The sequence below is a fragment of the Lygodium microphyllum genome, chromosome 2 (assembly GCF_053477565.2).
Source record: "Lygodium microphyllum isolate KBCC chromosome 2, Lygodium_microphyllum_v1.1.10, whole genome shotgun sequence".
Classification (NCBI taxonomy): Eukaryota; Viridiplantae; Streptophyta; class Polypodiopsida; order Schizaeales; family Lygodiaceae; genus Lygodium; species Lygodium microphyllum.
Window position 1 is genome coordinate 127,881,617 of NC_141136.1, and position 72,089 is coordinate 127,953,705.

Below are 72,089 nucleotides of genomic sequence, written 5' to 3' on the forward strand. Positions count from 1 at the left end.
AGCTGATGCACGGTTGGAGGGGAGGGAGTGTGGAGGGATGGGCTAGTAGGGGCTGCATGAGGAAGATGGGGAAGAGAGCCATGCAAAGGACTACGTGGGGGGAGGTCCCCTCTCCCCCCTCGACTATAAAAACCCACCCCCCTGGTGGGTGGAGGGAAAAAAGGGAGGTTGTGTGAGACTGTAGGAGGACATCGTGAGAGAGGAGAAGAAGACGTCGCTGACATCGCCAGTAGTGGAGCTCGCTGCAGGCCGCCAATTATCAACGACAGCCCCGCCAATGGCCATCAAACCACCACCATCCCTAGTCAAATCCACCCTTCTTCCTTTCGCCCGATCGACGTCATCTCCCACCACATGGTATCCTGGCTACTGTCTGTAATCAGAAGCTCCTAGAAGATTCTTTTTAGGAAGCTTCTAAGGGGCTTCCTTAACACCCCTTCCCACCAATCATCCCTAGCTCAGGATTTGAAGAGAAGGAGAGGAAGCCTATAAACCCCCTTCCCACCAATCATCCCTACCCCTGGGACTTTGAAGAGAAGAAGAGGAAGATTATAAAGCCCCCTTCCCACCAATCACCCACAAGCCCATTCCTACCCGGGATTTGAAGTCTCCATTCCTGCAAGGCCCTTCACAAGAACCCTTTCGCGAACCCCCTCTTTTCCCGAAAGAAAGAAGCCCCAAACTACGAACCCTAAGGCCTTCCATACGCCGAGTTCCGCAAGTCGGTACTTTTGTCAAGGATCCGTACTTCAAAGGGAATTTCCGCGTACGAGGGAGATGGGCAAAGATCTTAAGGCTGCGAACCAAGGCGAGTAAGTTCCTAAACTGCGAAGGCAAATCAGAAGCCGATATCATGTCTACGATGGCTCCTAAAAAGCCACAAGGGCCGCGTGCAGGAGGATCATCTCCTAGTATTCATGTGGATATTTTAGGGAGCCCACAAGTCCAGGTTTTCTTCCTATTTTTGATTTATGTAGAAGTATTGCAATTATGCATGGTTATTTCATGGAACTAGGATGCACTTATGCTTGTCAAATCCACCTAGCTAAATGCGATTGAAATAAACTAGCTATTTGAAATTTACTAGAAGTAACTCACAATATGAAGATTGATCATTTGTACTTTCAATGGAATGAACGAAAAAGAACATAAGGTGTCTATTCATTTTAGTACCTTATTAGCAAGTGCCTTTTGTGCATTGCAAAGTGATGAGTCTAGAACAATTAATGACTATCATTACAAAGTTGAAATTATTGTAGTACACCTTCGATTATACATGGAAAGATTAAATCGCATGTCGCATTTTTAGACAAATCTTCTTCGTAATGATTTATTAAGGAATTCATTATCAACCGTAGGAAATTGCAAAGCATGGAAAAGATTCTAAGGGCTTCATGAAATAGGTTAACTCTAGCTTCAATTGGCATGAATCTCATTTAACTACGTAGTAGTCAGGACAAGGTTGCATGTTACACATTCGACATACACAAGAATTTCATTCATCAAGGGTACACTTAGGGAAAGGCTGCATGGTTCATTTAAGCGTAAAATCTTAAAAGCTTAGTGGCATGATTTGTGAATGCAAGCCCTAGTAGGATCAATGGAAATTATGTCATAATTTAACATGTGCTTTGGTCTTAACAAGAAAAGTTAGGGATTGTGAATCTAGTCATACATAGAGGCAATGAATCGCGTGCTTACGTGAATTGCAACGTAATGCAACTAGTTTTCCCCTTTTAGATCAAATTAACATCCTTAGGATTGGTTCGTCCTTGTCGCAAGACAAGTAAAATGGATTACCTAAAACACCTAAACCGCAAAGGATTCACATAGGATGGTTTAATCGATACAATATACTCCAAGTGCTAACTAGGGTTTAGCACGTTAAGGACTTGACCTAGTTTCACAATTCTTGCCAGGTCAAAACCCTCATACCCAAAGGTCCTACCCACATTCAAGAAATGTGGGGAAAATTGGACGCGCTTGCAAGAAACGATCTAGGGTTTCTACCCTAAGGATCACTCGATCAAATGTTGAAACTCGGATTGAGTTGTAACCCCTAGGTCGGACTAGTGCAATTGGGAATGGGTTGGATAAGAAGACACCCTAAAACGTACTTCTTATCTAATCATGATTCTGTGACCAGAAGATGCCGTTCGATGGGTATAATGATCCCATGGAATAGATGCAACACTTGTGCAACAAGTTGCAACGTCGCATGATCTTGTGGTTTGATCACAATGTCAAGATTGTGGGAGAGAAGGAAGGAGTCTCACTTGTAGCTTTCTCACTTACACAATGGGGGAATACACACAAAGGTGGAGGCTAAAAACAGTTTTCCTCTTCTTAGTTGTGTAAGCCAAAAGAACTCTCCTACAAAGAACTAGAAGAACCCTATATATGGGTCTCAAACCAAACTCAACTAACTAAGGTGGCATACTAACTGAGCCACGGACTAGAGTAGATAAGGATAGCTATCATCTAGCTATTATTCATGGGCGATGTACCAACCGCATCTGCAGCTAACAAGTCGGTGACATAAATGCACAAAGGTCACCCTAGCATATCACGAGTGGAGCTCGATATCTCAACACTCCCCCTCGAGCTCAATCCCAATTCGTGCACACCAAGCAGGTCTCTGAACTTGCGCACCTTTTCTGCGCCCAATGCTTTCGTAAATATGTCAGCTACCTGATCCTTTTGCTGACATAAACTAGATCAATAAGACCTAGTAAAACCCTCTCCCACACATAGTGATAATGCACGTCAATGTGCTTTGTTCTAGCATGATAGACTCGGTTATTTGCCAAGTGTATACTACTCATGTTGTCACAATAAATGACAACTAGCCCATCTCTAGGCTGATGCATATCATAAAGTAGCTTATGCAACCAAGCTACCTCACATGCAGCCATTGCTGCACCCCTCTATTCAGCCTCTATGCTCGACAAGGCAACTGTAGGTTGTTTCTTGCTGCTCCAAGTGACTACAGCACTCCCAAAAGAGAACACATATCCACTGGTAGATCGTCTATTAGAAATACTACCTGCCCAATCAGCATTAGTGTATCCATGCAACTGTATCTGAACCCCAGTCTCATAAAATAGTCCATACTGCAATGTGGACTTCACATACCTGAGTATGCATCTAACCGCATCTAAATGCGGTTTCCTTGGAGCCTGCATAAACTGACTTACCAATCCAATAGCATAGCTCAAATCTAGCCTGGTAATAGTCATATAGATCAAACTTCCTACTATGCGTTTATACATAGTAGGGTCTTCCAGAAGCTCACCTGCATCTGCGCTCAGCTTCTCATTCTACTCCAAAGGAACTGAAATAGGCTTACAGCTTATCATCCCATATTTGGACAGCATGTCCAATCCATACTGCCTCTGCAAGAGCCATATCCCACTTGGTGATCTAATCACCTCAATGCCCAAGAAATAATGCAGCTCTCCCAAATCCTTCATCTTAAACTTCTGCTTCAACAGCATTTTCACATGAAGGATATCTTCATCACTATCACCTGTGATAATCAAATCATCAACATAAATGATAAGCAGCATAATACCTTTCTCTATTCTTCGCACATAAAGTGAGAAATCTGCCTTGGAAATTTGAAAGCCAATAGTGATAAGATACTGTCCTATCTTGTCAGACCATGCTCTAGGTGCTTGCTTCAAGCCATACAAGACTTTCTTCAACCTGCAAACAAACTCTGGATGAACAGTATGCACATAACCTGGTGGCTGCTCCATATAGACCTCTTCTTGCAAATCACCATGCAAGAAGGCATTCTTTACATCCATCTGATGTAAAGACCATTCCTTTGATGTAGCCATAGTAATGACTGCTCTTACGGTTGCCATCCTTGCAACCGGACTAAATGTTTCTTCATAATCAATGCCATATGTTTGTGCATACCCCTTGACTACTAATCTTGCCTTGTATCTGTTCACGGAACCATCTGCATTGTGCTTCACCTTATAAACCCACTTACAATCAATTGCATTCTTATCTTTAGGCAAAGGTACCAATTCCCATGTAGCATTTGCTTCTAAAGTATCCATTTCTTCATCCATGGCTTTCTCCCATTTTTCTTTTTCCCTTGCTTTCTCAAAAGAAGTGGGTTCTGGTTCCTGTATCACTTTGACTATATAGGCATAATGAATGGCTGTAAATCCATCATATTTCAGCCTATCCACAAGATACCTAGCTCTAGTAGACCTGCGCAAAGTAGGCTCACTTCCAGGTGCTCTCAAAACATCCCTCGTCTTCCTTACTCCATGTGTAACAACAGAAGGAATACCCAACTCATCATCAATGCTCTATTCTGAGCCACAAGATTCGTCATCCACATAAGAGTGACCTACATTCACATCAAACATGGGCTGATCTACCTTCTCTTTTCCTTTTTGTGAAACCTGCATACCACTATTTGCATTGTTTTGAGGAGATTCTCCTTATCTCAATCTGCCTGTCCATGGCAAAGAATGTGAACCACTGCTAGAGGACACTCCACGTCCACTAATATTTTGTGACTGCTGCTGTGAAATTTGTGTAGCATTACCATTTTGTGCATCTACATCATCAATTACATTTACTAGTTTATACCAACTACTCATCTCATCAAAAACAACATCTTTGCTCACTGTAAACTTACGAGTAGAAGGGTTATTGCATCTATACCCTTTCTGTGCAAAGAGTAGCCAATAAAGATGCACTTCTCAGCTTTTGGATCCAACTTGGATCTCAACTCATCTGGCACATGAACATAGGCAATGCAACAAAAAATTTTCAAATGAGAAATATCTGGTTTCCTACCAGTATACCTCTCCTCTGGATTCATCCCATGTATTGCTGCAGTGGGAGTCATGTTCATTATGTAGACTGCTATAGCAATTGCTTCAGCTGGCAAGTCTTTTTCGTTGAGCATGGCACGAGATACCTCTCCAATATGCCTGTTTTTCCTTTCTCCAATTCCATTTTGTTGTGGGGTATGACTGCATGAATATTGCTACTTTATGCCATGCTCCTGCAGGAACCTTGCAAACTCATTTGAGAGGTACTCTCCCCCTCCATCTGACCTTAGGCATTTTATTTGCATGCCTATTTCTTTTTCAACCATAGATTTAAAAGTTTTAAAATGCCCAAACACTTCACTTTTTTTTTTCATAAAATATACCCAAAATTTTCTGCTATAGTCATCAATAAAAGTGACAAAATAATGACAGCCTCCAATAGATGCAGCTTTAGTAGTCCACACATCAGAGTGGATTAATTCCAATGGCTTTTTAGTCTCTTGAACATGTCTAGGAAATGGTTTTCTTGCCTGTTTTCCAAATTGACAGGCTTCACATACGTTATGCATTTCTGCAACCTTGAATTTAGGCAATCCTGCAACAATATTTTGGGCCTGCATTGATTTAAGTCGTTGTATATTAACATGACCAATGTGTTTATGCCAGATATCAATATTTGCAACTACACCAGTCCCATGTGCAAACATTACTGCACTCAATTCAAGCATGTCTGCATCCAATGTAAACATTATGCCTTTCTTCTTGCCTTTTGCTATCAAGCGACCTTTATTTTTCATATCCTCAACAAAGCATCCATGAGGATTAAGTCTGACCTGCAAGCCCTGCCCAACCATTTGTCCAACAAAAACTAGGTTCTTGGTGATATTTGGGACATGAAATACATCCGACAGGTATTTCTTTTTCCCATCCTGCATAGACAAAGGAATTTTTCCAATCTGCATAATAGGATGTGCAGTATCATCACCAGTCTCCACAAATCCTAGTTTTTCCATTTTCCTTGCATCTTGCATCCATTCTGCATGACCTGTCATGTGGTTTGATGCACTTGAGTCAACATACCATACATTGTTGCTTTCTTTTGCACTTGTCACAAAATTGGTCATGTGCTGCACCATAAACAAATGCTCATTTCTGTCATCACCCTGTCTACTAGAAGATGCATAATTCCCTTGTTGCAATTTTCTATTCATGATTTCATTATGCTTTTTATAGCAGTCTTTAGCCATATGACCCATTTTACCATAGTAGTAGCATTCAACATTGCTATTTGCATTTTGGCCTCTTTGTCATCCACCATGACCTCTTTGGCTCCCCCTGCCTCTAGAGTTACCACCTCCTCCTCCATAGGACTCGTTTTCTTGAGTTTGCTGCATATTTTGATTTCTACCATGGCCTCCAGATCGACCTCCTCTACCTCTGCCTCTACCTCTTCCAGCATTTGAGTAAAAGACAGTTTCTTTTGAAGTTCCTCCTGAAGAAGATGCACCACCATTTCTCTGCTCCTCAGAAATTAGAAGAGCAATCAACTCCTCAAAATCAGGAAATCTTTCACGAACGGAAATGGGTGTTCGGATCTATGCATAATCCTTTCCTAGACCATTCAAGGTCAGAGAAACTAAATCATCATCTTCCACTGAGGACCCAATGGAAGTAAGTGCATCTGCAATCTTCTTCACCTTCATATGGTAGTCATTGATGCTCACACTTTCTCTTTGTACATTGTGCAACTCTTTCTTGACCTGCATTTTCCTGGCTTGCGTATTTGTGCTATATATTTTTGACAAGGTATCCCATGCCTCCTTTGGCGTACTTCCATCCTGAATATGCACAATCATAGAGTCTCAAATACTGATAGACAACCAGTACATAACTTTTCTGGCTCTCTCATGCCATCCTTTAAATGCCTACATTTGCTGTTGATTGGGAATATCAGGAAGAATTGGTTCTTCTTCATTTTCTGCAAATCGAATTTCCAATATCCTTTTCCCATAAGGAAATTCGTCATTCTAAACTTCCATGCTTGGAAGTTGTTCTTGTCAATATTTTCAGTGACAATCTGTAAAAGAGAATCAGACGCCATTACAGAACACTGCAAAGAATTTTGTCACTGCAAAAAACACAACTTCAGCCTCACAAGGGAAAATCTGCAAAACTGACAAAAGTGGTATTTAACCACACAGTCACTTCCTAGTGACGACTTTGCATCAACAAGCAAAAGGATGATTCTGTACATCCCAATGTCTCTGCGCACAAGCATACAATGCAATTTCTACGATAACTTTTCACCGACCTGTAGAACAGTGGTCGCGCAGCAAAAAACAGGGCCTTTTATTGAGTGCATGCGGAAAACTTCCGCCTCCAAAACAGGCCCCAAAATGGCCTCAAATAAAAAAAACAGGGCAAGATTGTGGGAGAGAAGGAAGGAGTCTCACTTGTAGCTTTCTCACTTACACAATGGGGGAATACACACAAAGGTGGAGGCTGAAAACAGTTTTCCTCTTCTTAGTTGTGTAAGCCAAAAGAACTCTCGTACAAAGAACTAGAAGAACCCTATATATGGGTCTCAAACCAAACTCAACTAACTAAGGTGGCATATAACTGAGCCACGAACTAGAGTAGATAAGGATAGCTGTCATCTAGCTATTATTCATGGGCAGTGTACCAACCGCATCTGCACCTAACAAGTCGGTGACATAAATGCACAACAGTCACCCTGGCATATCACGAGTGGAGCTCAATATCTCAACACACAAGAGAGTTGCCAATTCCTTGGAATGAGATTGGCAGATCCTTGCGCAAGTTTAAATTGTAAGAGGATGAGTAGCCATCCTGCTACAACACCTTTCTTGGGAGGAAGAATTGCCAAGATAAGGGTATTAGGTATTTTCTTGGAATCAAAGGACCAATCAATAATTTGTAGCGACATGGTCGCCATGATTTACTATTAATAAAACCTAAGGTATTGGTTAAGGTGGGTTAATAGGGTACGACCTTAACCCAAGGACAAAAGGGAGAACAGACAAACCCTTGGGGATGTTGCCAAGTCGCAATCGATCCCGGATCAAATGCTGGATGCATTTGGGAAAAAGGATTCACTCCTTAGTAGTTGACCAAATAAACGACCACTGGAATTGATTGTGCTTGTAACAATTTAGAAAGCACTGTTTACATTGTTTGCTTGAGGAACTAAAGGATGGAAAGATATTTAATGCTTTAGGTTGAAGGCCTGAAGGGAGAGGCAGCTTCAATTACCCCCGACTACCTTCTTGACCCTAACCAAGGGGGTTGATAGCCACGGTAGGAACGTGGACCAAACCCGCCGCATGAGGTCTCTCTGTTGGGCACTACTTGGAGCAGAAGGACGTTTGGGTGCCAAGGGGGCTCTAGCCGTAAATCCCTTGCCTTTCGGGCCCTCCACAAGAGGCCAACGTGACTCGGGATTGGATCTCGAGGCCCGCATACTAGTCTATGGGCAGAATCTTGGATTAGTAATCCCTGTGGATTGTTGGATAGCCTTCGGGCGAATTATGGATTAGCTTGTGGACTGGACTTTATGGATGTATTCCAAAGATAAATAAGATAACCTATTGACAAGGAACTTGTTTGACATTGTTTTTCTATTTGAAGTGCTAAGATTACGTGAAGAAACTAGTGTCTAACGGGCTAATTAAGGAAGCTGCTTGATGCATGTCCAACTAAATGTGGTAGGTAATTAGATAACTAAAGCAACCTTGAGGAAAGTGCAATGGATGTGGCCATGGGTTTGTCCTATGGATGGGTGGTCCCGGTTGGCCGGGAACTTTTCTCAAACGAAATGGATAGCAAGGAGCTCTTCTTAAAGGAAATGAATTGCAAGGGCATTGACCTAGAGTTTAGGTTATTATAATCCTGATTTATGCTATTTTAGGAAACGGAATGAGACTATGCCTTATGGCAGAGAGGTCGAGCCTTGCATTCCTCTCATTTCCCATTCTCCTTGAACCACGTGCAGCATGAATCCGCTTTGGCCCTGGTGTTTTTGCATAAAGTAGTTCGCTTGAGGATCAACGCTAGTTGCCGGTTAGGAAAATGACCATTAGGGGAAACCCTGATTCAAGTTGGTCCTAAGTGGGAACGATTGGAATACTTCCGCTAGGTGGCAGATGCAGAAAGTCCTAGATCGCAAACCCTGTAACATTCCATTGGAGTACTGGATGGAGCTTTCTAGACTCTCTTTCGGATGGACTACTAAGATGTGTCCTAAAAGGGAATAGGTGGACACGTTACAGTTGGTATCAAAGCGAACCAACGAAGGATTTGTTTTTATAGGAAATCTTAATAAGAAGAAGTAAAGCAAATGTTGCTATTAAGAACATTTCCTTACTTTCGATGTTGTCTTGTAGAATTATGAAGCATGGAACAGGTTCTTAGTGTTCCGAGTCATGTTTATGACCGCGATGCATTCCTCAGATTATCGACAAAGGATCGATATGATGAACATCCTAGACCATATTTATAATCCATTGCCTTTGTACGTGGAACGGAGGTGGACAAGTGACTCAGGAATCTACTTTATAGTTGCCCACCGGTTTGCGTACCTTCGAACCAACCTAAAGAGGATCAAGTGATTGGAGGACCTAAAGATCCTGAAGCTATTCATTTTTTTTAAAGCTGACATAAACTAAACTTTACATGTCGAAGGTCGAAGGGTTGAGCTGAACTCGTATGTATATGAGGAGGCGGCCCGCATAATCCCCGCCGAGAGGATCAAGGTGTTGGGACACTACGAGAAGAATGGGTACCAAGGAAAGGATACCCTAACCTTTTGATGACTTATCGATTCCTGAAGATCCATGACCCGAAACCATACTATTATCCAGTCCTCGTAGCTAAATGTAACACAACATTATTCTCATCGAACTAATGTAACAGTTGCTCTATTATCCTAGGAAATATTGTACTTCTGAAAGGGCTATGCCTATATAAATGAAATAAGACTTCTTTTTATCAATGTTTGTCTTGTCTATGGGATTTTGAGTCCATCCCCTACATCAAGTACAGCCGTGATCCAAGAGAAGAAGTTTCTTCTCAAGCAGATCAAGCCTCCAGAGATTGACGGAAAAGGAAGGATTGTACAAGCGGATGCTGAGATTTGGATAGAGTCCATGGAAGATTACTTTGAAACGGCTGGTACTACACCCGCCAACCTGGCTATGCTTGCCAAGCTGAAGCTTACTGGCAAAGCCAGGATTTGGTGGAAAGAATGGTGCAGAGATCAAGGGATTTCGGAAGGATCCGTTACCTAGGAAAAGTTGAAGAAAGCTGTGCAAGGAAGATACTTACCACCTGCGTATCGCATGCAGAAAATGAGTGAGTTCTACGAGCTGAAACAGCAGGGTCTCACTCTTGACGTATACTACTCAAAATTCTTCTCACTTCTGAAGTATGTGCCACAGATGGACATGACACAACAGGTGTCAAAATTTTGTGCTAGTTTAAACCCACCAGTGAATACCCGCCTCGAGTCTATGTGCCCAATAGATCTACAGGACGCACTCATTCGAGCTGCGCCCATAATTTAGGAGGTGTAGCCTAGGCCAAGAAGTAACAAAACTTGGTCTTATAATGACCAGAACAGAGGAGCATATAGGCCCCAAGTGAAGAGAATTCAAGGTCAAAATCGGGGACAAAGAAACAAAGCAAGGACCAATAATGTCAACAATTTTGTCCCTACCCAAAGAAATGGCCGAATCTCTGTTGTTTCCACTGCAACGAGCCCCAAAAGTCAATGTCCCAAGCTTGACGGAGGACATCGTCAAGCACCTCTCCAAGGAACTGGCCATGGCCAGGGAGCCGCTACCCGAGGCAGAGGGAGAACCACCTTTATTGCCAATAGGGAAATAGGTGAAGAAGAAAACTCGACCATGGAAGCAGATTTTGAGAGGGCAACAGTCCATGCTGCCCTTCACAAAAAAGGCCCGAATCGCCAGTTTTTGGTGATTCAGACACCATCGGACTATCAAGGTAAACGTTTCAAAACCTTGATTGATTGTGGTAGTACACATTCCTTTATCTCACCAGCTTGTGCAAGAAAATTAGGAATAGCCACAGTAGAAGCATCTACCTTGCTTGTGGAATTAGCAAATGGTCATGAGGTCACTTGTATCAGGCAAGCTGCTAAGGTAGAATTCTTTCTGGGAGGAAAGTCCACTTTGGTCAAATTCAGGGTCATGAACCTAGATATCCATGAGTGTCTACTCGGAATGGATTGGGTTAAACCTAAGGATGTCCACATTCATTGTGAAAAGGGCCAAGTTTCCTTTTGAAACTCTGAAGGGGAATTGGTGACAACTCAAGGAGAGGCTGGAAAGCCAAAAATTCAATTGACTAAAGCATCTCGGATTATAAAGGGAGTTAGAAAGGGACTACCTGTCTACTTGATAAAGCTTAATAAGCTAGATCAGAAGCAGGAGTCTAATGAAGGACCTTCATGGCTAAAGGAGTATGTGGACGTATTTCCTTAAGAGCTGACAGAACTCCCGTCTCAAAGAGAAGTGGATCATGAGATTAAGCTAGTGCCAGGAGCTGTGCCAATTGCAAAGAGGCCTTATAGGATGTCCATCCTGGAAGTAATCGAGCCAAAGGATCAACTCAAGCAACTGTTAAATCAGGGCAACATCCATCCTAGCAGTTCATCATGGGGAGCTCCAGTGCTATTCCAGAAAAAGAAAGATGGAATGCTTCGACTGTGTATTGATTACAGAGGGTTGAATCAATCAACTGTTAAGAACAAGTGCCCTATTCCTAGAATAGATGAGCTTCTTGATCGTCTTCACGGTGCGAAGATCTTCTCCAAGATTGATCTCAGGTCTGGTTATTATCAGATAAGGATCAAGGAAGAAGATATCACAAAGACGGCCTTCAACACAAGATATGGACACTTTGAGTTCCTAGCTATGTCATTCGGTCTCACGAATGCACCTACCACCTTCAATAGGTTAATGCAGGATATCTTTAGGCCATATCTTGATGACTTCGTATTTGTCTTCTTCGACGATACCCTAGTTTATTCCAAACAGGAAGAAGATCACGAACTACAGCTTCCGATTATCTTTGAGACAATGAGAGCACACAAGCTCTATGCTAAGATGAAGAAGTGTGCATTCTTCAAACGTCAGATTGAATATCTAGGATTCATCGTATTAGCGGAAGGAATCTTAGTGGATCTGGCCAAAGTCACAGAGATGTTCTAGAATGGCAAATACCAACAACTGTCAAAGAAATACGTAGTTTTCTTGGATTGACAGGATGGTATAGGATCTTTATCAAAAACTATGCTTTGATTGCAGCACCTCTAACAGATTTACTGAAGAAGCAAACATCCATTGCATGGTCAACCGCTGAAAAATCTAGCTTTGATATATTAAAGCAAAGTTTGGTATCAGCACCTATCTTGAAAATTTCGGACCTCAGTAAGGAGTTCGAAGTAGTAACTAATACTAGCACGCTTGCCTTATGATATGTGCTCATGCAAGAAAGTCATCCTGTAGCATACTCTTCAAGAAAACTGAAGAGCCATGAGAAGAATTATGCTATCCATGATCTAGAACTGTTAGCTGGCATCCATGCTCTAAAGCTTTGGAGACACTACCTGTTGGGTAACAAGTTTACTCTAGTGATGGATCATAAAAGTCTTAAGTGGATCTTTACCGAGAACGAGCTCAACATGAGGCAACGTCGGTGGATTTAAGTGCTGGAGGAGTATGATTTTGAAATCAAATACCGACCTGGAAAGGAGAATGTAGTTGCCAATGCACTCAGTTGCAAGGCATTCCTTAATTCTCTAATCTTGCAAAATCCACAAAGGTATCCATGCCACAAAGGTATCCATGCCAAACAACCCAATACTTGAGCTAGTTAGAGAAGAAGCATGCCATGATCCAGCCTATCAAAAGATGCTAGATCTCTAGCCACAAAGGTATCCATGCCAAACAACCCAATACTTGAGCTAGCTAGAAAAGAAGCATGCCATGATCCAGCCTATCAAAAGATGCTAAGGGAGATCCCTATCAAGGAACATGACCAGATCTCTAGCCACAAAGGTATCCATGCCAAAAAGCTAGATCTCTAATCAAGAGCTAGATCTCTAGCCACAAAGGTATCCATGCCAAACAACCCAATACTTGAGGTAGCTAGAGAAGAAGCATGCCATGATCTAGCCTATCAAAAGATGCTAAGGGAGATCCCTATCAATGAACACGACTAGAAGCTACAGGCTAAGTATCATGAATTCTCTATCAATAGTGGACTTGTCTACTATAGAATGAGATTATGTATACCGGCAAGCCAATCACTCAAGAAGAAGATACTGTGGGAAGCTCATGATTCCCCTTTCTCACGACATCCTATCTATGCCAAGACTCTCAATGCAGTTAGGAAGAACTACCACTGAGAGAGGCTTAAAGGTGACGTTCTCAAATATGTCACTGAGTGTTTGTCTTGTCAACGTATTAAGGCCAAACATGTCCAAATGCCAAGAAAGTTGCAACCACTTGACATTCCCCAAATGAAATGGGAATTCATCAGTATGGACTTTGTTGTTGGCCTACCCCAAGTTCAAGGAGGATACAACTCTATCATGGTTGTGGTTGACATGCTTACTAAGGTTGCACACCTTATTCTTGTTAAAACAAACTATAACACCTCAGACATTGCAAGGTTGTTTATCAAGGAGATATTCAAGCTACATGGGTTATCCAGAAGAATCATTAATGATCGTGATTCTCTCTTCACATCACACTTCTGGAGAGCTATCTTTGAAGCCATTGGGACTCAACTCTGTTTTAGTATAGCCTACCATCCCCAAACTGATGGCCAAATGGAGTGAGTCAATCAAGCCATCGAGGATATACTAAGGGCATACTACTGCCATGAACCAAAAAGGTGGATTCAATACTTGGCCTTGGTTGAATTTTCCTACAATGATTCTTACCAACAAAGCATTCAGATGACCCATTTTCAAGCATTGTATGGGCATGACTATCGAAGTCCCCTAAACTTCTTAGATCCAACCTTGAGGGTTGAAGCTTCAAGGTAGATGCTGGAAGAGATGGATGACCAAATGAAGTCAATAAGATAGGACATCCAAGCCGCCAAGGATAGACAGAAGGCATACGCAAATTTGAAGCGTCAAGATAGAACCTTCGGGGAATGAGACATGGTCTTCATTCGCGTACGACCAAAGAAGAGTTCCCTATCCTTAGGAGATTGCAAGAAGCTAAGTCCAAGGTATTGTGGGCCATACAAGATCCTCAAGTGCCTAGGACCCAATTCTTATAGACTGCAACTCCCTGAGAACCTAAATGTTCATAATGTATTCCATATCAGCCTATTGAAGAAGTATGTACCTAATCCTAGCCATGTACTTCATGACCAACAAGTTGTAATGCCTAGCAAAGGAGTCCTTGAGCTACGGCCTGATAGGATCTTAGATGTTAGGGAGAAACAATTGAGATCCAGAACCTTGAGAGAATGCCTCGTCCAATGGAAAGATTATCCCGAGGAGGATGCCACTTGGATGGATGAAAGCACTCTCAACCAGCAATATCCCCAGTTCATCTCGAGATGAGGACATCTCGATTCCTCCAAGGAGGAGAGAAAGTAATATTCCCGTTTGAAAAAATATTACAAAATCGACCTCCCGCGCAATGTAAACTCATGCAAAGATTATCTTCAGTGCCAGCAGTTAATCTATAACCCCACGCAAGAAATTGAGAACTCCGTCTTGGCAAAACAAGGCCAGGGATTCAAACCCGCATAGCTGCGGGGAAACATCCTCTTGAGATAAGGTTAAGAGGATAATTGTGCAATTAATTTCAAAAAAAAAAATATTATCCCTTCTCCCCCAGCTGATGCACAGTTGGAGGAGAGGGAGTGTGGGGGGATGGGCTAGTAGGGACTGCATGAGGAAGAGGGGGGAGAGAGCCATGCAAAGGACCACGTGGGGGGAGGTCCCCTCTCCCCCGTGGACTATAGAAACCCACCCCCTGCTGGGTGGAGGGGAAAAAGGGAGGCTACGTGAGGCTGCAGGAGGACATCGTGAGAGAGGAGAAGAAGTCGTCGTCGCTGATGCCACCAGTAGTGGAGCTCCGTGCAGGCAATTGATTATCACCGCCAGCCCTGCCATTGGCGATTAGACCGCCGCCATCCCCAGTCAAATCCACCCTTCTTCCTTCTGCCCGATCGACGTCATCTCCCACCAGGTGGTATCAGGCTAGTATGCGTAATCAGAAGATCCTAGAAGCTTCTTTTTAGGAAGCTTCTAAGGGGCTTCCTTAACACCCCTTCCCACCAATCATCCCTACCCTCGGGACTTTGAAGAGAAGAAGAGGAAGATTATAAACCCCCCCTCCCACCAATCACCCACAAGCCCATTCCTAGCCCAGGATTTAAAGTCTCCATTCCCGCAAGGCCCTTCACAAGAACCCTTTCGCGAACCCCCTCTTTTCCCAAAAGAAAGAAGGCCCAAACTCCGAACCCTAAGGCCTTCCATAAGCCAAATTCTACAAGTCGGTAATTCTGTCAAGGATTCGTACTTCGAAGGGAATTTCCACGTACGAGGGAGACGGGCAAAGAACTTAAGGCTACAAACCAAGGCGAGTAAGTTCGTAAACCGCGAAGGCAAATCAGAAGCCGATATCACATCTACGATGGCCCCTAAAAAGTCACAAGGGTCGCTTGCAGGAGGATCATCTCCTAGTATTCATGTGGATAGTTCACCGAGCCCACAAGTCCACGTTTTTTTCCTATTTTTGATTTAGTAGAAGTATTGCAATTATGCATGGTTATTTCATGGAGCTAGGATGCACTTATGCTTGTCAAATCCACCTAGCTAAATGCGATTGAAATAAATTGGCTATTTCAAAATTACTAGAAGTAACTCATGATATGAACATTGATCATTTGTACTTTCAATGGAATGAATGAAAAAGAACATAAGGTGTCTATGCATTTTAGTACCTTATTAGTAAGTTGCCTTTTGTGCATTGCAAAGTGACGAGTCTAGAACAACTAATGACTATCATTACAAAGTCAAAATTATTGTAGTACACCTTTGATTATGCAAGGAAAGATTAAATCACATGTCGCATTTTTAGACAAATCTTCTTCGTAATGATTCATTAAGGAATTCATTATTAACCATAGGAAATTGCAAAGCATAGAAAATATTCTAAGGGTTGCATGAAATAGGTTAACTCTAGCTTCAATTGGCATGAATCTCATTTAACTACGTAGTAGTTAGGAAAAGGTTGCATGTTGCACATTCGACGTACGCAAGAATTTCATTCATCAAGGGCACACTTAGGGAAAGGCTGCATGGTTCATTTAAGCGTAAAATCTTAAAAGCTTAGTGGCATGATTCGTGAATGCAAGCCCTAGTAGGATCAATGGAAATTATGCCATAATTTAACATGTGCTTTGGTCTTAACAAGAAAAGTTAGGGATTGTGAATCTAGTCGTACATAGAGGCAATGAACTATGTGCTTACGTGAATTGCGACGTAATGCAACTAGTTTTCCCCTTTGAGATCAAATTAACATCCCTAGGATTGGTTCGTCCTTGTCGCAAGACAAGTAAACTGGATTACCTAAAACACCTAAACCGCAAAGGATTCGCATAGGATGGTTCAATTGATACAATATATTCCAAGTGCTAACTAGGATTTAGCACGTTAAGGACTTTGCACTTGTTGCCAAGTCGAAACCCTCATACCCAAAGGTCCTACCCACACTCATGGATTGTGGGGACAATTGGACGAGCTTGCAAGAAATGATCTAGGGTTTCTACCCTAAGGATCACTTTCCCCGCTTTCTTCACGGCAGCCTGGCGACCTCCCCGCTTCCTTCACGGCAGCCTGGCGACCTCCCCGTCATCCTGGACACCCCCCCCCCTTCTTACCCCTTAGAGGGGGGTATTTATAGGAAGGGGGGTAAGGTCTCCCTCCCCCCACGTGGTGCCTGCATGGCTCTTCCCCTCCACCTCTTAAATTTCCAATTTCAGTTCATCCGCTTCCCTCAGCCACGCTTTGGCTGGGGGAAGTAATAAAAAAATTTGCAATTACCTTATCCTCTTGACCTCTTCCCAAGAGGCTGTTTACCTATGGCTATGCGGGTTATTTAACCCTCGGTCCCGTTTTGCCAGTGGAGAGGTCATGACTCTTCGGTCCCGATTTACCAATGCGGAGTACTCCTTTTCACGCGTACGACCATAAATCAGCTACCGGAAATGGAGATAACATTTTCACAGATTTACGATGTGCGGGAGGTTGGTCTAGTAATATTTCAAACGGAAATATTACATTCTCTCCCCCTTGGAGGAATCGAGATGTCCTCATCTCGAGATGAACTGGGGATATTGTTGGTTGAGAGTGCTTTCATCCAGCCAAGTGGCATCCTCCTTGGGATAATCTTTCCACTGGACGAGGCATTCCCTCAAGGTTCTGGATCTCAGTTGTCTCTCCCCAACATCTAAGATCCTGTTAGGCCGTAGCTCAAGGACTCCTTGACTGAATATTACAATTTGTTGGTTATCAAGTACATGGTTTGGGTTAGATACATACTTCATTCTTCAATAGACTGATAGGGAATACATTATGAACCTTTAGGTTTTCCTAACTGTAATGAGAGTCTTGGCATAGCCAGGATATCCTGAGAAAGGGGAATCATGAGCTTCCCACGATACCTTCTACTTAGGTGACTGGCTTGCTGGTATACATACTCTCGTCCCATAGTAGACAAGTCCACTATTGATAGAGAATTCATGATACTTAGCCTCTAGCTTTTGTTCCTGATCCTCGATAGAGATTTTCCTTGGCATCCTTTGATAGGCTAGATCATGGCATCCTCCCTCTCTAGCTAGCTCAAATATGGGGTTGTTCGGCATTTATACCTTTGTGGCTAGAGATCTAGCTATTGATGGATTTTGTGAGATTAATGAGTTAAGGAATGCCTTGCGACTAAGTGCATCAGCAACTACATTCTCCTTTTCAGGTCGGTACTTGATCTTAAGGTCACACCCCTCTAGCACTTCAATCCACCGACATTTCCTCATGTTGAGCTGGTTCTAGGTAAAGTTCCACTTGAGACTTTTTATGATCAGTCACTAGTGTAAACTTGTTACCCAGCAAGTAGTGTCTCCAAAGCTTGACAACTAAAAATTCAAGATCATGGGTAGCATAATTCTTTTCATGGATCTTCAGTTTCTTGAAGATTAGGCTATAGGATGACTTTTCTACATAAGCATGCTAGTATCAGTTACTACCTCTACTCCTTATTGTGGTCTAGGAGTTTTAGGATCGGTACTAATACCAAACTTTGCTTCAACCTATCAAAGCTAGTTTGTTCGGCAGTTGACCATGCAATGGATGTTTGCTTCTTCAATAATTCTGTCAAAGGTGCTGCAATCAAAGCATAGTTTTTGATGAAGACCCTATACCATCCTGTCAAGCCAAGAAAACTACGTATCTCTTTGACGGATACTGGTATTGGCCATTCAAGCACATCTCTGACTTTGGCTGGATCTACTGATATTCCTTATGAATCCTAGATATTCAATCTGACGTTTGAAGAATGCACGCTTCTTCATTTTTGCATACAGCTTGTGAGACCTCATTGTCTCCAAAACAATCCGTAGTTGAAGTTCATGATCTTCTTCCTGTTTAGAATAGACTAAAGTGTCATCAAAGAAGACGAGCACAAAGTTTATCAAGATATGGTCTAAAGATATCCTTCATTAACCTATTGAATGTGGCAGGCACATTCGTAAGCCCTAATGACATAACTAGAACTCAAGTGTCCATATCTAGTGTTGAAGGTCGTCTTTGGGATATCTTCTTCCTTGATTCTTATCTGATAGTAACCAGACCTAAGATGATCTTGGAGAAGATTTTGGCACCCTGAAGACTATCAAGAAGCTCATCTATTCTAAGAATATGATATTTGTTCTTGACTGTTGATTGATTCAACCCACTGTGATCAATATATAGTTGAAGTGTTCCATCTTTCTTTTTCTGGAGCAGTACTGGTGCTTCCCATGGTGACTGTTAGGACGGATGTAGCCCTAATCTAGTAGTTTCTTGAGTTGTTCCTTCAACTCAATTGCTTCCGATATGGACATTCTATATGGTCTCTTCGCAATTGGCGCAGCTCCTATTACTGGCTTGATCTCATGATCTACTTCTCTTTGAAGCGAGAGTTCTGTTAACTCTTCAGAAACTACGTCCACGTATTCCTTCAGCCAAGTGACCAAATCACTTTACTTCTTTATCAATATTCATAGTCAAGACAATCGGAAGAAAAAGTTTTATTCCATTCATATCAACATAGCCCTTTCGAGGTACAATTATTTCTTGGGGCGATGGAACAAGTTGATACATTAATTTGAGGAGAATAAAATATTATTGCATTCAGCTACAGGAACTGAGTAGTAGTACGGATTGGGGTCATCGATTTTCAGGAATCGATAGTTCAATGGAAGATTAGGGTATCTTTTCCTTTGATATCCCTTCTTCACATGACGTCCCAAAACCTTGATTCGGTCGGCAGGGATTCTTTGAATTACTTCCCCGTACACATACTTATTCTGGTTAACCCTTCGACCTCCAACCTGTAGGGTCGCGTTTGCGTGAGCCTCAACAAAGATGAACAGCTTCACGACCTTCAAATCCTCCATCCACTTGATTCTCTTCAAGTTAATTTGAAGGTACGCAGGTTGATAGGCAGTTATGTAATAGATCCCTGTAACACCCTTCCATCTCCATTCCACGTACACAGGCGGTGGATTGTAAATGCGGTCTAGGATGTTCATCATCTCAACCCTTTGTCGATAATCCGTGGAATGCATCGCGGTCATAAACATGACTCGGAACACTAAGAACTTGTTCCATGCTTCATAATTCTGCAAGACAGCATTGAAAGTAAGGAAATGTTTGGGACAGTAGCATTTGCTTTACTTCATCTTTATTAAAATTTCCTAAAAACAAGTCCTTTGTTGGTTTGCTCTGATACCAACTGTAACGTGTCCACTAGAATCCTCTAGGACACGTCTTGGCAGTCCATCGGAAAGGCTGTCTAGAGAACTCCGCCCGGCACTCCCATGGAATGTTACGGGTTTTGTAATCTAGGTCTTTCCGCGTCTGCCACGTAGCGGAAGTGTCCTGGCCGTTTCCCACTTAGGATCGACCGGAATTAAGGTTTTCTAGATTGGTTATTAGCTAGCAGCAACTAGCGTCAGACCTGAGCGAACTACTTTACGCAGAAACGCCAGGTCCGAAGCGGATTCACGCTGCACTTGGTTCAAGGAGAATGGGAAACGAGAGGGATGCCATGCTCAACCTCTCTGCCATAAGGCATAGTCCCATTCCGTTCCCCTAAAACAGCGTGAATCGGGTAACAGGTAAATCTAAGTCATCCTTCTCTTTATTTGCTCGGCGATGATGATCATCCCTCTGTTCGTTGAAGATTTTTGAGAAAAGTTCCCGGCTGACCGGGACCACCCATCCATAGGACGGACCCATGGTCCATCCTCCGCACTTTCCTCGGTTTGTTTTAGTTATGTAATTACCTACCACATTAATTGGACATATAACAAACAGCTTCCTTGATTAGCCCTGTTAAGCACTGGTTCCTTCACGTAATCTTATCACAGGACATAAAGAAAACAATGTCAAACAACTTCTTTATTATCATTTTATCCTTTTATCTTTGAAATACAAGGAGTTCCGCCCGTAGGCTTGTTCATAATCCGCCCGAAGGCTATCCAGTAATCCACCAGGGATCACTATTCCAAGTTTCTGCCCGTAGACTAGTATGCGGGCCTCGAGATCCAATCCCGAGTCACGTTAGCCTCTTGTGCAGGGCCCGGAAGGCGAGGGATTTACGGCCAGAGCCCCCTCTGGCACCCAAGCGTCCTCCTGCTCCAAGTAGAACTCAACGGAGAGACCTCTCACGGCGGGTTCGGTCCACGTTCCCGGCGCGGTTAACAACCCCCTTGGTTAGGGTCAGGCAGGCAGTCGGGGGTAACTGAAGCTGCCTCTCCCTTCAGGCCTTCAACCTGAAGTATTTAGATATCTTTTCATCCTTTAGTTCATTGAGCAAACAATGCAAACAGTGCTTTCTAAACTATTCAAGCACAATCAATTTCAGTGGTCTTTTATTTGGCCAACTGCTAAAAAGTGAATCTTCTCTTCGAATGCATCCAGCATTCGATCTGGGATCAAATTGCGACTTGGCAAGATCCCCAAGGGTTTGTTTGTTCACCCTTTTGTCCTTGGGTTAGGGCCATACCCTGTTAACCCAACTTAACCAATACGTTAGGTTTTATTAATAGTAAATCCTGGCGACCATGTCGCTTCAATTTATGGATTGGTCATTTGCTTCCAGGCAAATACCTAACTCTCCTTTTTCTTGGCAATTATTCCCCAAGAAAGGTGATGTAACAGGATGATTACTCATCCTCTTGTAAGTTAAATTTGCGCAATAACTTGCCAACCTCATTTCAAGAAATGACAAAACTCTCTTGTGGACAAATCGCAAGTCTATGCGATGTTGCAACTTTTTGCACATGTGTTGCATCTATTCTACGGGGACATTTCACCCATTGAATGGCGTTTTCTGGTCACGGAATTACCTCCAGCCGAGTAGCAGGGTTTAAGGTGTCTTTTTACCCAACCCATTCCTAATTATATTGGGCCACGGTCCTAGGAATTTTAGTATTAGGTCATTCGGTCCTTAGGGTAAAAACCCTAGATCGTTATTGTATGGGCGTCCAATTAACCCAAACATTCTGTGAATGTGGGTAGGACCTTTGGGTTTGAAGGTCTCGACTTGGCGTCCAAGTGCGATACTAGGCAGAATTTCTAACGTGCTAAACCCTAGCTAGCACTGGGGTGTTCGTTGTACTAACTAGTTATGCTCATACGAATCCCTTGAGGGTTATACCCTTACAAGTAATCTAGCCAAATCAGTCTACTTGTCTCTATCTCTCTTTAATTATTATGAATATTGTGGCTAACCTAGGGAGAGGCATAGCATTCATTAGAAGTATCCTCAACTCAATAGTTAGTCTTTGACAATTTCATAGAGACTAAATGAGGATTTTGGAAAAAAGGGGTGGATGCACATGGCAAGCATGCTATCTACCATATCTTCAATTAGAAGTGTGTAGTACGAAGATAGTAGCACTACTTGGAGGCACCATAACCACTTGATCAATCCCAACATTCACATAAAAGAATTAGGGCAAGAGCCCATCTTCATAGGGTGTGATTAGTTGTTGGTGGAGTTTCATCAACAACTATAGATAATAATAGGTGGTAATGAATGAAGGATCATGAAACTTTTAAAATATATTGCAAAATTGTTGAATGAAGGCATGAGGTCCATAGGTTAGAATGAATACATATTCTTAGCTTTAAGGGCTCAACATTTGGGACCTTGGGAATCTATACCTTCCATACTCCCATTCAAGATAGTTGCTATTGTGCTTTTTAGGATAGGGGTAGTATAATGGATTAACTTATTCATCAAGGTACAAAAAAAAAGTATGTAGATGTTGTGCTACATGAGCTTAATGTTTTGGACCAATGGACACACTCTTCTTATTTCAAGAGTTTTGACCTACAAAGCACTTAGACTAGCTCTCACCTAGCCACTTGTACGATCTATGAATATGATGATTCACTTGCAATGAGCTTGTTAGGCATTCTATATCTAGTATGATAGAAGCACATGGCAAAACTCCATGATCCAAATGAGTGCCCTTTGCTTCTCAACCCTTTACAACCCCCACATGCATGAGAGAAAGCATGGAAATGGCAAGAGAGAGCTTTGAGAGAAAATGGAAGAGCTTCACTCACTTAGTCCCTCACACATACAAACTCCCTCTCTCTTTCAATCTCTTACTCTCTCCCTCACTCTCTCTCTCACATTGAATTTAACTTCCAAGAACCTGGTTATGAGGACTTGCAGTGATGTCCACGTGTAAATTTGGGTTCAAAACTTCCGCGCGTGCGCCTTGCGACTTTGGCTTTGGAGCCATCGTTGATGACTTGAACTCCGTGATTTGTTCTTGCTTTTACACGATCTCCGAACTCACTCCAAGCTTCGCAACTCACCCTCAAGATCTGCCTACTCCCTCTTGCACAGGAAATTTCTTCACAAAACACAATTTTAAGAAACCGGGATGGCTCGTGGAAACGGGGCTTATGGGGGGAGAAGAGAGGATTGATGACGATGTTGGCAGGGGATATGGGCGGCAGCCTGGCGCTGTAGGCGGACTGCATGGCGTTGGTGACGACGGCTGTAGCACGGCATGGCAAAGCCTCTCCTTTCTCCCCCTTCGTTCCTCCCTTCACGACCCCTTTCTTCATGGCGCTCCCCCTCCTTCACGGCAGCCTGGCGACCTCCCCGCTTTCTTCACGGCAGCCTGGCGACCTCCCCGCTTCCTTCACGGCAGCCTGGCGACCTCCCCGTCATCCTGGACACCCCCCCCTCTTCTTACCCCTTAGAGCGGGGTATTTATAGGAAGGGGGGTAAAGTCTCCCTCCCCCCACGTGGTGCCTGCATGGCTCTTCCCCTCCACCTCTTAAATTTCCAATTTCAGTTCATCCCCTTCCCTCAGCCACGCTTTGGCTGGGGGAAGTAATAAAAAAATTTGCAATTACCTTATCCTCTTGACCTCTTCCCAAGAGGCTGTTTACCTATGGCTATGCGGGTTATTTAACCCTCGGTCCCGTTTTGCCAGTGGAGAGGTCATGACTCTTCGGTCCCGATTTACCAATGCGGAGTACTCCTTTTCACGTGTACGACCATAAATCAGCTACCGGAAATGGAGATAACATTTTCACAGATTTACGATGTGCGGGAGGTTGGTCTAGTAATATTTCAAACGGAAATATTACATTCTCTCCCCCTTGGAGGAATCGAGATGTCCTCATCTCGAGATGAACTGGGGATATTGTTGGTTGAGAGTGCTTTCATCCATCCAAGTGGCATCCTCCTTGGGATAATCTTTCCACTGGACGAGGCATTCCCTCAAGGTTCTGGATCTCAGTTGTCTCTCCCCAACATCTAAGATCCTGTTAGGCCGTAGCTCAAGGACTCCTTGACTGAATATTACAATTTGTTGGTTATCAAGTACATGGTTTGGGTTAGATACATACTTCATTCTTCAATAGACTGATAGGGAATACATTATGAACCTTTAGGTTTTCCTAACTGTAATGAGAGTCTTGGCATAGCCAGGATATCCTGAGAAAGGGGAATCATGAGCTTCCCACGATACCTTCTACTTAGGTGACTGGCTTGCTGGTATACATACTCTCGTCCCATAGTAGACAAGTCCACTATTGATAGAGAATTCATGATACTTAGCCTCTAGCTTTTGTTCCTGATCCTCGATAGAGATTTTCCTTGGCATCCTTTGATAGGCTAGATCATGGCATCCTCCCTCTCTAGCTAGCTCAAATATGGGGTTGTTCGGCATTTATACCTTTGTGGCTAGAGATCTAGCTATTGATGGATTTTGTGAGATTAATGAGTTAAGGAATGCCTTGCGACTAAGTGCATCAGCAACTACATTCTCCTTTTCAGGTCGGTACTTGATCTTAAGGTCACACCCCTCTAGCACTTCAATCCACCGACATTTCCTCATGTTGAGCTGGTTCTAGGTAAAGTTCCACTTGAGACTTTTTATGATCAGTCACTAGTGTAAACTTGTTACCCAGCAAGTAGTGTCTCCAAAGCTTGACAACTAAAAATTCAAGATCATGGGTAGCATAATTCTTTTCATGGATCTTCAGTTTCTTGAAGATTAGGCTATAGGATGACTTTTCTACATAAGCATGCTAGTATCAGTTACTACCTCTACTCCTTACTGTGGTCTAGGAGTTTTAGGATCGGTACTAATACCAAACTTTGCTTCAACCTATCAAAGCTAGTTTGTTCGGCAGTTGACCATGCAATGGATGTTTGCTTCTTCAATAATTCTGTCAAAGGTGCTGCAATCAAAGCATAGTTTTTGATGAAGACCCTATACCATCCTGTCAAGCCAAGAAAACTACGTATCTCTTTGACGGATACTGGTATTGGCCATTCAAGCACATCTCTGACTTTGGCTGGATCTACTGATATTCCTTATGAATCCTAGATATTCAATCTGACGTTTGAAGAATGCACGCTTCTTCATTTTTGCATACAGCTTGTGAGACCTCATTGTCTCCAAAACAATCCGTAGTTGAAGTTCATGATCTTCTTCCTGTTTAGAATAGACTAAAGTGTCATCAAAGAAGACGAGCACAAAGTTTATCAAGATATGGTCTAAAGATATCCTTCATTAACCTATTGAATGTGGCAGGCACATTCGTAAGCCCTAATGACATAACTAGAACTCAAGTGTCCATATCTAGTGTTGAAGGTCGTCTTTGGGATATCTTCTTCCTTGATTCTTATCTGATAGTAACCAGACCTAAGATGATCTTGGAGAAGATTTTGGCACCCTGAAGACTATCAAGAAGCTCATCTATTCTAAGAATATGATATTTGTTCTTGACTGTTGATTGATTCAACCCACTGTGATCAATATATAGTTGAAGTGTTCCATCTTTCTTTTTCTGGAGCAGTACTGGTGCTTCCCATGGTGACTGTTAGGACGGATGTAGCCCTAATCTAGTAGTTGCTTGAGTTGTTCCTTCAACTCAATTGCTTCCGATATAGACATTCTATATGGTCTCTTCGCAATTGGCGCAGCTCCTATTACTGGCTTGATCTCATGATCTACTTCTCTTTGAAGCGAGAGTTCTGTTAACTCTTCAGAAACTACGTCCACGTATTCCTTCAGCCAAGTGACCAAATCACTTTACTTCTTTATCAATATTCATAGTCAAGACAATCGGAAGAAAAAGTTTTATTCCATTCATATCAACATAGCCCTTTCGAGGTACAATTATTTCTTGGGGCGATGGAACAAGTTGATACATTAATTTGAGGAGAATAAAATATTATTGCATTCAGCTACAGGAACTGAGTAGTAGTACGGATTGGGGTCATCGATTTTCAGGAATCGATAGTTCAATGGAAGATTAGGGTATCTTTTCCTTTGATATCCCTTCTTCACATGACGTCCCAAAACCTTGATTCGGTCGGCAGGGATTCTTTGAATTACTTCCCCGTACACATACTTATTCTGGTTAACCCTTCGACCTCCAACCTGTAGGGTCGCGTTTGCGTGAGCCTCAACAAAGATGAACAGCTTCACGACCTTCAAATCCTCCATCCACTTGATTCTCTTCAAGTTAATTTGAAGGTACGCAGGTTGATAGGCAGTTATGTAATAGATCCCTGTAACACCCTTCCATCTCCATTCCACGTACACAGGCGGTGGATTGTAAATGCGGTCTAGGATGTTCATCATCTCAACCCTTTGTCGATAATCCGTGGAATGCATCGCGGTCATAAACATGACTCGGAACACTAAGAACTTGTTCCATGCTTCATAATTCTGCAAGACAGCATTGAAAGTAAGGAAATGTTTGGGACAGTAGCATTTGCTTTACTTCATCTTTATTAAAATTTCCTAAAAACAAGTCCTTTGTTGGTTTGCTCTGATACCAACTGTAACGTGTCCACTAGAATCCTCTAGGACACGTCTTGGCAGTCCATCGGAAAGGCTGTCTAGAGAACTCCGCCCGGCACTCCCATGGAATGTTACGGGTTTTGTAATCTAGGTCTTTCCGCGTCTGCCACGTAGCGGAAGTGTCCTGGCCGTTTCCCACTTAGGATCGACCGGAATTAAGGTTTTCTAGATTGGTTATTAGCTAGCAGCAACTAGCGTCAGACCTGAGCGAACTACTTTACGTAGAAACGCCAGGTCCGAAGCGGATTCACGCTGCACTTGGTTCAAGGAGAATGGGAAACGAGAGGGATGCCATGCTCAACCTCTCTGCCATAAGGCATAGTCCCATTCCGTTCCCCTAAAACAGCGTGAATCGGGTAACAGGTAAATCTAAGTCATCCTTCTCTTTATTTGCTCGGCGATGATGATCATCCCTCTGTTCGTTGAAGATTTTTGAGAAAAGTTCCCGGTTGACCGGGACCACCTATCCATAGGACGGACCCATGGTCCATCCTCCGCACTTTCCTCGGTTTGTTTTAGTTATGTAATTACCTACCACATTAATTGGACATATAACAAACAGCTTCCTTGATTAGCCCTGTTAAGCACTGGTTCCTTCACGTAATCTTATCACAGGACATAAAGAAAACAATGTCAAACAACTTCTTTATTATCATTTTATCCTTTTATCTTTGAAATACAAGGAGTTCCGCCCGTAGGCTTGTTCATAATCCGCCCGAAGGCTATCCAGTAATCCACCAGGGATCACTATTCCAAGTTTCTGCCCGTAGACTAGTATGCGGGCCTCGAGATCCAATCCCGAGTCACGTTAGCCTCTTGTGCAGGGCCCGAAAGGCGAGGGATTTACGGCCAGAGCCCCCTCTGGCACCCAAGCGTCCTCCTGCTCCAAGTAGAACTCAACGGAGAGACCTCTCACGGCGGGTTCGGTCCACGTTCCCGGCGCGGTTAACAACCCCCTTGGTTAGGGTCAGGCAGGCAGTCGGGGGTAACTGAAGCTGCCTCTCCCTTCAGGCCTTCAACCTGAAGTATTTAGATATCTTTTCATCCTTTAGTTCATTGAGCAAACAATGCAAACAGTGCTTTCTAAACTATTCAAGCACAATCAATTTCAGTGGTCTTTTATTTGGCCAACTGCTAAAAAGTGAATCTTCTCTTCGAATGCATCCAGCATTCGATCTGGGATCAAATTGCGACTTGGCAAGATCCCCAAGGGTTTGTTTGTTCACCCTTTTGTCCTTGGGTTAGGGCCATACCCTGTTAACCCAACTTAACCAATACCTTAGGTTTTATTAATAGTAAATCCTGGCGACCATGTCGCTTCAATTTATGGATTGGTCATTTGCTTCCAGGCAAATACCTAACTCTCCTTTTTCTTGGCAATTATTCCCCAAGAAAGGTGATGTAACAGGATGATTACTCATCCTCTTGTAAGTTAAATTTGCGCAATAACTTGCCAACCTCATTTCAAGAAATGACAAAACTCTCTTGTGGACAAATCGCAAGTCTATGCGATGTTGCATCTTTTTGCACATGTGTTGCATCTATTCTACGGGGACATTTCACCCATTGAATGGCGTTTTCTGGTCACGGAATTACCTCCAGCCGAGTAGCAGGGTTTAAGGTGTCTTTTTACCCAACCCATTCCTAATTATATTGGGCCACGGTCCTAGGAATTTTAGTATTAGGTCATTCGGTCCTTAGGGTAAAAACCCTAGATCGTTATTGTATGGGTGTCCAATTAACCCAAACATTCTGTGAATGTGGGTAGGACCTTTGGGTTTGAAGGTCTCGACTTGGCGTCCAAGTGCGATACTAGGCAGAATTTCTAACGTGCTAAACCCTAGCTAGCACTGGGGTGTTCGTTGTACTAACTAGTTATGCTCATACGAATCCCTTGAGGGTTATACCCTTACAAGTAATCTAGCCAAATCAGTCTACTTGTCTCTATCTCTCTTTAATTATTATGAATATTGTGGCTAACCTAGGGAGAGGCATAGCATTCATTAGAAGTATCCTCAACTCAATAGTTAGTCTTTGACAATTTCATAGAGACTAAATGAGGATTTTGGAAAAAAGGGGTGGATGCACATGGCAAGCATGCTATCTACCATATCTTCAATTAGAAGTGTGTAGTACGAAGATAGTAGCACTACTTGGAGGCACCATAACCACTTGATCAATCCCAACATTCACATAAAAGAATTAGGGCAAGAGCCCATCTTCATAGGGTGTGATTAGTTGTTGGTGGAGTTTCATCAACAACTATAGATAATAATAGGTGGTAATGAATGAAGGATCATGAAACTTTTAAAATATATTGCAAAATTGTTGAATGAAGGCATGAGGTCCATAGGTTAGAATGAATACATATTCTTAGCTTTAAGGGCTCAACATTTGGGACCTTGGGAATCTATACCTTCCATACTCCCATTCAAGATAGTTGCTATTGTGCTTTTTAGGATAGGGGTAGTATAATGGATTAACTTATTCATCAAGGTACAAAAAAAAAGTATGTAGATGTTGTGCTACATGAGCTTAATGTTTTGGACCAATGGACACACTCTTCTTATTTCAAGAGTTTTGACCTACAAAGCACTTAGACTAGCTCTCACCTAGCCACTTGTACGATCTATGAATATGATGATTCACTTGCAATGAGCTTGTTAGGCATTCTATATCTAGTATGATAGAAGCACATGGCAAAACTCCATGATCCAAATGAGTGCCCTTTGCTTCTCAACCCTTTACAACCCCCACATGCATGAGAGAAAGCATGGAAATGGCAAGAGAGAGCTTTGAGAGAAAATGGAAGAGCTTCACTCACTTAGTCCCTCACACATACAAACTCCCTCTCTCTTTCAATCTCTTACTCTCTCCCTCACTCTCTCTCTCACATTGAATTTAACTTCCAAGAACCTGGTTATGAGGACTTGCAGTGATGTCCACGTGTAAATTTGGGTTCAAAACTTCCGCGCGTGCGCCTTGCGACTTTGGCTTTGGAGCCATCGTTGATGACTTGAACTCCGTGATTTGTTCTTGCTTTTACACGATCTCCGAACTCACTCCAAGCTTTGCAACTCACCCTTAAGATCTGCCTACTCCCTCTTGCACAGGAAATTTCTTCACAAAACACAATTTTAAGAAACCGGGATGGCTCGTGGAAACGGGGCTTATGGGAGCCCAACCTTAGAAGCTTCTCAAGAAGCTTCTAGGAAGCTTTTGCTTCAACAGAATTACGTGGGAGGAGGAATGTAATGATTGGAGAAGAGAGGATTGATGACGATGTTGGCAGGGGATATGGGCGGCAGCCTGGCGCTGTAGGCGGACTGCATGGCGTTGGTGACGACGGCTGTAGCACGGCATGGCAAAGCCTCTCCTTTCTCCCCCTTCGTTCCTCCCTTCACGACCCCTTTCTTCATGGCGCCCCCCCTCCTTCACGGCAGCCTGGCGACCTCCCCGCTTTCTTCACGGCAGCCTGGCGACCTCCCCGCTTCCTTCACGGCAGCCTGGCGACCTCCCCGTCATCCTGGACACCCCCCCCCTCTTCTTACCCCTTGGAGGGGGGTATTTATAGGAAGGGGGGTAAGGTCTCCCTCCCCCCACGTGGTGCCTGCATGGCTCTTCCCCTCCACCTCTTAAATTTCCAATTTCAGTTCATCCCCTTCCCTCAGCCACGCTTTGGCTGGGGGAAGTAATAAAAAAATTTGCAATTACCTTATCCTCTTGACCTCTTCCCAAGAGGCTGTTTACCTATGGCTATGCGGGTTATTTAACCCTCGGTCCCGTTTTGCCAGTGGAGAGGTCATGACTCTTCGGTCCCGATTTACCAATGCGGAGTACTCCTTTTCACGCGTACGACCATAAATCAGCTACCGGAAATGGAGATAACATTTTCACAGATTTACGATGTGCGGGAGGTTGGTCTAGTAATATTTCAAATGGAAATATTACATTCTCTCCCCCTTGGAGGAATCGAGATGTCCTCATCTCGAGATGAACTGGGGATATTGTTGGTTGAGAGTGCTTTCATCCATCCAAGTGGCATCCTCCTTGGGATAATCTTTCCATTGGACGAGGCATTCCCTCAAGGTTCTGGATCTCAGTTGTCTCTCCCCAACATCTAAGATCCTGTTAGGCCGTAGCTCAAGGACTCCTTGACTGAATATTACAATTTGTTGGTTATCAAGTACATGGTTTGGGTTAGATACATACTTCATTCTTCAATAGACTGATAGGGAATACATTATGAACCTTTAGGTTTTCCTAACTGTAATGAGAGTCTTGGCATAGCCAGGATATCCTGAGAAAGGGGAATCATGAGCTTCCCACGATACCTTCTACTTAGGTGACTGGCTTGCTGGTATACATACTCTCGTCCCATAGTAGACAAGTCCACTATTGATAGAGAATTCATGATACTTAGCCTCTAGCTTTTGTTCCTGATCCTCGATAGAGATTTTCCTTGGCATCCTTTGATAGGCTAGATCATGGCATCCTCCCTCTCTAGCTAGCTCAAATATGGGGTTGTTCGGCATTTATACCTTTGTGGCTAGAGATCTAGCTATTGATGGATTTTGTGAGATTAATGAGTTAAGGAATGCCTTGCGACTAAGTGCATCAGCAACTACATTCTCCTTTTCAGGTCGGTACTTGATCTGAAGGTCACACCCCTCTAGCACTTCAATCCACCGACATTTCCTCATGTTGAGCTGGTTCTAGGTAAAGTTCCACTTGAGACTTTTTATGATCAGTCACTAGTGTAAACTTGTTACCCAGCAAGTAGTGTCTCCAAAGCTTGACAACTAAAAATTCAAGATCATGGGTAGCATAATTCTTTTCATGGATCTTCAGTTTCTTGAAGATTAGGCTATAGGATGACTTTTCTACATAAGCATGCTAGTATCAGTTACTACCTCTACTCCTTACTGTGGTCTAGGAGTTTTAGGATCGGTACTAATACCAAACTTTGCTTCAACCTATCAAAGCTAGTTTGTTCGGCAGTTGACCATGCAATGGATGTTTGCTTCTTCAATAATTCTGTCAAAGGTGCTGCAATCAAAGCATAGTTTTTGATGAAGACCCTATACCATCCTGTCAAGCCAAGAAAACTACGTATCTCTTTGACGGATACTGGTATTGGCCATTCAAGCACATCTCTGACTTTGGCTGGATCTACTGATATTCCTTATGAATCCTAGATATTCAATCTGACGTTTGAAGAATGCACGCTTCTTCATTTTTGCATACAGCTTGTGAGACCTCATTGTCTCCAAAACAATCCGTAGTTGAAGTTCATGATCTTCTTCCTGTTTAGAATAGACTAAAGTGTCATCAAAGAAGACGAGCACAAAGTTTATCAAGATATGGTCTAAAGATATCCTTCATTAACCTATTGAATGTGGCAGGCACATTCGTAAGCCCTAATGACATAACTAGAACTCAAGTGTCCATATCTAGTGTTGAAGGTCGTCTTTGGGATATCTTCTTCCTTGATTCTTATCTGATAGTAACCAGACCTAAGATGATCTTGGAGAAGATTTTGGCACCCTGAAGACTATCAAGAAGCTCATCTATTCTAAGAATATGATATTTGTTCTTGACTGTTGATTGATTCAACCCACTGTGATCAATATATAGTTGAAGTGTTCCATCTTTCTTTTTCTGGAGCAGTACTGGTGCTTCCCATGGTGACTGTTAGGACGGATGTAGCCCTAATCTAGTAGTTGCTTGAGTTGTTCCTTCAACTCAATTGCTTCCGATATAGACATTCTATATGGTCTCTTCGCAATTGGCGCAGCTCCTATTACTGGCTTGATCTCATGATCTACTTCTCTTTGAAGCGAGAGTTCTGTTAACTCTTCAGAAACTACGTCCACGTATTCCTTCAGCCAAGTGACCAAATCACTTTACTTCTTTATCAATATTCATAGTCAAGACAATCGGAAGAAAAAGTTTTATTCCATTCATATCAACATAGCCCTTTCGAGGTACAATTATTTCTTGGGGCGATGGAACAAGTTGATACATTAATTTGAGGAGAATAAAATATTATTGCATTCAGCTACAGGAACTGAGTAGTAGTACGGATTGGGGTCATCGATTTTCAGGAATCGATAGTTCAATGGAAGATTAGGGTATCTTTTCCTTTGATATCCCTTCTTCACATGACGTCCCAAAACCTTGATTCGGTCGGCAGGGATTCTTTGAATTACTTCCCCGTACACATACTTATTCTGGTTAACCCTTCGACCTCCAACCTGTAGGGTCGCGTTTGCGTGAGCCTCAACAAAGATGAACAGCTTCACGACCTTCAAATCCTCCATCCACTTGATTCTCTTCAAGTTAATTTGAAGGTACGCAGGTTGATAGGCAGTTATGTAATAGATCCCTGTAACACCCTTCCATCTCCATTCCACGTACACAGGCGGTGGATTGTAAATGCGGTCTAGGATGTTCATCATCTCAACCCTTTGTCGATAATCCGTGGAATGCATCGCGGTCATAAACATGACTCGGAACACTAAGAACTTGTTCCATGCTTCATAATTCTGCAAGACAGCATTGAAAGTAAGGAAATGTTTGGGACAGTAGCATTTGCTTTACTTCATCTTTATTAAAATTTCCTAAAAACAAGTCCTTTGTTGGTTTGCTCTGATACCAACTGTAACGTGTCCACTAGAATCCTCTAGGACACGTCTTGGCAGTCCATCGGAAAGGCTGTCTAGAGAACTCCGCCCGGCACTCCCATGGAATGTTACGGGTTTTGTAATCTAGGTCTTTCCGCGTCTGCCACGTAGCGGAAGTGTCCTGGCCGTTTCCCACTTAGGATCGACCGGAATTAAGGTTTTCTAGATTGGTTATTAGCTAGCAGCAACTAGCGTCAGACCTGAGCGAACTACTTTACGTAGAAACGCCAGGTCCGAAGCGGATTCACGCTGCACTTGGTTCAAGGAGAATGGGAAACGAGAGGGATGCCATGCTCAACCTCTCTGCCATAAGGCATAGTCCCATTCCGTTCCCCTAAAACAGCGTGAATCGGGTAACAGGTAAATCTAAGTCATCCTTCTCTTTATTTGCTCGGCGATGATGATCATCCCTCTGTTCGTTGAAGATTTTTGAGAAAAGTTCCCGGTTGACCGGGACCACCTATCCATAGGACGGACCCATGGTCCATCCTCCGCACTTTCCTCGGTTTGTTTTAGTTATGTAATTACCTACCACATTAATTGGACATATAACAAACAGCTTCCTTGATTAGCCCTGTTAAGCACTGGTTCCTTCACGTAATCTTATCACAGGACATAAAGAAAACAATGTCAAACAACTTCTTTATTATCATTTTATCCTTTTATCTTTGAAATACAAGGAGTTCCGCCCGTAGGCTTGTTCATAATCCGCCCGAAGGCTATCCAGTAATCCACCAGGGATCACTATTCCAAGTTTCTGCCCGTAGACTAGTATGCGGGCCTCGAGATCCAATCCCGAGTCACGTTAGCCTCTTGTGCAGGGCCCGAAAGGCGAGGGATTTACGGCCAGAGCCCCCTCTGGCACCCAAGCGTCCTCCTGCTCCAAGTAGAACTCAACGGAGAGACCTCTCACGGCGGGTTCGGTCCACGTTCCCGGCGCGGTTAACAACCCCCTTGGTTAGGGTCAGGCAGGCAGTCGGGGGTAACTGAAGCTGCCTCTCCCTTCAGGCCTTCAACCTGAAGTATTTAGATATCTTTTCATCCTTTAGTTCATTGAGCAAACAATGCAAACAGTGCTTTCTAAACTATTCAAGCACAATCAATTTCAGTGGTCTTTTATTTGGCCAACTGCTAAAAAGTGAATCTTCTCTTCGAATGCATCCAGCATTCGATCTGGGATCAAATTGCGACTTGGCAAGATCCCCAAGGGTTTGTTTGTTCACCCTTTTGTCCTTGGGTTAGGGCCATACCCTGTTAACCCAACTTAACCAATACCTTAGGTTTTATTAATAGTAAATCCTGGCGACCATGTCGCTTCAATTTATGGATTGGTCATTTGCTTCCAGGCAAATACCTAACTCTCCTTTTTCTTGGCAATTATTCCCCAAGAAAGGTGATGTAACAGGATGATTACTCATCCTCTTGTAAGTTAAATTTGCGCAATAACTTGCCAACCTCATTTCAAGAAATGACAAAACTCTCTTGTGGACAAATCGCAAGTCTATGCGATGTTGCATCTTTTTGCACATGTGTTGCATCTATTCTACGGGGACATTTCACCCATTGAATGGCGTTTTCTGGTCACGGAATTACCTCCAGCCGAGTAGCAGGGTTTAAGGTGTCTTTTTACCCAACCCATTCCTAATTATATTGGGCCACGGTCCTAGGAATTTTAGTATTAGGTCATTCGGTCCTTAGGGTAAAAACCCTAGATCGTTATTGTATGGGTGTCCAATTAACCCAAACATTCTGTGAATGTGGGTAGGACCTTTGGGTTTGAAGGTCTCGACTTGGCGTCCAAGTGCGATACTAGGCAGAATTTCTAACGTGCTAAACCCTAGCTAGCACTGGGGTGTTCGTTGTACTAACTAGTTATGCTCATACGAATCCCTTGAGGGTTATACCCTTACAAGTAATCTAGCCAAATCAGTCTACTTGTCTCTATCTCTCTTTAATTATTATGAATATTGTGGCTAACCTAGGGAGAGGCATAGCATTCATTAGAAGTATCCTCAACTCAATAGTTAGTCTTTGACAATTTCATAGAGACTAAATGAGGATTTTGGAAAAAAGGGGTGGATGCACATGGCAAGCATGCTATCTACCATATCTTCAATTAGAAGTGTGTAGTACGAAGATAGTAGCACTACTTGGAGGCACCATAACCACTTGATCAATCCCAACATTCACATAAAAGAATTAGGGCAAGAGCCCATCTTCATAGGGTGTGATTAGTTGTTGGTGGAGTTTCATCAACAACTATAGATAATAATAGGTGGTAATGAATGAAGGATCATGAAACTTTTAAAATATATTGCAAAATTGTTGAATGAAGGCATGAGGTCCATAGGTTAGAATGAATACATATTCTTAGCTTTAAGGGCTCAACATTTGGGACCTTGGGAATCTATACCTTCCATACTCCCATTCAAGATAGTTGCTATTGTGCTTTTTAGGATAGGGGTAGTATAATGGATTAACTTATTCATCAAGGTACAAAAAAAAAGTATGTAGATGTTGTGCTACATGAGCTTAATGTTTTGGACCAATGGACACACTCTTCTTATTTCAAGAGTTTTGACCTACAAAGCACTTAGACTAGCTCTCACCTAGCCACTTGTACGATCTATGAATATGATGATTCACTTGCAATGAGCTTGTTAGGCATTCTATATCTAGTATGATAGAAGCACATGGCAAAACTCCATGATCCAAATGAGTGCCCTTTGCTTCTCAACCCTTTACAACCCCCACATGCATGAGAGAAAGCATGGAAATGGCAAGAGAGAGCTTTGAGAGAAAATGGAAGAGCTTCACTCACTTAGTCCCTCACACATACAAACTCCCTCTCTCTTTCAATCTCTTACTCTCTCCCTCACTCTCTCTCTCACATTGAATTTAACTTCCAAGAACCTGGTTATGAGGACTTGCAGTGATGTCCACGTGTAAATTTGGGTTCAAAACTTCCGCGCGTGCGCCTTGCGACTTTGGCTTTGGAGCCATCGTTGATGACTTGAACTCCGTGATTTGTTCTTGCTTTTACACGATCTCCGAACTCACTCCAAGCTTTGCAACTCACCCTTAAGATCTGCCTACTCCCTCTTGCACAGGAAATTTCTTCACAAAACACAATTTTAAGAAACCGGGATGGCTCGTGGAAACGGGGCTTATGGGAGCCCAACCTTAGAAGCTTCTCAAGAAGCTTCTAGGAAGCTTTTGCTTCAACAGAATTACGTGGGAGGAGGAATGTAATGATTGGAGAAGAGAGGATTGATGACGATGTTGGCAGGGGATATGGGCGGCAGCCTGGCGCTGTAGGCGGACTGCATGGCGTTGGTGACGACGGCTGTAGCACGGCATGGCAAAGCCTCTCCTTTCTCCCCCTTCGTTCCTCCCTTCACGACCCCTTTCTTCATGGCGCCCCCCCTCCTTCACGGCAGCCTGGCGACCTCCCCGCTTTCTTCACGGCAGCCTGGCGACCTCCCCGCTTCCTTCACGGCAGCCTGGCGACCTCCCCGTCATCCTGGACACCCCCCCCCTCTTCTTACCCCTTGGAGGGGGGTATTTATAGGAAGGGGGGTAAGGTCTCCCTCCCCCCACGTGGTGCCTGCATGGCTCTTCCCCTCCACCTCTTAAATTTCCAATTTCAGTTCATCCCCTTCCCTCAGCCACGCTTTGGCTGGGGGAAGTAATAAAAAAATTTGCAATTACCTTATCCTCTTGACCTCTTCCCAAGAGGCTGTTTACCTATGGCTATGCGGGTTATTTAACCCTCGGTCCCGTTTTGCCAGTGGAGAGGTCATGACTCTTCGGTCCCGATTTACCAATGCGGAGTACTCCTTTTCACGCGTACGACCATAAATCAGCTACCGGAAATGGAGATAACATTTTCACAGATTTACGATGTGCGGGAGGTTGGTCTAGTAATATTTCAAATGGAAATATTACATTCTCTCCCCCTTGGAGGAATCGAGATGTCCTCATCTCGAGATGAACTGGGGATATTGTTGGTTGAGAGTGCTTTCATCCATCCAAGTGGCATCCTCCTTGGGATAATCTTTCCATTGGACGAGGCATTCCCTCAAGGTTCTGGATCTCAGTTGTCTCTCCCCAACATCTAAGATCCTGTTAGGCCGTAGCTCAAGGACTCCTTGACTGAATATTACAATTTGTTGGTTATCAAGTACATGGTTTGGGTTAGATACATACTTCATTCTTCAATAGACTGATAGGGAATACATTATGAACCTTTAGGTTTTCCTAACTGTAATGAGAGTCTTGGCATAGCCAGGATATCCTGAGAAAGGGGAATCATGAGCTTCCCACGATACCTTCTACTTAGGTGACTGGCTTGCTGGTATACATACTCTCGTCCCATAGTAGACAAGTCCACTATTGATAGAGAATTCATGATACTTAGCCTCTAGCTTTTGTTCCTGATCCTCGATAGAGATTTTCCTTGGCATCCTTTGATAGGCTAGATCATGGCATCCTCCCTCTCTAGCTAGCTCAAATATGGGGTTGTTCGGCATTTATACCTTTGTGGCTAGAGATCTAGCTATTGATGGATTTTGTGAGATTAATGAGTTAAGGAATGCCTTGCGACTAAGTGCATCAGCAACTACATTCTCCTTTTCAGGTCGGTACTTGATCTGAAGGTCACACCCCTCTAGCACTTCAATCCACCGACATTTCCTCATGTTGAGCTGGTTCTAGGTAAAGTTCCACTTGAGACTTTTTATGATCAGTCACTAGTGTAAACTTGTTACCCAGCAAGTAGTGTCTCCAAAGCTTGACAACTAAAAATTCAAGATCATGGGTAGCATAATTCTTTTCATGGATCTTCAGTTTCTTGAAGATTAGGCTATAGGATGACTTTTCTACATAAGCATGCTAGTATCAGTTACTACCTCTACTCCTTACTGTGGTCTAGGAGTTTTAGGATCGGTACTAATACCAAACTTTGCTTCAACCTATCAAAGCTAGTTTGTTCGGCAGTTGACCATGCAATGGATGTTTGCTTCTTCAATAATTCTGTCAAAGGTGCTGCAATCAAAGCATAGTTTTTGATGAAGACCCTATACCATCCTGTCAAGCCAAGAAAACTACGTATCTCTTTGACGGATACTGGTATTGGCCATTCAAGCACATCTCTGACTTTGGCTGGATCTACTGATATTCCTTATGAATCCTAGATATTCAATCTGACGTTTGAAGAATGCACGCTTCTTCATTTTTGCATACAGCTTGTGAGACCTCATTGTCTCCAAAACAATCCGTAGTTGAAGTTCATGATCTTCTTCCTGTTTAGAATAGACTAAAGTGTCATCAAAGAAGACGAGCACAAAGTTTATCAAGATATGGTCTAAAGATATCCTTCATTAACCTATTGAATGTGGCAGGCACATTCGTAAGCCCTAATGACATAACTAGAACTCAAGTGTCCATATCTAGTGTTGAAGGTCGTCTTTGGGATATCTTCTTCCTTGATTCTTATCTGATAGTAACCAGACCTAAGATGATCTTGGAGAAGATTTTGGCACCCTGAAGACTATCAAGAAGCTCATCTATTCTAAGAATATGATATTTGTTCTTGACTGTTGATTGATTCAACCCACTGTGATCAATATATAGTTGAAGTGTTCCATCTTTCTTTTTCTGGAGCAGTACTGGTGCTTCCCATGGTGACTGTTAGGACGGATGTAGCCCTAATCTAGTAGTTGCTTGAGTTGTTCCTTCAACTCAATTGCTTCCGATATAGACATTCTATATGGTCTCTTCGCAATTGGCGCAGCTCCTATTACTGGCTTGATCTCATGATCTACTTCTCTTTGAAGCGAGAGTTCTGTTAACTCTTCAGAAACTACGTCCACGTATTCCTTCAGCCAAGTGACCAAATCACTTTACTTCTTTATCAATATTCATAGTCAAGACAATCGGAAGAAAAAGTTTTATTCCATTCATATCAACATAGCCCTTTCGAGGTACAATTATTTCTTGGGGCGATGGAACAAGTTGATACATTAATTTGAGGAGAATAAAATATTATTGCATTCAGCTACAGGAACTGAGTAGTAGTACGGATTGGGGTCATCGATTTTCAGGAATCGATAGTTCAATGGAAGATTAGGGTATCTTTTCCTTTGATATCCCTTCTTCACATGACGTCCCAAAACCTTGATTCGGTCGGCAGGGATTCTTTGAATTACTTCCCCGTACACATACTTATTCTGGTTAACCCTTCGACCTCCAACCTGTAGGGTCGCGTTTGCGTGAGCCTCAACAAAGATGAACAGCTTCACGACCTTCAAATCCTCTATCCACTTGATTCTCTTCAACTTAATTTGAAGGTACGCAGGTTGATAGGCAGTTATGTAATAGATCCCTGTAACACCCTTCCATCTCCATTCCACGTACACAGGCGGTGGATTGTAAATGCGGTCTAGGATGTTCATCATCTCAACCCTTTGTCGATAATCCGTGGAATGCATCGCGGTCATAAACATGACTCGGAACACTAAGAACTTGTTCCATGCTTCATAATTCTGCAAGACAGCATTGAAAGTAAGGAAATGTTTGGGACAGTAGCATTTGCTTTACTTCATCTTTATTAAAATTTCCTAAAAACAAGTCCTTTGTTGGTTTGCTCTGATACCAACTGTAACGTGTCCACTAGAATCCTCTAGGACACGTCTTGGCAGTCCATCGGAAAGGCTGTCTAGAGAACTCCGCCCGGCACTCCCATGGAATGTTACGGGTTTTGTAATCTAGGTCTTTCCGCGTCTGCCACGTAGCGGAAGTGTCCTGGCCGTTTCCCACTTAGGATCGACCGGAATTAAGGTTTTCTAGATTGGTTATTAGCTAGCAGCAACTAGCGTCAGACCTGAGCGAACTACTTTACGCAGAAACGCCAGGTCCGAAGCGGATTCACGCTGCACTTGGTTCAAGGAGAATGGGAAACGAGAGGGATGCCATGCTCAACCTCTCTGCCATAAGGCATAGTCCCATTCCATTCCCCTAAAACAGCGTGAATCGGGTAACAGGTAAATCTAAGTCATCCTTCTCTTTATTTGCTCGGCGATGATGATCATCCCTCTGTTCGTTGAAGATTTTTGAGAAAAGTTCCCGGCTGACCGGGACCACCCATCCATAGGACGGACCCATGGTCCATCCTCCGCACTTTCCTCGGTTTGTTTTAGTTATGTAATTACCTACCACATTAATTGGACATATAACAAACAGCTTCCTTGATTAGCCCTGTTAAGCACTGGTTCCTTCACGTAATCTTATCACAGGACATAAAGAAAACAATGTCAAACAACTTCTTTATTATCATTTTATCCTTTTATCTTTGAAATACAAGGAGTTCCGCCCGTAGGCTTGTTCATAATCCGCCCGAAGGCTATCCAGTAATCCACCAGGGATCACTATTCCAAGTTTCTGCCCGTAGACTAGTATGCGGGCCTCGAGATCCAATCCCGAGTCACGTTAGCCTCTTGTGCAGGGCCCGGAAGGCGAGGGATTTACGGCCAGAGCCCCCTCTGGCACCCAAGCGTCCTCCTGCTCCAAGTAGAACTCAACGGAGAGACCTCTCACGGCGGGTTCGGTCCACGTTCCCGGCGCGGTTAACAACCCCCTTGGTTAGGGTCAGGCAGGCAGTCGGGGGTAACTGAAGCTGCCTCTCCCTTCAGGCCTTCAACCTGAAGTATTTAGATATCTTTTCATCCTTTAGTTCATTGAGCAAACAATGCAAACAGTGCTTTCTAAACTATTCAAGCACAATCAATTTCAGTGGTCTTTTATTTGGCCAACTGCTAAAAAGTGAATCTTCTCTTCGAATGCATCCAGCATTCGATCTGGGATCAAATTGCGACTTGGCAAGATCCCCAAGGGTTTGTTTGTTCACCCTTTTGTCCTTGGGTTAGGGCCATACCCTGTTAACCCAACTTAACCAATACGTTAGGTTTTATTAATAGTAAATCCTGGCGACCATGTCGCTTCAATTTATGGATTGGTCATTTGCTTCCAGGCAAATACCTAACTCTCCTTTTTCTTGGCAATTATTCCCCAAGAAAGGTGATGTAACAGGATGATTACTCATCCTCTTGTAAGTTAAATTTGCGCAATAACTTGCCAACCTCATTTCAAGAAATGACAAAACTCTCTTGTGGACAAATCGCAAGTCTATGCGATGTTGCAACTTTTTGCACATGTGTTGCATCTATTCTACGGGGACATTTCACCCATTGAATGGCGTTTTCTGGTCACGGAATTACCTCCAGCCGAGTAGCAGGGTTTAAGGTGTCTTTTTACCCAACCCATTCCTAATTATATTGGGCCACGGTCCTAGGAATTTTAGTATTAGGTCATTCGGTCCTTAGGGTAAAAACCCTAGATCGTTATTGTATGGGCGTCCAATTAACCCAAACATTCTGTGAATGTGGGTAGGACCTTTGGGTTTGAAGGTCTCGACTTGGCGTCCAAGTGCGATACTAGGCAGAATTTCTAACGTGCTAAACCCTAGCTAGCACTGGGGTGTTCGTTGTACTAACTAGTTATGCTCATACGAATCCCTTGAGGGTTATACCCTTACAAGTAATCTAGCCAAATCAGTCTACTTGTCTCTATCTCTCTTTAATTATTATGAATATTGTGGCTAACCTAGGGAGAGGCATAGCATTCATTAGAAGTATCCTCAACTCAATAGTTAGTCTTTGACAATTTCATAGAGACTAAATGAGGATTTTGGAAAAAAGGGGTGGATGCACATGGCAAGCATGCTATCTACCATATCTTCAATTAGAAGTGTGTAGTACGAAGATAGTAGCACTACTTGGAGGCACCATAACCACTTGATCAATCCCAACATTCACATAAAAGAATTAGGGCAAGAGCCCATCTTCATAGGGTGTGATTAGTTGTTGGTGGAGTTTCATCAACAACTATAGATAATAATAGGTGGTAATGAATGAAGGATCATGAAACTTTTAAAATATATTGCAAAATTGTTGAATGAAGGCATGAGGTCCATAGGTTAGAATGAATACATATTCTTAGCTTTAAGGGCTCAACATTTGGGACCTTGGGAATCTATACCTTCCATACTCCCATTCAAGATAGTTGCTATTGTGCTTTTTAGGATAGGGGTAGTATAATGGATTAACTTATTCATCAAGGTACAAAAAAAAAGTATGTAGATGTTGTGCTACATGAGCTTAATGTTTTGGACCAATGGACACACTCTTCTTATTTCAAGAGTTTTGACCTACAAAGTACTTAGACTAGCTCTCACCTAGCCACTTGTACGATCTATGAATATGATGATTCACTTGCAATGAGCTTGTTAGGCATTCTATATCTAGTATGATAGAAGCACATGGCAAAACTCCATGATCCAAATGAGTGCCCTTTGCTTCTCAACCCTTTACAACCCCCACATGCATGAGAGAAAGCATGGAAATGGCAAGAGAGAGCTTTGAGAGAAAATGGAAGAGCTTCACTCACTTAGTCCCTCACACATACAAACTCCCTCTCTCTTTCAATCTCTTACTCTCTCCCTCACTCTCTCTCTCACATTGAATTTAACTTCCAAGAACCTGGTTATGAGGACTTGCAGTGATGTCCACGTGTAAATTTGGGTTCAAAACTTCCGCGCGTGCGCCTTGCGACTTTGGCTTTGGAGCCATCGTTGATGACTTGAACTCCGTGATTTGTTCTTGCTTTTACACGATCTCCGAACTCACTCCAAGCTTCGCAACTCACCCTCAAGATCTGCCTACTCCCTCTTGCACAGGAAATTTCTTCACAAAACACAATTTTAAGAAACCGGGATGGCTCGTGGAAACGGGGCTTATGGGAGCCCAACCTTAGAAGCTTCTCAAGAAGCTTCTAAGAAGCTTTTGCTTCAACAGAATTACGTGGGAGGAGGAATGTAATGATTGGAGAAGAGAGGATTGATGACGATGTTGGCAGGGGATATGGGCGGCAGCCTGGCGCTGTAGGCGGACTGCATGGCGTTGGTGACGACGGCTGTAGCACGGCATGGCAAAGCCTCTCCTTTCTCCCCCTTCGTTCCTCCCTTCACGACCCCTTTCTTCATGGCGCCCCCCCCCTTCACGGCAGCCTGGCGACCTCCCCGCTTTCTTCACGGCAGCCTGGCGACCTCCCCGCTTCCTTCACGGCAGCCTGGCGACCTCCCCGTCATCCTGGACACCCCCCCCCCTCTTCTTACCCCTTGGAGGGGGGTATTTATAGGAAGGGGGGTAAGGTCTCCCTCCCCCCACGTGGTGCCTGCATGGCTCTTCCCCTCCACCTCTTAAATTTCCAATTTCAGTTCATCCCCTTCCCTCAGCCACGCTTTGGCTGGGGGAAGTAATAAAAAAATTTGCAATTACCTTATCCTCTTGACCTCTTCCCAAGAGGCTGTTTACCTATGGCTATGCGGGTTATTTAACCCTCGGTCCCGTTTTGCCAGTGGAGAGGTCATGACTCTTCGGTCCCGATTTACCAATGCGGAGTACTCCTTTTCACGCGTACGACCATAAATCAGCTACTGGAAATGGAGATAACATTTTCACAGATTTACGATGTGCGGGAGGTTGGTCTAGTAATATTTCAAACGGAAATATTACAGTATCTCTTTTATGCTATTCTTATTTACTCCAAGCTTGAAATATCAGATTCTACTTTTCCAACCAAAGATGAATGAGCTCTCAAATCTTCATCTTTTTTCGCGTTTTTCTTGTTGCATGGTGATTCAATTGCCTTTGCTAAATGATTGTAAGAATCCATCTTCCGTCTTTTTGGAAGGAGTTAAACGTTGATATGGATGTGATTTGGGAGCTTGGATGCCTTGTTGAAGGTCGAATTTAAGTATCCATAGCAGACACACACATAGGAGAGAGAGAGAGAGAGAGAGAGAGAGAGAGAGAGAGAGAGAGAGAGAGAGAGAGAGAGAGAGAGAGAGAGAGAGAGACTAAGCTACCACAAAGGAGGGAAAAACACAAGAGGAATAAAACAAAGAAGAAAAAAAAAGTGCTAAGATTTTTACTAATTTGAATTTAGATTAAACTGGTCATTATCATTAATTCAAGCATATTATTAAATAAAAGTGACAAAGAATGTCATAATCATGAATATAAGAGCCTAAAAATAGATATTGATAATAAAGAAATATAATAATATTATATAAATATATATTTGTAAAATGATTTTTTAAAAATACAAGTTACATTGCTCCTATTGGTCTAGAGCACTCTCTCTCTATCTCCTAAAAGGCATTTTCGAGACGTCAAAGCTCCCTTAATGGCTAGCTTGTTAAGGAAAAGTTCTATATGTTTTTCCGTTTCTTATCAATTTGGAAGAAGACTAGTAGGTCTATATCCATTGGGATAGGAGAGTGGAACCCCTACAAGACTTAAGAGGAGTGGAACTTCTTCACAAGGTCAAGTTCTCACCCTTTTGTAATGCATGTTACTTATGTCATAAGGTTGGTTACTTTGCCAGAGAACTCTTGATTATAATAACTCATTCAATGATATCATGGAAGCTAAGATGGAAGATTATATCATTGGCTTATGAGCATTAAAACTTTCAAGAGTTTACTTGAGTATATTCAACTAGATAGTATTTCATGTTGCCATGTTATTATTGCATACCTATAAGTAAGTGTATTCTCATCCATTTGCTTCCCTTGCTACTCTCACCTCTCTCGAATATCTCACTTATTTGTGACTTATCTACCATCCATGAACGAACTTCTTTTCATTTGATAGGCTCATGGCTCCATAGTCATCCTAACAAAGGGATCTACAATCAACTAGTAGCTCTTAAGTGAGTTGATAGTCACTTAATAACATAAGCCTTTTATATTTATGAATAAGCCATAGTAACTCTTTAGAGCTTGGCTAGATTGAGGCATATGCATGAGAGAAAAAAAAAACCATTCAAGAACATAGACAAAACAACAAAGTCATTTACCTAAAACATACATGGAATGACCAGAAAACTCTTTTCTCCACTTTTTTATTGAGAAATAGACAAATGATGTATGCTTTAGGAAAATATGTCCTAAATCCCGTATGCACAATGAGGAGAGTGTAACGATCCAACTACTATAAAGCATTGTACTTGCAAGATGAGTAAAGGGACATGATGGTAATTTTGTCCTTTTCGTTGACAATCTGAGACATTGTCCAACCACACAAGATTGTGTTTATGAGTCCAAGCTAATCAATCTTGGAACCTAATTCACTTGTGTGACATTCCATCTTCAACTCTATGTCTTCATGAGTTCACTCTATCTTTTCAAGCCACCATAGCCATGCTTTAGATCCGTTCTTCTAACATGGTATCACAGTTAAACTGAGCATGTCCTGGATCAACCTATCTCTCCTCTTTTCTCTCTTCAGACTTCTCAACTTTAGTTCAACTCAATGCTAGGTGATGACCTCATTTTTCATCTCTATCTCGACTTGACATTTTATGGCAGCCATAGTGAACATCACCCTACCTGTTTGGAGGCCTTGGATCTAGCCAAAGAAGAGGAGATAGCGCATGCTTTGAACTAAGAAAATCTTCTCCTACTTAGGGCACTTCAGGCTAGCATATCAAACCTTGACATTGGAATCCTCCCTACTCAACATTGTGTGTTTTCGAGGTCCCTGCCTAGAACTACACCGATTTTAGTTCGTACGATCTGTTCATCCTCTACACGGCACAATCTACCCTATTGTCATAGTGATTTTGAAGCTTATATTATACACTATCTCTCCAACAATTATTGTCTCGAATAATTGCATGTACAATCTACTGTAACCAAGAAATTAGTCACCTATTCCTACAGACCCTAATTCCACCATAGCCACTTCAACTACAGGCTCATTTCTCATCTCATTCTTTCACTGTTTACAGTACACAAGGGTCAGTACCACTTAGATTTACTTCTCCAGCAAGGGAAATCTCCAAGAAAAAGATTTGGAAGTTCAAGCATCAAACTTCCACTACATAGTATCTCTTAATACTAGCTAGTGTTATTTAACACTATTACATGTGTCTCTTGACACATTGAGAAACAACTCCTTTGCTAGCTGAATTGATACTAATAAAAAATGATAGATCTTGAGAAAATAACTAAATTCAATGGTGAAGGATTTCATGCATGGAAAGAGAAAACCATGTACCACCTTATGTGAAAGAACTTGTGGCACCTATTTGAAGATGATGTAGATAGCAAGAAGGAAGATGATGAGGACGGGTTCGTTGAAGAAGACTTGATCAAGACAAAGGAGAATCTTGACAGAATGTTTGGTACCCAAGCAAAGAATTCAAAGGTAAAATTACTCATGAAATTTTATAAACTAGATTTAAAAGATAGTTCTTCCATGACCATACACATTAACAAGTTCAAGAGCCTAAAAACCTAGCTTGCAACTCTTAAGAAGAATATTGATGAAGATGAAGCAATAGCCGTACTACTTGAAAGTGTAAAGAAGGATCCATATGAGAATCTTGTATGCACCTTAAGTAATGTTCTAAGTCTCTCACTTAAAGATATTGAGCACTCTCTTCTTGATGAAGAGAACAAATAGAAGAACAAGAATGCAAAAGATGGTATTCCATCATCTAGGGAAAATCTCTTATGCAGCAAAAGAGCTGCTGGACCCAAAGGAAGAGGTCGAGGATTCAACACCAATAACAAAATCGGATGACATTATTGTGGTAAGACTGTTCATACAGCCAATGAATGTTTCCACAAGAAAAAAGCATAGCAGATGCAGAGTGATCACCACACCAGAACCAACTCATGAATGAAGAAGATGCTTCCGCTACATGAACAACAGTGATAGATTGTTCTAAGGAAAATTTTGTATCTTTTATATGTTTTTCACATAGTGGATCTCTATGTTTCCCTTAGTGGATTTTTTTGTAAAAACCCTTGCCAAAGATGTAAATTTTCAAGCTTTAATTTGACTACGCTGCCTATGAGCTAGTCTCCCAGCCATGTTATCATGTAGGGGGGGGCAAAAGCCAGCAAGTGTAGGAACTCATCATTTGAGGGGGGGTGTTGAGAAATAGACAAATGATGTATGCTCCCGGAAGAGATGTATTGAATCCCATATGCACAAAGAGGAGAGTAGAACAGCCCAACTACTATAAAGCATTGTACTTGCAAGATGAGTAAAGGAACATGATGGTAATTTTGTCCTTTCAGTTGAGAGTCTGAGTCATTGTCCAACCACACAAGACTGTGTTTATGAGTCCAATCTAATCAATCTTGGAACCTAATTCACTTGTGTGACATTCCATCTTCAACTCTCCTTCATGAGTTCACTTTATCTCTTCAAGCCACGATAGCCATGCTCTAGATATGTTCTTCTAACATTTTTTATGTGCACGAGTACATATATTGATTATGTATATGACCTCTTACATTTCATCTGTTGCAAGTTTTGATAGATGTACAATGGTTCGACTCATTCTAAATGACATCAAGGATTTCATTCTAGAGTTCACTTTGCAATTGAGTAAGCATCTTAATGATAGTTTCAGTTTACAAAGCTTATGATGAAACTACAAATGCTACATCATCAATTATCTTCCAATGTTTACTAATAAAGTATGCATATGTTGAGAGAGAGAGAGAGAGAGAAAGAAAGAGAGGTGCATATGTATACATTCCACTATATATGCGATTCATATGCATAAGAACTCGAGATAATAGACACTTTGAAAGTATTAGAATCTCAAAATATCCATGAATTATTTTTTTTACGTGACAAGTCTCTATCATTGATGGGCAGATATATAAGAAACTACCTTGGTGATTTACATCCCAACCATAAATCATTTTATTAACTCTACATTGTATACGCATTCAATTCTTGAAGTTTATCACATAAGCTCTATATTTTTTTTGTAGGCAATTTTGATGTGTGATCATATGCTTCAATATTCTACTCCTCCTAAGTGGTGCTTATTGACTAATTCCCTCTTGAGGCTTCTTATCGAAATATATATTAAAACCTCAATGATTTGGTAAACATTATAATTTTAGGTAAAATAAGTTTGGCCCAAGTTATCTTGCCTAATAAATAAATTCAAAAAGAAAAACTAACCTCCATAATTCTAGGCCCAAGTTTTCCATTATCTTTGGTAAACACATGTTTAGACTTACATATTAGCATAGCATGTGCATGCATGTTGAGGAAGTTACTATATGTATATCTTCCACATCACGTGCATTCAAGGCCTATTTATAAATATCCTTAACTGTGAATTTTTCATGAATTAAACATAAGCCTTTTCTATTCAATCTGTAAATAACCCCCTTATAATACACCCTTCTATATGTAAAAAAATATTTAAAAATTGTATTTGAATAATACCTTATTTTGAACCCACGTTTTCGTGCCACTACGTGGACACACTTGAAAAAACTCTAGAGTGCATCATCATCTGATTTTCTTATTGATCAAGAGAGTCAATGTGATCTGAATCATTAGTGCTAGTGTCCGTGGCATAGATGGTCCAAAAATACAAGATTTTTGGACAATTTTAGTCTATTTTAGATATACTGGATATTATTTATTGTAAATATCTCAAAAATATAAAAAAGATTCTAGATTAGGATGGCATGCAAAAAGCAAGTCACTTTTTCAACCAGTTATGGGATTTTTCATAAAAAAGAGAGATGGAAAAAATCGTACGCATCCCGATCGTTGTTGACAAGTTGAAAAATGCACTTTGAACTTGAAGAAGAAGAAGGAGTGAAGTAGGAGATTCTGGACCATGCGTCTTAGGGTTTTACCCCCTTCTAAAGCCAACAAAGCCATGAGATTTGGGTTTTGAGCAGCAAAGAAGGAGCTATTATTTTGATGCACGTTTTGTTCTACAAAGTAGCTCTAGGACATCTAATGCATGGAGATTTCTTCCGAGTAGTGCTACTCAAATGATGTCAATTTCTATCAATACATATTGATTCAATTCATTGTGCTTTGTCTTTGTCATGTTTACCTCTTGTCTATTCTTTTTCTTCTCTTCCATCTCCCATCTCTACTTCCTTCTTTCTTTGATCCTCAGTGGATGCGATCTTTCGACAAAAACCCCTTTGACATTGGTGAGCCCCACGTGAAATGTCGTCAGAAGGAAAGACAAGATGGGAGAACCTTCAAGCACAATTTCTAGTGATGTTTTGCAGTAGTTGGTGCAGAAAATGAATATGCTTATGCAAGTACAACAACAAAAACAGGTGATGTAGGCTTCTGCTCAAATAGAAATTGTTGTGATGAATGCTTTGCAAGCAGTTGAGAGTGAGATGAAGTTATTCAATGGTAGGAATGTATCTGCATATGTACATGCCTATGCTCAAAAGATGGAATTCTTTAGGGTGGCTCAAATTGCATGGAGCGAGTATTTTGTACATGTTATTGTACATGAATTGAAAGCACGAATTACTGAATTATACATATAGAATGTTGAGTAGGTAGCTTTCAAGAACACACTCAAGGAAGAATTTTACATTGAGGATACAAGTTTGATTACACGGAGTACTTTTCAGGAGTGGTTTTTAAAACCTAATAAGGGTCTTGCAGCTATATAATTGTTAAGAGAAGTTGAAAGTGGATTTGAGCAATTGGATCTTGCAGACAACAAGCTTTTGCAAGTCACAAAATTGAATTGTTTCTACAAGTAGTAGATCCGAAGCTTCAAGAGAAGCTTGATGATTTACTAGAAGATCAGACTACAGAGAGACAGGTTTGAAAATAGAGTGGAGACATGTCAAGGAAGTTGTTTCTGCACTTGTGAAAAAGCACATAAGAAGAGAAAGATTGCATATCTCTAGCTTGCCTACTGTTACGGGCAAGACACTTCATCTATCTAGTAAGACATCCACTTATGTGGCTAACCCTATGGTTGTACCTACTATTATTCCCTCTGTTAGGGAAGATGTCTTAGAAGAATTGGTCAAAGGCATGCAAGATCTTCAATTGAAGGTTGCAAAATTGGATGAAAAAGGACAAGAGGAAAGGGGACAGGCAGCAACCCCTTAGCCAAGAAAAAGATGTATGTGGTGTGATAGTTTGTAGCATGAGAGATATGATTGTGCTGCCTATCAAGAGGCCTTGGCACGATAGCTCATCTTTTGGAAAGATAGAAAGATCCATGCACAAGAAATGAGATTGCCTCTTGCTTTGAATTTTGGAAAGGGAGGTATGCAGAAGTTGTTGAAAGACTTGGCTGTTCGAAATGCTTATGCGATGACACAAGCTTCTACTTTTGGTCTACAATTGGATAGAATACATGGCCAAGTGATGGTTGATCCAAAGCCTAAAATATGGACACATAATTTACATGCAGTTGAAAAGAGAAAGGTTATTGAAAGTTAAAATTTTCATGCAAGGCAAGACATTCGTGACATAACTGGATGGGAATCACCAGTAGATGCATATTTAGTGTATGCTTATCTAGCAAAGATACAAAACACGAGTGCACTTGTGGAAGAGAAACAAAAATAGGATGAAGATAATGCATGGACATCTAAAATATTGACAAGAAGATGTGTGGATTAGCCTAAAGCTACCAATCGCCACCTCTCGAGCATGTTATGGAAGAGGTTAGTCAGAAGAAAAAATAGGATATCAAACAAGAGGGAAAAAAGAACGATAAGCAGGTTGGATATAAGTTGCAGTCTAACATTGAGACAACCATAGATCTTTAGAAATCTCTTGAAGAATGGATCTTAAATACTCGGGTGAAATTCACCTTGGAAAAGGTGCTCGACATTGCCAAGTGAGAATTTCATGATGAGATCATTGACATAATTAAGAGGAAGCATTAGTTTCTTGGTGATACCACTAGTGCATTGCTGCTATTGGAAGAGGAGATTGGTTTGTTGGGTATTTAGTTTGAATATGAGCATGAAGTAAGTACTGGATTATCTATTCGGGATGCTACTAATTAGAGGACAATATGTGGAAAAGAGAGGATTGCAATAATGTCTTCATTAAACCAAACATTAAGATCTACTATAGGATCTTTGCTAAAAGTATCAAATTTCTTGTCTAAAGCAAACATACTACCACCAACATAATGCTCTTTGATCTTCTTATCTCTGCATTAGAAAAGAAGTCAAAAAATATATTAATAGACACGAACAAGGTAAATTTTAGTAGCCTACTTGAGAGATTTTGTTTTAATGCTCTCTGTATCTGAGAAAATATTTTACATCTATAGTGCTCACTAGGAGCTGGACTTGGCAAAGGCCACTCAAGGCTTGAAAATTTGAGCTAATGAAAGAGAGATATTGATCCCCATTAGCTACGTTGCATGGGGATAATGTAAGAATGGTCATAAAAGAATATTCTATTCTTTACAAGCTCTATCTTCTTTCTAACTTTGTACATTTCTTCTCCAATTCAACCATGCATATTATCAATAACATCAATAGTAGACTCAATCCGTTGCCATTCCTCAAGATTAGAGGGATAGCCATCTACAAGACAAACAAACAAATGTTATAATGGAAAACCTTAAACCAAGTTCAAGAAAAAAAAGACTTTAAGAATCAAATTCTTACAAGTTGGTCTATGCATTGGAATATTTGAAGTTCCAAGTTCCAAATATAGCTCTTTATGTGTAAACACATGTTGCACCAGTATCTCTTTTATGCTATTCTTATTTACTCCAAGCTTGAAATATCAGATTCTACGTTTCCAACCAAAGATGAATGAGCTCTCAAATCTTCATCTTTTTTCATGTTTTTCCTGTTGCATGGTGATTCAATTGCATTTGCTAAATGATTGTAAGAATCCATCTTCCATCTTTTTGGAAGGAGTTAAACGTTGATATGGATGTGATTTGGGAGCTTGGATGCCTTGTTGAAGGTCGAATTTAAGTATCCATAGCAGACACACACATAGGGGAGAGAGAGAGAGAGAGAGAGAGAGAGAGAGAGAGAGAGAGAGAGAGAGAGAGAGAGAGAGAGAGAGAGAGAGAGAGAGAGAGAGAGGACTAAGCTACCACAAAGGAGGGAAAAACACAAGAGGAATAAAACAAAGAAGGAAAAAAAAAGTGCTAATCTTTTTACTAATTTGAATTTAGATTAAATTGGTCATTATCATTAATTCAGGCATATTATTAAATAAAAGTGACAAAGACTATACATGATTAATGCAAAGAATGTCATAATCATGAATATAAGAGCCTAAAAATAGATATTGATAATAAATAAATATAATAATATTATATAAATATATATTTGTAAAATGATTTTTTAAAAATACAAGTTACATTGCTCCTATTGGTCTAGAGCACTCTCTCTCTAGCTCCTAAAAGGCATTTTCGAGACGTCAAAGCTCCCTTAATGGCTAGCTTGTTAAGGAAAAGTTCTATATGTTTTTCCGTTTCTTATCAATTTGGAAGAAGACTAGTAGGTCTATATCCATTGGGATAGGAGAGTGGAACCCCTACAAGACTTAAGAGGAGTGGAACTTCTTCACAAGGTCAAGTTCTCACCCTTTCCTAATGCATGTTACTTATGTCATTAGGTGGGTTACTTTGCTAGAGAACTCTTGGAGAAAGGAAAGGAAAAAGTGATTGCTACCCCTCAAGAAAACCTAGTGCCTCCAAGTTGTGAGTAAAAGGATATTACCTAGGTGGATGATGGAGGTAAATTAAAGCTCCTTGCTATTAAGGAACATCAACCAATTGCTCCTAGTCATTGGCTACTACAATTAAAGGCTAGTAATGCTCACCATACTTTGAGCCCTCCAAATAAAGAAAACTAATTCACCAAACAAATGGATAACTAATGAGAGGAAAGAAAAATCATAATGCAAGGAAGAGTGTGGAGTTCTTATCAAGAAGGTTTCCACTTGGGATAGGCTTTGAAAATTTGGGCCAATCACTTCAATTTTACCATTATGTCATGTAAAAGATGAAGCTAGCTTCCATCTTGTTTAGGGGTATTTAGCAAAAGACTCAAAAAAGCCTTGCTTGTATTGGTTTCTATGATTCAATTACTTGGAAATATGCCTTTTTGGGTGTAAAAGGTAGAGTGTCCCATGTCTTCATTCATTTTTGGAATGTCATTAGAGGCATGATCTTGTTGTGGACATGGAATGCTAAAAATAAGAAAAAATTTAAAGGTGCTACTTTGGTTTTGGTCATTTTTGTTTGATTGTTTTGAAAAAGTTGTAAACTAGGACTTGAATTTGCTTAGCTATTTGGGCAACGAGGACCCTAAAGTTATTGGTATCAAATATAACAATGTTGCCAAGTTTTGGTAGACTATGATAAACCTATCTTATTGCTTAATACAAAATTAACTCCATTACAAAAATAGTTTTGATTAGAGAATTATAATAACTCATTCAAGGATATCATGGAAGCTAAGATGGAAGGTTATATCATTGGCTTATGAGCATTAAAAATTTCAAGAGTTTACTTGAGTATATTCAACTAGATAGTATTTCATGTTGCCATGTTATTATTGCATACCTACAAGTAGGTGTATTCTCATCCATTTGCTTCCCTTACTACTCTCACCTCTCTCGGCTATCTCACTTATTTGTGACTTATCTACCATCCATGAATGAACTTCTTTACATTTGATAGGCTCATGGCTCCATAGTGATCCTAACAAAGGGATCTACAATCAACTAGTAGCTCTTAAGTGATTTGATAGTCACTTAATAACATAATCCTTTTATATTTCTGAATAAGCCATAGTAACTCTTTAGAGCTTGGCTAGATTGAGGCATATGCATGAGAGAAAAAAAAAACCATTCAAGAACATAGACAAAACAACAAAGTCATTTACCTAAAACATACATGGAATGACTAGAAAACTCTTTTCTCCACTTTTTTATTGAGAAATAGACAAATGATATATGCTTTAGGAAAATATGTCCTAAATCCCATATTCACAATGAGGAGAGTGGAACAATCCAACTACTATAAAGCATTGTACTTGCAAGATGAGTAAAGGGACATGATGGTAATTTTGTCCTTTTCGTTGACAGTCTGAGACATTGTCCAACCACACAAGACTGTGTTTATGAGTCCAATCTAATCAATCTTGGAACCTAATTCACTTGTGTGACATTCCATCTTCAACTCTATGTCTTCATGAGTTCACTCTATCTCTTCAAGCCACCATAGCCATGCTTTAGATCCGTTCTTCTAACATGGTATCACAGTTAAACTAAGCATGTCCTGGATCAATCTATCTCTCCTCTTTTCTCTCTTTATACTTCTCAACTTTAGTTCAACTCAATGCTAGGTGATGACCTCATTTTTCATCTCTATCTCGACTTGACATTTTATGGCAGCCATAGTGAACATCACCCTACCTGTTTGGAGGCCTTGGATCTAGCCAAAGAAGAGGAGATAGCGCTTGCTTTGAACTAAGTAAATCTTCTCCTACTTAGGGCACTTCAGGCTAGCATATCAAACCTTGACATTGGAATCCTCCCTACTCAACATTGTGTGTTTCCGAGGTCCCTGCCTAGAACTACACCGATTTTAGCTCGTACGATCTGTTCATCCTCTACGCGGCACAATCTACCCTATTGTCATAGGGATTTTGAAGCTTATATTATACACTATCTCTCCAACAATTATTGTCTCGAATAATTGCATGTACAATCTACTATAACCAAAAAATTAGTCACCTATTCCTACAAACCCTAATTCCACCATAGCCACTTCAACTACAGGCTCATTTCTCATCTCATTCTTTCACTCTTTACAGTACACAAGGGTCAGTACCACTTAGATTTACGTCTCGAGCAAGGGAAATCTCCAAGAAAAAGATTTGGAAGTTCAAGCATCAAACTTCCACTACATAGTATCTCTTAATACTAGCTAGTGTTATTTAACACTATTACATGTGTCTCTTGACACATTGACGAACATCTCCTTTGCTAGCTGAATTGATACTAATAAAAAATGGCAGATCTTGAGAAAATAACTAAATTCAATGGTGAAGTCTTTCATGCATGGAAAGAGAAAACCATTCACCACCTTATGTGAAAGGACTTGTGGCACCTGTTTGAAGATGATGTAGATAGCAAGAAGGAAGATGATGAAGACGGGTTCGTTGAAGAAGACTTGATCAAGACAAAGGAGAATCTTGACAAAATGTTTGGTACCCAAGCAAAGAATTCAAAGGTAAAATTACTCATGCAGTTTTATAAACTAGATTTAAAAGATAGTGCTTCCATGACCATACACATTAACAAGTTCAAGAGCCTAAAAACCTAGCTTGCAACCCTTAAGAAGAGTATTGATGAAGATGAAGCAATAGCCGTACTACTTGTAAGTGTAAACAAGGATCCATGTGAGAATCTTGTATCTACCTTAAGTAATGTTCCAAGTCTCTCACTTAAAGATATTGAGCACTCTCTTCTGGATGAAGAGAACAAATAGAAGAACAAGAATGCAAAAGATGGTATTCCATCATCTAGGGAAATTAATCTCTTATGCAGCAATAGAGCTGTTGGACCCAAAGGAAGAGGTCGAGGATTCAACACCAATAACAAAAATCAGATGACATTGTTGTGGTAAGATTGGTCATATAGCCAATGAATGTTTCCATAAGAAAAAAGCATAGCAGATGCAGAGTGATGACCACCAGAACCAATTCATGAATGAAGAAGATGCTTCCGCTACATCAACAACACTGATAGATTGTTCTAAGGAAAAATTTGTATCTTTTATATGTTTTTCCCATAGTGGATCTCTATGTTTCCCTTAGTGGATTTTTTTTGTAAAAACCCTTTCCAAAGATGTAAAGTTTCAAGCTTTAACTTGAGTAGGTTGCCTATGAGCTAGTCTCCCAGCCATGTTATCATGTAGGGGGGGAAAAATTTAGCAAGTGTAGGAACTCATCATTTGAGGGGGGGTGTTGAGAAATTGACAAATGATGTATGCTCCAAGAAGAGATGTATTGAATCCCATATGCACAGTGAGGAGAGTAGAGCAACCCAACTACTATAAAGCATTGTACTTGCAAGATGAGTAACGGAACATGATGGTAATTTTGTCCTTTCAGTTGAGAGTCTGAGTCATTGTCCAACCACACAAGACTATGTTTATGAGTCCAAGCTAATCAATCTTGGAACCTGAATCACTTGTGTGACATTCCATCTTAAACTCTCCTTCATGAGTTCATTTTATCTCTTCAAGCCACCATAGCCTTGCTCTAGATATGTTCTTGTGACATTTTTTATGTGCACGAGTATATATATTGATTATGTATATGACCTCTTACATTTCAGCTGTTGCAAGTTTTGATAGATGTACAATGGTTCGAATCATTCTAAATGACATCAAGGATTTCATTCTAGAGTTCACTTTGCAATTGAGTAAGCATCTTAATGATAGGTTTGGTTTACAAAGCTTATGATGAAACTACAAATGCTACATCATCAATTATCTTCCAATGTTTACTAATAAAGTATGCGTATGTTGAGAGAGAGAGAGATAGAGAGAGAGAGAGAGGTGCGTATGTGTACGTTCCACTACATATGCATTTCATATGCATAAGGACTCGAGATAATAGACGCTTTGAAAGTACTAGAATCTCAAAATATCCATGAATTATTTTTTTACGTGACAAGTCTCAATCATTGATGCAGATATGTAAGCAACTACCTTGGTGATTTACATCCCAATCATAAATCATTTTATTAACTCTACATTGTATACGCATTCAATTCTTGAAGTTTGTCACATAAGTTCTATATTGTTTTTGTAGGCAATTGTGATGTGTGATCATATGCTTTAATATTCTACTCCTCCTAAGTGGTGCTTATTGACTAATTCCCTCTTGAGGCTTCTTATCGAAATATCTATTAAAACCTCAATGATTTGTTAAACATTATAATTTTAGGTAAAATAAGTTTGGCCCAAGTTATCTCGCCTAATAAATAAATTCAAAAAGCAAAACTAACCTCCATAATTATGGGCCCAAGTTTTCCATTATCTTTGGTAAACACATGTTTAGACTTACATATTAGCATAGCATGTGCATGCACGTTGAGGAAGTTACTATATGTATATCTTCCACATCATGTGCATTCAAGACCTATTTATAAATATCCTTAACTGTGAATTTTTCATGAATTAAACATAACCCTTTTCTATTCAATCTGTAAATAACCCCCTTATAATACACCCTTCTATATGTAAAAAATATATAAAAATTGTATTTTAAAGATACCTTATTTTGAACCCACGTTGTTGTGCCACTACGCGGACACAATTGGAAAAACTCTAGAGTGCATCATCATCCGACTTTCTTATTGATCAAGAGAGTCAATGTGATCTGAATCATTAGTACTAGTGTCCGTGGCATAGATGGTCCAAAAATACTAGATTTTTGGACAATTTTAGTCTATTTTAGATATATTGGATATTATTTATTGTAAATATCTAAAAAAGATAAAAAAGCTTCAAGATTAGGATGGCATGCAAAAAGCAAGTCGCTTTTTCAACCAGTTATGGGATTTTTCATAAAAAAGAGAGATGGAAAAAATCATACGCATCCCGATCGTTGTTGACAAGCTGAAAACTGCACTTTGAACTAGAAAAAGAAGAAGAAGTGAAGTAGGAGATTCTGGATCACGCGTCTTAGGATTTTACCCCCCCTTTTGAACCCAACAAATCCATGAGATTTGGGTTTTGAGCAGCAAAGAGGGAGCTATTATTTTGATGCACTTTTTGTTCTACAAAGGAGCTCTAGGAGATCTAATGCGTGGAGATTGCTTCTGAGTAGTGATAGACAAATGATTTCAATTTCTATCAATACATATTCATTCAATTCATTGTGCTTTGTCTTTGTCGTGTTTACCTCTTGTTTATTCTTTTTCTTCTCTTCCATCTCCCATCTCTACTTCCTTCTATCTTTGATCCCCAGTGGATACGACCTTTCGACAAAAACCCCTTTGACATTGGTGAGCCCGATGTGAAATGTCGTCAAAAGGAAAGACAAGATGGAAGAACCTTCAAGCAAAATTTCTAGTGATGTTTTGCAGCAGTTGGTGCAGAATATGAATATGCTTATGCAAGTACAACAATAAAAATAGGTGATGTAGGCTTCTGCTCAAATAGAAACTGTTGTGATGAATGTTTTGCAAGCAGTTGAGAGTGAGATGAAGTTATTCAATGGTAGGAATGTATCTACATATGTACATACCTATGCTCAAAAGATGGAATTCTTTAGGGTGGCTCAACTTGCATGGAGCCAGTCTTTTGTACATGTTACTGTACATGAACTGAAAGCACGAATTACTGAATTATGCATGTAGAATGCTGACTGGGTAGCTTTCAAGAACACACTCAAGGAAGAATTTTACATTGAGGATACAAGTTTGATTACGCGAAGGACTTTTCAGGAGTGGGTTTTACAACCTAATAAGGGTCTTGCAGCTACATAATTGTTAAGAGAAGTTGAAACTGGATTTGAGCAGTTGGATCTTGCAGAACAACAAGATTTTGCAAGTCACAAAATTGAATTGTTTCTACAAGTAGCAGATCCGAAGCTTGAAGAGAAGCTTGATGATTTGTTCGAAGATCAGACTATAGAGAGTCAGGTTTGAAAATAAAGTGGAGACATGTCAAGGAAGTTGTTACTGCACTTGTGAAAAAGCAAAGAAGAAGAGAAAGATTGCATATCTCTAGCTTGCCCACTATTACGGGCAAGACACTTCATGTATCTAGTAAGCCACCCACTTGTGTGGCTAACCCTATGGCTGTATCTACTATTATTCCCTCTGTTAGGGAAGATATATTAGAAGAATTGGTCAAAGGCATGCAATATCTTCAATTTAAGGTTGCAAAATTGGATGAAAAAGGACAAGTGGAAAGGGGACGAACAACAACCCCTAAGCCAAGAAAAAGATGTATGTGGTGTGATAGTTTGCAGCATGAGAGACAGGATTGTGCTGCCTATCAAGAGGCCTTGGCATGATAGCTCATCTTTTGGAAAGATAGAAAGATCCATGCACAAGAAACGAGATTGCCTCTTGCTTTGAATTTTGGAAAGGGAGATATGCAGAAGTTGTTGAAAGACTTGGCTGTTCGAAATGCTTATGCGACGATACAAGCTTCTACTTTTGGTGTACAATTGGATAGAATACATGGCCAAGTGATGGTTGACAAGTGATGGTTGATCCAAAGCCTAAATTATGGACACATACTTTACATGCAATTGAAAAGATAAAGATTACTGAAAGTGAAATGTTTCATGCAAGGCAAGACATTCGTGACATAACTGGATGGGAATCACCAGTAGATGCATATTCAGTGTATGCATATTTAGCAAAGTTACAAAACACGGATGTACTTGTGGAAGAGAAACAAAAACAAGATGAAGATAATGCATGGACATCTAAAAGAGTGACAATAAGAGGTGTGGATTAGCCTAAAGCTACAAATCAGCCACCTCCTGAGCATGTTATGGAAGAGGTTAGTCAGAAGCAAAAATAGGATATCAAACAAGAGGGCAAAAAGAATGATAAGTAGGTTGGATATAAGTTGCAGTCTAACATTGAGACAGCCACAGATCTTAAGAAGTCTCTTGAAGAATGGAACTTAAGTACTCGAGTGAAATTCATGTTGGAAAAGGTGCTCGACATTGCCAAGTGAGAATTTCATGATGAGATCATTGACATAATTAAGAGGAAGCGTTAGTTTCTTGGTGATACCACTAGTGCATTGCTGCGATTGGAAGAGGAGATTGGTTTGTTGGGTATTCGGGTTGAATATGAGCATGAAGTAAGTACTGGATTATCTATTGGGGATGCTACTAATTAGAGGACAATATGTGGAAAAGAGAAGAACGTGGCTGAAAATGCATTGTCTTGTAGCAATATGCATGGTGGAGTAAGGCAGATGCAACAATATGGAAAAGAGACTCTAGGATTTATTTCTCGAAGTCATTACACAACAAATCATTGGGCCAAGGCTACCACTAAAATGGTAGTGAAAATAGGAGAATGTGAAACTCCTTGTGTTGCTTTCCTTGACCATGGGTCTGAGATAAATGTCATTGAGCATGGATTGCATGAAAATGGTGCATGGCCTATGGACATTGATCATGGTTGGTGTATGAGGACTCCAAATAATCTTCGGGAGAGCTTTATGCTGCTAATGTGAAAGTGACAATTGGTGATGTACAAGAAGAGCAACACTTCTTTGTGCAAGATAATTTTCCATATGTAGTGATTTTGGGACAGCCCTATATTACAGGACAGAGGATGAGTGAGAGAAACAATGAGAGAGAGAGGGGGGAAAACAAAGATAGAGGAAACAAAGAAAGGGAAATAGAGAGATAAAGAGAGGGGGAGAGAAATAGAGAGAGGGAGAGGGAAGGAAGAGAGGAGGAGGACGTAGAAAAGAAGGGTGAGGTAAAGAGAGGAAGGAGAGTGAAAAGAAGAGAGAGAGAGGAAGAAAGAGAGATAGAGAGAAAAAATAGAGAGCGTGAGAGAGGGAGAGAGAAATAGGAAAACAATGAGAGAATGAGAGAGAAGGTCAATAAAGAAAAGTAAAGGGAGAGGGGGGAGAGAGAGATAAAGAGAGGTGGGGTGACATTTCTTTCAATATCTTTGTTTCTTAAGCTTTTTATTTTCTATCTTTGATTGTCTTTACAATGAGATGAGTTGAGTGAGAGTGGGGAGGGAAGGAGGGAGAGAAATAGAGAGAAGAAGGGAGAGGAAGGAAGAGAGAGATGGAGAGAAATAAAAAATAGGAGAGAGAGGGGCTTCATAAAAATTTGTCAAAACCCGAGCATGGCATTTTATAGGTTTGTAAACAAGCAAAAGAGAGAGAGAGAGAGAGGCCGTCACCACTGCCGCCATCCACGAAGAGGGAGGAGACAAGTGTAAAGGAGAAGGAACTCCCGAAGGAGAAAAAAATGAGAGAAGTACGAAGGGATTCTTCTTCAAGCTTTGAGGTAAGTGCATTATCTCTTCTCTCTTTGTTTTTCTCTTTTCTTTACTTCTCTCTTTCTTTTTGTTGATGAAGAGTGTATTGAGAGAAGAAGTGAGAGAGATCAATATGTGCAAGGGAGATTGAGAGAGAGAGAGAGGTCGCTACCACCGCCAATCCACCACAAAAAGAAAGGGGACAACTGCAAACAAGAAGCAGGGAACCCGTGAAGGAGAAGAAGAAGAAGGAGAGAAGTGCGAAGGGATTCTTCTTCAAGCTTTGAGGTAAGTGCATTATCTCTTCTCTCTTTGTTTTCTCTTTTCTTTACTTCTCTCTTTATTTTTATTGATGAAGAGTGTATAGAGAGAAGAAGTGAGAGAGATCAACATGCGCAAGGGAGATTGAGAGAGAGAGAGAGAGAGAGGTTGCTGCCGCCGCCAATCCACCACAAAAAGAGAGGGGACAACTGCAAAGAAGAAGGAGGGAACTTGTGAAAGAGAAGAAGAAGAAGGAGAGAAGCGCGAAGGGATTCTTCTTCAAGCTTTGAGGTAAGTGCATTATCTCTTCTCTCTTTATTTTTCTCTTTTCTTTACTTCTCTCTTTCTTTTTGTTGATGAAGAGTGTATAGAGAGAAGTGAGAGAGATCAACGTGCGCAAGGGAGATTGAGAGAGAGAGAGAGGTCGCTGCCACCACCAATCCACCACAAAAAGAGAGGGGACAATTACAAAGAAGAAGGAGGGAACCTAAAGGAGAAGAAGAAGAAGGAGAGAAGTGCGAAGGGATTCTTCTTCAAGCTTTGAGGTAAGTGCATTATCTCTTCTCTCTTTGTTTTTCCCTTTTCTTTACTTCTCTCTTTCTTTTTGTTGATGAAGAGTGTATAGAGAGAAGTGAGAGAGATCAACGTGCGCAAGGGAGATTGAGAGAGAGAGAGAGAGGTCGCTGCCACCGCCAATCCACCACAAAAAGAGAGGGGACAATTACAAAGAAGAAGGAGGGAACCTAAAGGAGAAGAAGAAGAAGGAGAGAAGTGCGAAGGGATTCTTCTTCAAGCTTTGAGGTAAGTGCATTATCTCTTCTCTCTTTGTTTTTCCCTTTTCTTTACTTCTCTCTTTCTTTTTGTTGATGAAGAGTGTATAGAGAGAAGAAGTAAGAGAGATCAACGTGCACAAGGGAGAGAGAGAGAGAGAGAGAGAGAGAGAGAGAGAGGTCATTGCCACCACCAATCCACCACAAAAATAGAGGGGACAACTGCAGAGAAGAATGAGGGAACCCGTGAAGGAGAAGAAGAAGAAGGAGAGAAGCACGAAAGGATTCTTCTTCAAGCTTTGAGGTAAATGTATTATATATTATCTCTTTGTTTTTCTCTTTTATTTACTTCTCTTTTTCTTTTTGTTGATGAAGAGATGTATAGAGAGAAGAAGGGAGGACCAATGTTAAGGTTTGATATGTTGGCATGAAGTGCCCGAAGTAGAAGAAGATTTACTTAGTTCAAAGCATGCGCTATCTCCTCTTCTTTGGCTAGATCCAAGGTCTCCAAACACGTAGGGTGCTATTCGCTATGGCTGCCATAAAATGTCAAGTGGAGATAGAGATGAAAAATGAGATCATTAGCTAGCATTGAGTTGAACTAAAGTTGAGAAGGCTTAAGAGAGCAAAGAGGAGAGATAGATTGAGCCATGCCATGCTCAGTTTATCTGTGATACCATGTCAGAAGAATGGATATAGAGCATGGCTATGGTGGCTTGAAGAGATAGAGTGAACTCATGAAGACATAGAGTTGAAGATGGAATGTCACACAAGTGAATTAGGTTCCAAGATTGATTAGCTTGGACTCATAAACACAGTCTTGTGTGGTTGGACAATGACTCAGATTGTCAACAAAAAGGACAAAATTACCATCATGTCCCTTTACTCATCTTGCAAGTACAATGCTTTATAGTAGTTGGATTGTTCCACTCTCCTCACTGTGCATATGGGATTTACACTACAACATATAGACCCAATAGCGACGTTTGAAGCGACGGAATTATTCATGGAAAAATTTACCCCCGTCATCGCTATTCGTGTTGCTATTAGCGATGCGATCGATTCGTCGCTCTTAGCGTCGCTATATGCGTCGCTATTAGTGTCGCTATATGTGTCGCTATTAGCGTCGCTATTTGCGTCGCTATTTGCGTCACTAATTGGGTTAGCAACGCAAATAGTGATGCTAATAGCGACGGTTGCAAAGTAAATTTACAACGCAAATAGCGACGGTTACAGGGGGGAAAAAAATAAGTGGCAAGGCTGCATGTCCTGCCACCCTTCTAGCTATATGCACTAAATATTCTTGCATAATTCATTTGCCAATGTCAGCTACATCTAATGTCTAAAAATTGTGTATCAGATTATTTAAAAAAAATTGAATCCTTTGATTGCAAAAGCAATATATAATTAATTCAAAAAGATATTTCGCAAGGAGCTTTTTCATCACTTGCTTAGGCTCGAGAAGAAAAAGAGATTGTGATTACAAAAGATAGATATAATCAATTCAAAAATTTATTACTCAAGGAGCTTTTTTATCACTTGTTAGGCCCAAGAAGAAAAGCTTCACTTCAAGCTTTCATTATAGTCAAGACCCTGAGGTATGAATAAGTCCCATTGATCTTCTGCTCACTCCAGCTTATTCCAAAATTGTTCAAGTCTTTTTGGGGGAGCATTTGGACATGTATAAGAGTTATACCATGGTGTTGGAGCCAAAAACCCTTATATAGGGAGTGGTAGTGTCTCTAAGCTCTACTTCTTCCTTTTTGTTTTTACCTATGTCTAATTCATCTTCTATCTCTTCTTTCTTGTCTTCACCCTCAATCTCAATGGATAGAGGTGTTTCAAGATCAAAAGAATCAAGCTCATCCTCCCCCTTCTCAAACTCCATTTCTTGAGCTCAGATTAGTTACTGTACTCCAAGTAGATCCATGAAACAAACAAATTTCTCTTTACCAAGTGATTTGGTAAAGATATTGGCTACCTGGTCTTGTGTCTTCACATGAAGTAGATCAATCTGTCCAGCAAGTACCATTTCTCTGATAAAATCGTAATGAATCTCTATGTGTTTGGATCGAGCATGATAGACGGGGTTGCTAGCTAGTATCCATATACACCTCAGGTTGTATACATAACCCTCACGCTACTCCATATATACCTCTTCAAGCAAGTCGCCATTCATGAATGCATTTTTGACATCCACTTTTCATAATTTTCAGCCCTGAGAAGCCACTAATGCAATGACTATTCTCACCATTTCCATCTTGGCAACCGGGCTAAAAGTCTCCTCATAATCTAGGACGTATTGTTGTGCATATCCCTTTGTAACGAGCTGGGCTTTATACCTTTCCAACGAACCATCTAACTTGCATTTCTCTTTATAAACCCATTTTCTTAAAGACATCGAGTACCTCATCCTTGTATTTCCGAATGTACAGCCATGCATATCAGTTGAAATCATCTATCCAACCGACACTATATTCTTGCAAATTTCATTCTGCCATTTGTCCAATCGACAATAGATTCTTGGTAATAGAAGGTACATATAGTACATCATGTAGGCTCTTCTTTCTATCGTCATAGCTGTAGCAGTTTACCTTCCTACTGGTGGGCTATCTCGCACTTGTGCCCAAAATCTTTCCATTCCTTTTAGCTCTAAGTCTTGCATGACTTCCTGAACAACGTCCTTATGAAAAGATCTTTTCGGGATGAGAAGCTCGTATCCGCACTGCATTCTCCTTATCTCCCCAAGGGCGATAGTGCCTAGTTTCCATCTCCTCTTCTTCTCTAGTGGTCGTTGTGCTCTATGGGGAGCACCTATTGCTGCATTAGAGGAGGCTCCACCTTGTACTCCAGGTAGCGGGCTTTGGCATGAAGCCTCTCCATCGCCGAGAAATGGGGACATGCTTGCTTGGTGCCTGCCATGCAAGCTCAAGGAGGGCAAGATGGAGAAGAGACAGAGGTTGGGGATTCCCTCCTTCTCCTTTTTAGTTGTCTTCTCTCTTTTAGTGGATGTGGTGGCAATGGTAGTGACAACGGAATTGTTTTTATAAAATATTAATAATGTTGCTATCCAAACATTTCCTTACTTCCAATGCTGTCTTGCAGAACTATGAAGTATGGAACAGGTTCTTGGTATTTCGAGTCATGTTTATGACTGCGATGCATGAGATGATGAACATCCTAGAGCAAATCTATAATCCATCGCCTTTGTACATGGAACGAAGATGGACAGGTGCATCAGGAATCTACTATATAGCTGCCCACCGATTTGCATATCTACAGACCAACCTAAAGAGAATCAAGTGGTTAAAAGACCTTAAATTCGTGAAGCTCTTCATTTTTGTGGAAGCTCACATAAATTCAACTTTACATATTCGAGGTCGGAGGGTTGAGCTGAACTCATATGTATATGAGGAAGTAACCCGTGTAATCCCCACCGATAGGATTAAAGTGTTGGGACGCCATGAGAAGAATGGGTTCCAAAGGAAAGGATACCCTAAACTTCCAATGACTTACCGATTTCTGAAGATCCATGACCCGAAACCATACTATTATATAATTCCTATAGATAAATGTAATACAACATTATTCTCCCCAAACTAAATGTAAAAAGTTGGCTTATCATCCCAAGACATGTTGTATTCCGAAAGGGCTATGCCCATATAAATACAAATAAGACTTCTTTTTATCAATGTCTGATTGTGCATAAGAATTGATAAAAAGTTAAGTGGTTAGATTTCTTGGTTGATAACAAAATTGGAGATGTAATATAAATCAATAACGATTATTGTGTAATAACGTTAAGAAACCTTTATCCAGGCACAAACCCAGGTACAAGTTCCTAGTTCACCTCCTACATCAAGTACTGCTGTAATCTAGGAGAAGAAGTTTCTTCTCAAGCAGATTAAGTTGCTCGAGTTTGATAGGAGAGGTAGGACCGTCCAAGCAGATGCTGAAATTTGGATTGAATCCATGGAGGATTACTTTGAAGCAGCCGGTACTGCACCCGCAAATCAGGCTATGTTCGCAAAGCTGAAGCTCACCGGCGAAGCCAAGCTCTGGTGGAAGCAATGGTGCAGGCATCAAGGGATCGCGGAAGGATCCGTTACTTGGGACAAGCTGAAGAAAGCCGTGAAGGGAAGATATTTACCACCTGCATATCGCACGCAAAAAATGAATGAGTCCTACGAGCTAAAATAGCTGGGACTCACTCTTGACGCATACTACTCTAAATTCCTCTCACTTTTAAAGTATGTGCAACAGATAGAAATGACACAGCAGGTGTCCAAATTTTGTGCTGGTTTAAATTCCCTAGTAAATACCCGTCTCGAATCTATGCGCCCATCAAATCTTCAGGACGCTCTCATTTGAGCTGTGCCTATAATTTAGGAGGTGCAGGCTAGGCCAAGGGGTAACAAAACTTGGTCTTATAATGATCCGAACAGAGGAGCATTCAGGCCTCAAATGAAGAGAGTTCAAGGGCATAATCAGGGACAAAGAAAGAAAGCAAGGACTAATAATGTCAATAACTTTGTTCCTACTCAAAGAAATGGCCGAAACCTCCACTGTTTCCACTGCAACGAGCCTCGTCATTTTAAGAGGAACTGTCCCAAACTTGAAGGAGGACATTGCCAAGCACCCTTCCAAGGAACGGGCCATGGTTAAGGAGCCGCTACCTGAGGCAGAGGAATAACTGCCTGCGTTGCCAATAGGCAAATGTGTGAAGATGAAGAAGATCCGACCATGGAAGCAGAGTTTGAAAGGGCGACAGTCCATACCGCTCTTCACAAGAAAGGCCCGAATCCCCAGTTCTCGGTGATCAGACACCGTCGGACTATCAAGGTAAAGTTTTCAAGACCTTGATTGATTGTGGCAATATACATTCCTTTATCTCACCAGCTTATGCAAAAAGATTAGGAATAGCTAGAGTTGAAGCACCTATTTTGCTTGTGGAATTGGCAAATGGTCATGAAGTTACTTGTACCAGGCAAACTGCTAAGGTAGAATTCCTTCTGGGAGGAAAAACGACTTCAGTCAAATTCAGAGTCATGAATTAAGGTATCCATGAGTGTCTACTCGGAATGGATTGGCTTAAGCCTAACGATGCCCACATTCATTATGGGAACGGCCAAGTGTCCTTTCAAAACTCTGAAAGGGAATTAGTCACAACTCAAGTTGAGGCTGGAAATCCAAAAATTCAATTGGCCAAAGCATCTCGAATCATAAAAGGAGTCATTACCTGTCTACTTGATTAAGCTCAACAAGTTAGATTAGAAGAAAGAGTCTAGTGAAGGACCTTCTTGGCTAAACGAATATGCGGACGTATTCCCTGAATAGTTGACAGAACTATTGCCACAAAGAGAAGTGGATCATGAGATTAAGCTAGTACCAGGAGCTGCGCCAATTGCAAAAAGACCTTATAGAATGTCTATACTGGAAGCAATTGAGTTGAAGGAATAACTCAAGCAACTACTAGAACAGGGCTACATTAGTCCTAGCAGTTCACCATGGGGAGCTTCAGTACTGTTCCAGAAAAAGAATGATGGAACGCTTTGACTATGTATTGATTACAGAGGGTTGAATCAATCAACTGTCAAGAAGAGGTACCCTATTCCTAGAATAGATGAGCTTCTTGATCGTCTTCAGGGTGCAAAGATCTCCTCCGATGTCAGAGACCCTGTGATTGCGATCGGCAATACGAACTGTGAAAACCATGTAATTAACATTGTGTATAAACAAACGGAGATTCTGAAATCTAATATGCAGAATCATGCCATATGCAGCCTCATACCGTACATACCTGACACATCTTATGCCAATCATGGGATTTGAGTCCTGTCAGTTGGTCATCCTTTGTGAATGCTATCTTGAGAGAACGCATTAGGCCAGTCGGCGTGCAAAAGGACTTGATGTTTTCCTTTACTCATCGCACTTCATTGCCAGACAAAACCCAAGGAGCGCGTGGCAATTGCACCCGACCGTCGACGCCACTTACAGGCCAATATGGTTCCATCTTTCCCACTGCTTTCAAATCCATCCTCGCTCCTAGTATGTCTCACTGCCCAGTGAGGTGGTCCCATAGCAAGCTACCCACATTCTTAAAAATGTGCATGGGATCTAAAAGGTGGTTAATCTTCAGTTTTTTCCAATAAGTCAGCTCATAGAAAATTGAGAAGCGTCGCATTCCACTAGGAAGGAAGTCTTGGTCCACCATCCTGCGATCAAGCCAGCTCAGTGGGTTCATTCTCGAAGGAGGGCGACCAAGAAATCCTTCTCTCATGACATGACCCTCTGGCAAAAAAGCCCGATGTCCCTCAAATACCATCTTCTTCATAGATTTTGACATATGAGAATCCAACCTTGGTCCACACAGAGGACATGCATGGTACCCTGACGTGACTAGCCCTGCAGAACACACATGTACAATGAGGCATGTCATAATACCAACATCGTTCAAAGAAAACTAGCAAAATAAGAAAAAACGCTTTACCAGAGCATTCTCCATAACCTGGAAAGTCATGCATGGTCCACATAAGAATTGCCCTTAGAGTTGCGGATCGCCTACCAATATGTTTGCTCATGTCCTGCACTACAATTCCCTCCCACAACTCCTTTAGCTCATCAATCAGTGGAGAGAGGTAGACATCCATATTCTTGACTTTGTATCGTCCAAGCACAAGCAAGCTGAGCAAAAGGTGTCCTTTCTTGGTGGAAAGCCATGGCGGTATATTGTAGTTAATAAGGACCACGGGCCATACACTATAGGAGGTGGAACGTAAACCAAAAGGATTTACCCCATCCATGGCAAGACCGAATCGTAGATTCCTCGCCTCCTTTGCAAAGTCAGGGAAAGTCTCGTCAATGTGATGCCATGCTTCTGAGTCAGCTGGTGTGGATCAATTTTCCGCATGCCATGTAGTCAAATTTGCAAAACTCTTGGTCCGAAAAATGTGAGGAACACGCGGTATTAGTGGAAAGTGCCTCAAAACCTTCTACGGAACAGTCTGTCCTTGCAAGTCATTTCAATACCTATCCGCACCGCACTTGGGACATGTGGCGAACAATTCAAACTCTCCCCGGAAGAGAATACAATCATTGGGGCAAGCATGAATGCAATTATAATCCATGCCTAGCTTTCGTAGCACTTGTCTTGCATCGTCACGAGACTCGGGCATCATGTTTTGGATAGGCAAAATGTAAGATTTCAACGTTCTACAAATTGCAATGAAGCACGTTATTAGAGTGCTATATAGCACATTTTAATGGCTTTCAATAAAGAATCATACACATCATAATATACCTGAATAGCTCTGTCACACTCGCATCGCTCCATCCATACTTTGTTTGTATTCTCAACAATGCAAGAAGTGTCTTCAAATGGGATACCCGACTCCCATTATACAATGTAATGGCAACCTCCGCAATTAAAGGACCTTGGGATTCCGAGTCCGTCGAAAGCAATGATTCGATCATGTCCTCTAACTCGGACTCCAAAAAAGCAGGAGGATTGTCCATGTCTCCAGCATTCTCACCCATAAAAGGGGGTTGAGAGTTATCACCTTCTATGAGACAATTAGTTATCTCGGACGGCATTTGTATAGAGCGTGGATGAACCCATCTTACTAGACGCAAGAGATTTGCGGAGTGCAATGTATCGACATGGCCCTGACCCTGTAAAGGACGTTAAGGAGCTAACCTCTAAGATAACCCCAAACTATTATACTTAAATCAATTACATGTCATATAGTACGTAATGAGAGAGAACTTACCGCAATCTCGTAATTCAAGTCTGCTTGGTCGATTATCTCAACTCGAAACTCTCCATACCGTTGCACATGCTTTATGGACAAACAACGTTTTCGAAGAATGGCCAATTTTCATTGCAGATATGGACAGGGGACACGTTGATTGAGCCAAGCCTTACGATCACCACCATGTTGGTCGTGAGTGCTAGACATCTTGACTGCGATGTAATGGAATGATAATTTAATAAAGATTCTATATTGTATATTGGGACCACTCCACTATATATATTTCAGGCATTTTTTTTAAAAAAAATCATACCTATCTCTTTGAGTTCGGCTCTAAACTTATCTATCTTTGAGGTCGGCTCTAAACTTATCTATCTTTGAGGTCAGCTCTAAACTATGCTCACACACATACATTTTCAGACCTACATTGCAAAGAATAAAAACTAACACAAGAAATTTTTTGAAAACACTCGCTTCCATTTCTCTCTCTTTCAATACTTCCTAACCTACATTGCAAAGCAACACAAAGCAACACAAAGATGGAAGACAAACCAACAATTTCTAACCTACATTGCAAAGCAAAACAAAGATTGTAAAGAAACCAAAACAGGGCATACCATCGTGCTCTCTTCTTCTTCCACGACCTCTTCGTGCGGGCAACGCTCCGCTCCTTGCATGCGGCTCGCGGCTTGCTTCCTTGCTCACCTCCCTTGCTCACCTCCCTCTCTTGCTCACAATCCTTTCTTTTTCTCTGCCTTCGCGTGCTCATATGAAAGAAACGTTCGGGTTTCGGAGAAATTTTACCGCACTAAGTCGTCGCTATTAGCATCAGTATCTGCGTCTTTAAAAACATCGATATTTGCGTCGCTAAATACCGATGCAAATATTAACGTTTTTAAAGACACAGATACCGACGCTAATAGCGAGGCTAATACCGACGCCGAAAAAAAAACATCGCTACTTAGCGTCGCTATATGTGTGTACCCTTGTAGAGTGTTTTTATTCACACTTTATTATATCCAACCTCTAATGGTCATTGCATTCACTTTGATACTGTACATGGTTAAGTTGATGATCCCTTAGTTATATAAACTATAATTGCCAAAAAGCCTTTATCCAAATCAAGGTTTTAAATGATTCTTTTGTGAGGTAACTTGTGTAAGTACAAAATATTTGTAGATTGTAACAAGGCTAAAGCTTATGTTATCACAACTTCAAATCCTATATGCAATACTATGTTCTAGCAAATACGTTTGGAAATTCATGTTGGCACTTTCACATGTTTATGCATATGTTCATGTGATTATTATTATGATGTATGAATATAAACTTAATTGACTTTCTGATGGCCCATTTAAAGATTTTTTTGACTTTTTCATAGCCTATATAAAATATGTAGTTCAAGAAATTAATTACTCGTAGTTGCAATCAAATAGGGTGGGGAGATGCCTATCACACTTATAAAATGACGTTTAGATACCATTATTTTACAAGGCATGAAATGCTCACTGGAAAAATGATATAATGCTAAGTATTGCATTGATTTGGTTCCTATCCATTTTAACTATTCTTTTAGCTAGTGGAGCTTTGCTACACATGCATGTGTAGGCACTCTCGATGTGGTAGGGACCTCAGGATGGGTCTAGCTAGCCATTTGCAAAAGAGAGCTATTGCATATGGACCAATAAGTTCAATAGGAATCGCATGCATGACACTTTCACTTCCAAGAGTTTTCCATTGCTCTATCTAAATGACACTAGCCAAAATGCTTACTCACCTTCCACATGTGCGTGCCCACAAAAGGCACCCATTTTGGTGCCATGGGGGTGTCCGACTATCTTAAGAGGATAATTCACATTGCACGTTGCAAAATCCACTCAAACAATGATAATGAAGAGGAAAGAAATTATGTATTATGTTAATGTAAATCTCATGAAACAACACATTATATAAAAGTGACCTCAACAATTTTAAGCTATATATTTGAGAAAAAAATTTCATAGTAGCTAGCAGTATAAATTAGTCAAAACTTTTCTTGATTGACAATTTAATTTTAATTTTGAGCCTCTCACATAAAATATAATATTCTATCCATATGTGGACAAGTTCTACTCCACCATCTCTCTTTATATATCCCCATTGTAATGATTTTTTCTCTCACCCATGGTAAGCCTACTTGAATGACTAAATAACTCAT